Raw genomic sequence first — 72,089 nt, 5'->3', positions numbered from 1 at the left:
TGGGATCTCTGTGTGTGTGTGTGTATCCACACACACATACACTTACACACATTTGCTTCAGATTCAGAGAGAGGGGAGCAGATACATATATGTGCTCCAGAAACTCAGGCTGATTCCGCAAGGATACTGAGAAATGAACCAGGCACTGTCTCAGGCTTGCTGGGGGGGGTGGGGGGGCAGGCATCGGGAGGCTCAGGGTGTGAGTTTCATTCACTAGTTACCCTCTGGTACTTACATAGTGTTCTGGCTGTTGCTTTATCCTGGGTACATATTACTCTTTCAGTTCTTTTGACACCAATATGAATAATTCATTTTGTTTTCAAAAGCATCATAATGACAGTGGAAATTTATCTTTTACCCTGTGCCAGGCAATAAGGGCTTTTACATGCATATTTTTATTTAATCCTCACAATAACCCTGAAAGGTACATACTATTATTATCTCCTTTCTATAGATAAAGAAAGTTAGAAACCCAGGAGCTAGGTAATCTGGTCTTCATCACACCTCTGGGATGCAACAGAGCCATGATTTAAACCCAGGCAGACTGGCCCCCAAGCCTGCATTCTTAAACCCAAAACTCACAGGCTACAAGCACAGAACAAAAATAAAAGGCATCAAAGCATTTATAGAGTCAAAACAGAGTTAAATAAATTATTTTCAGGGACAGAAATTTCCAGGCAGGTACAAGGATACTGGTGCATATTTTTTTCCATTTCTTCCAGAAAGTTCAAAACCAGAAGTGACACTGGAGTGGTGAGTGATAGCCGCCTTCACCCTGAAAAGATGCTGAATGTTTATATAGTATCTAATGTATATATAGAGTATTTCCCAGGTGGCTTAGTGGTAAAGAATCCACCTGCCAATGTGGGAGACACAAGAGACCCAGGTTCGATCCCTGGGTCAGGAAGATCCCCTGGAGAAGGAAACGGCAACCCACTCCAGTATTCTTGCCTGGAGAATCCCATGGATGGAGGAGCCTGGCAGGTTACAGTCCACCGGATCGCAATGAGTCGGACATGACTGAGAGGCTGAGGGTGGACAGAAATGTATATGTGAAGTACTTTCTCTGTTGTGGTCACTTGAATAACGAGGAAAACACTCATTTGTAAAATCCCTCAGCAGCGTCACCCCTATGTGCCTTCCCAGTCCTTCTCCCACGTCTCTTCCCAGGTGCCATGCTGGTCACAGAAGCAGTCATGTGGCTCTACACGGGGTCCTGAGGACAAGCCCTGCAAGGCCCACTCCTGAGCTCCGCCGTGCTGGAACCACTCTTTCAACGGTATCTTCCTGCCAGTCACAGTCCTAGACGTCCTTCAAGGTCACGACCACATGCCACCTCCCACAGGAAACGTTCCTGACCGTCTACATTAAAGCTCCCCCTTCCCTCCTCCGGAGCTCTCTCTTAACACTCGGTTCACTAGACATGCAAACACAGCCAGTGGTTCGGAGGAAACATAGATGACGAAAATGCCCATCCAATGGCCCCCTCTGCCTTGCACCGTGGGTCTCGGAAGAGCAAGAATAAAACATTTCGCTTAATTGCACTACCCCCCTCACCCTGTCTGGCGCAATATTTGAATAGCAATTCACGAAGGTTTGCAAGGAATGGCACACAGGGAACGGCATGAGTCATTAAGAAAACCTGAAGTCGATGGAAATCTGGGACATGTGAGCAGTGACCCATGGGCTCTGGGATGTTGGTCATCTTTGCTCCACTCTGAGGAGATGGAGGGGTCCCTCACGTAAGAAGCAGGGACTTGCTGTCCGAGGAAGTGCACATTTTGAAACAGAGGTGACATCCTGCTTTGTGTATGTTCAGTTGTGTCTGACTCTTCATGGTCCTGTGGACTCTAGCCTGCCAGGCTCCTCTGTCCATAGAATTCTCCAAGCAAGAGTACTGGAGTGGGTTGCCATGCCCTCCTCCAGGGGATCTTCCCCACTCAGAGATCGAACTCGCATCTCTTTATGTCTCGAATTGGCAGGCAGATTCTTTACCACTAGTGCCACCTGGGAAGCCCTTGCATCCTGCTTTAGGGCGACTGATATAACCCTGGCTTCCCTGGTATCTCAGACGGTAAATGTCTGCCTGCAATGTAGGAGACCCGGGTTCGATCCCTGGGTCGGGAAGAAACTCTGGAGAAGAAAATGGAAACCCACTCCAGTATTCTTGCCTGGAAGATCCCATGGACAGAGGAGCCTGGTGGGCGACAGTCCATGAGGTCACAAAGGGTCAGACATGACTGGGCAACTTCACTTTCCTTTCCTTTTCCAAAATTAAATAGACCTGAGAATTCCTCAATTCTAAATAGACCTGGAGAATTGCTAATGGCACAAAACGAGCTTCTGTTCACCCTTACTCTCTCAGCCTCACTGCTGGTTTTGTGTGGTGTGTGTTCAGGATGGGAAGGGCTTGGCAGAATACATATCCACTTGATATTAGCAAGGAGTGTTGGCAGTTGCTGTTGTTTTAGCTATGGGGGTCCTTGGCTCTGAAGTACGTTAAGGATCCAGAGTTAATAGAGTCAGTCCACATCTAAACAAGAAGAGATGCTCTCCTCGCTGCAGGATGAAGCAGAACCCTGAAGGAGAGATGCAGAAAGAGCAAGGGGCAAAAAGCCAAGAGGGGAACTTTCCTGGTGGCCCAGTGGATGGACACAGATTGTGTTCCTGGTCTGTGAGGATCCCACAGGCCACGGAGCAACTGTGCACCTGAGCCACAACTACTGAGCTGTGTGCGGCAGCCTGTGTGCCCTAGAGTCCGTGCCCACAGCAAGAGAGGCCCACACACTGCAATGAAGAGTAGCTCGCTGCTGATGGAGAAAGCCCGCACAAAGGAATGAAGACCCAGCACAGCCAAACAAACAAAAGAAGTCAAGAGGAAAGGGGGCTTCTTGAAGCCTGTACAAGGTCAGTTTCCCTCGTCCAAAGAAAACTCGAGAAGATATCTCCAAAAGAAACCCATGTGCCACGCTTTGCCCCTGGCAGTGCTCCTAACAGCCCATGAGGGAGAATGGATGCTGTGATGACCAATCAAGCCCACCCGTGAGCCTTGGCAACCACTGCAGGACAGGATCCAAGAGCCAGGTCTCAGTATTTAATGCTTAGTAGTATTCTAGCTGCTCTCTGTCAGTTTGGGAAGAAGAAATGGGTGAGGGGTTAGCATGGAATCCCACTGAGATCCCCTCAGAGGAAGAGAATGAAGGAGGTGACTGCAAGGTCAATGCTGGGTGGCTGGAAGCCCAGAGGAGCACCCTTGGGGGGCAGACAGGAAAGTACCTCCTCAGTGGGGGGTAGATCTGGAGAGGAACTGGCCAGACGTGCAGAGCAGCTGAGGCCAGAAGAGACGGAAGCCCCAGGAGAAATAAAGAGGCAGACCCTGTGCAGAAACCCTGGACCAGCATCCTAGGAAAAAGATGCTTTGTTCAATCCAGGAAGATAAGCAAGGACCTTTCTTCCCTATTTGTGAATCCATCCTTTGACACCAGCCCTCTTTTTTAATATAATTTTATTTATCTTGGCTGTGTTGGGTCTTCATTGTAGTGCAGGCTGTTTCTAGTTGCAGTGAGTGGGGGCTACTCTCTAGCTGTGATGTGATGACTTCTCATCGTGTTGACGTCTCTTGTTGTGGAGCACAGGCTCTAGGGCACGTGGGCTTCAGTGGTTGCGGCCCCCAAGTTCTAGAGCACAGGTTCAACAGATGTGGCACACAGGTTTAGCTGCTCCCCAGCATGTAGGATCTTCCTGGATCAGGGATCAAGCCTGTGTCTTCTGCACTAGCAGGCAGATTCTTTACCACTCAGCCACCAGGGAAGTCCCAACACCAGCCCTCTGATAATTTGGTTACTTGGTTTATTTACCTAGATCCTCCAATCAAATTATCCTTATACACTTTTAGGAGTTTGATGAGTTTAAAGGAGAAAAAATAAACTGTTCAGCATCAGTTTTCTCAGCCATAAAGTGGAGGTGATATGTCTAACTCATAAAGTTATTGTGAAAGCCAAACTAGGTAAAAGGGTTTTTGATCCAATTAGACAGATTTCAGTGAACATAAGTTACTTTATTGCCGCTGTTAACATTACTTTTATCATCATTATTACAGACTTGAGTGGAAACTCAGAAGAAGTCTTCCCACTGACAGATCTTTCTAGACATAGCTAATCATGCAAGCTGTTAGAATTGCTATGGTGCAGTTGTTGGATTGGTTGGCACACACTGGCATCAGATAATTTCAGATGTGGGGTTTTTTTTTCCTTCTTTACTTCAGGAATGAAATGACAAATTCCTCCCAGGTGGCAGCAAGAGAATTAAAAGTACAGCCCATCTGCACTCTTGCCTCAAATGGGAAAAAAAAAAAAAATGACAGCAAGCCCATTTCAAATGAATCTCTGCCATAAACTCCAGCCCAGCAACAGATGGAATAAAAGCCCCGTGAGATAAAACACAACACCCCTAATCCCCAATAAAAAAAAATGATCAATAAGGCTAAAGCACTTTTTAAAAAAAAAAGGAGTTCTTCCAGAATGCTACAGGGTGCCAGGAATCAAACCGGGGACAGCTGCTGCTGACAAGGTAGCCTGCAGGAGAAGGTTGCCTGGAGGTTCTTCCACAGCTTTGGCAGAACTGAGAGAGGATATGTGTGCTGGGGGAGGATGGGCGCAGGGAGAGTGACAAGGTGTAGAGAGGAGGAAGAATCATCAAAGTGGATAATGTGGGGCTACACCTAATAATAACGAGTGATTCCTGGCCATGAGACTAGACATTCAGCAGCTTAAACACGCCATGAGGTCTAGGAGTACATAAAATTTGTTGTGCTAACTAGAAACGCTCCCAGATGCATTCTGTAAAGGTAAACAGATGTTCAGAGATGGCGAAGAAGCCAAAGCAAACATGGAAACCAAGGGAGAGCCACGAAGAGCAGGAGCCAGTTGCCTTCCTGCTGGGATGGTTCTGGGTATGGTGGTTGCATTTGCAACGTCACCATAGACGGTTCAACAAGAATCAGAAATGTCTGTGGATTCAGTGTATTGACACAGCATCCACGGCTTCGGGAACAAGTTCTTGGTCTTGGGACTCGCCTGGCCCTTGGAAGGAAGACTCCACCTTCCAGCGCAGAGGCCTGGGCTCCAATCCTGGTTTGGGAGTTAAGATCCTGCACGCCTTGAGGTCTGGCAAAAACAAACAACAAAAAAGAGAGGCTCTCGGTCTAACTCAGTTATAAAGTATAGACGGCCATAGCTAAGGACGGCGGGAGAAGTGCTTACCCCTCTGCACGTCTGCGTGGACACACACACAGCAACACGCACTCAGCACCCTGTGCAAACAGAGACACCTCCTTCCCATTCCTATAGTCCTGGTCTTCTCTGTACAATCCACCAGGACACTGAGCCCAACCCTGCCAGCCCTCAGCTTTGCTGTCCAGGGGTCTTCTCTGACCCTCTCTCAGGGAAGTCACCGGGGAGCCGCTGAGATGGATCCAGCTCCTCACTGCTGGTGACTGAGGCAGCTCAGAGCAACTCCTGTCACCCAGAAGCCCTGCCAGGCCCAGCAAGATGCTTCCCTGATGCTGTCTCGGGGGATCCCTAGTCTCTTGATTGGATTTGAATGCCTTGGCTTCATATGTGACAGAATAAACTCAGAGAGACTTTGAAGATACAAATTATTCTGTAACTTCTTTTTAACCACTTGGTCCCACATTTAAATAAGCAGGCCATTTGGAAATGTCTGGTTTCCATGGTTGGAAATGATAAATCTTGAATTTTAGACTGTGTTGGAGACTATTTTTAATATGGATATTTTTTATGTGGATATTGTTTTTAATGTGGTTTCATATATATATACATACATATGAGCATATATGTGTGTGTGTGTATATATATATACACACAAATAAAATTAAATACATTTTAAAATGTGGATTCTTGGAGCAGCCTTTGGTGGCTGAAAGTCTCAGAAGTGCACCCACTAAACCACAGTAATGGGACTATATCGAAAGGATACAGGAGCCAACTTAACAAATCCCCAATATGCAAAGCAGGAGGAATTTGATTAACAAACTACTATTGGATTATAGCCCAATATCTATGAGTCCATACTGATATAATAAAATGATTGAACAGATCAATGGGGGAGAATAGACAAATTCCCTAAGCAGAAGAACCTCTGTGCTAATCCCCGGGCAAGGAGGTGGACTATATATAACTCCCCACTCTCTCAGTGTGGGCTACCCACAATGACTTCCTTTCAAAAAAATACAGTATGAAAAGGTGGGGGAAAAGAAAACTTTATAGTGGAGAAACTCGTCAAAACCGGCTCAGCCGGATGATCAAGGTGAACATCAAGTATGAGTCATGTTGATGCTACGAACCCCTGATGGGATGTGATGGGAAGGGCACTTTACCTCTGTGGTCTTCCTTTCCCAAACCCATAACCCCAGTCTCGCCATGAGCAAAACATCAAACAGATCCCAATCGAGAGACAGTCTACAAAACTGTCTCCAAGACTCGTCAAAAGGTCATCAGAAATAAGGAGTCTGAGAAACCATCACAGCCAGGAGAAGCCAAAGGAGACATTTATCTGACAATCAAATGTAATGTGGTATCTCAGACAGGATCCTGTCATGGAAAAAAGGGCATAATGTGAACAAAATGTGGATGTTAGTTAATAATCACACATCGGTATTGATTCATGAACATTATAACATATGTACCATATTAGTGTAAGAGTTTAATAAAGAACTGGGTATAGTATAAATGGGAACTTTCAGTGCTATCTTTGCAACTTCTCTGTTAACCTAAAACTCTTCTAAAATTAAAAGTTTTGAGAAATTAGGATTCCTGGGCACCCCATTCCCAGAGGTTGTGGTTCAGGAGGTCTGGTGCAAGGCTCGCCCACAGACAGGTGGAGGGAGGGAACCAGGCAATGCCACGGCAGGTACCCGTGCCACCTTTTAAAAGGCTACCATCCAGATACATTTGCTTGAAAGTGTGTTAGTGGTAGTTCCTCGGTCATATCTGACTCTGTGCAACCCCGTGGACTGTAGCCAGCCAGGCTCCTCTGCCCACGGGATCCTCTGAGCAAGATTACTGGAGTGGGTGGCCATACCCTGCTCCAGGGGCTCTTCCCGACTCAGGGACTGAACCCAGGTCTCCAGCATTGCAGGCAGATGCTTGACCATCTGAGCCACCAGGGAAGCCCCCATATTTTGGGGGGAGACAAACAAACGGCCAACAAAATGTCTACCTCCCTCCACACTTGAGTACCAGAGGCTCCAAGGTTAAAAATGATGGATTCATGCCTGCCTGGCCCATGAATAGCAGTCCAAGTGCCCGGCCACCCTGAAAATGTTGTCCTATTACCCCAGGGCCGTTCACCAAAGGACACATTTCCTCAGGTTTTGACAACCCCCAATATGATCACATTCACCGTGTTACGCTTTAAACCACAATGGTGATAACACGCTGTCCCTGGCTTCCAGCCCTGCGAGCTAGCAAGACAAAGAAAATAAAAGAGGAAACAAAAGACATTGCTTCCAGCAGCCCTCAAACTGAACACAACATCACATGGCCAAAGTTATGCATTCACGAGGTGGGGAGCAGGGGCGGAGTTGGTCTGTGTATACCCTCAAAGCTTGATCCACCAGGGCTTAGTTGTACATGGTCTCATGGTACACTTCAAAGCCCTACATGTGGTCCATTCAGAGAAATACAATTTTAACTAAGGAGTGGTCTTCAATTTTAAATAGAAGCCTTGAGACTATTGCATTTGTTTAGTCAGCGAAGGACAGGAAGGACAGGCATGCTGCAGTCCATAGGGGCACAAAGAGTCGGACACAACTTAGTGACTGAACAAATTAGACAGGATAAACATGCATGGCTGTTAGAAATCTTACTGTAACGTTAGAAGAGATTGTTAGTGTCTGCTATGGAATGGTCGGAGTATCTGTTTTCCCTCTGTTGATAGGGAATGCCTTGACCTCTTTCTTCATATAGTTTGTTTTCTTACTGGGCAAATTATTCAGTTCCTGCAAATATGACATTTCCATATTGACAGGATGGTTAGTTACTCCCAGCCCATATCATTTGCCTTAACTTACAGACTTTGCTGAAGCATCAGGAAAGACATAACTCTGTGTGTGTGTATATGTGTGTGTGTTTAACCAAAACAGCCATATCGCTTGCTGAAGACAGCCCTGTGAGCAGGGCAATGAATGTGAACATACGCCATCTTCAATTACCTGGTCATCAGCACTTTCTTACTGGTCACCAGCATGCCCCAGCATGGTGATCAGACTAATGAGCTCGTCCTGTGTACCAGCAACAGTCTCCCAGACAACGTTTTCATGACTAGTTTGCTTCCTCCCTCCTGGGGATGAATTGTAACACTCTCACTTTTTGACTAAAAGGCAATAAATTCTGAGCCTAACCAACCTCAGAGGAGGGCTAACTGTAATACCTGACAGGCCAGCCGTCTTTCAGAGGGCCCATGATTATGTTTGCTTTTGGAAAACAGCCTAGAATTGGAGATTTGGGGTCTGAAATAGAGAACCACGGAAAAAACATCATTGAAGAACTTCAGTCCACATCCACCAACACCATTTGAGTTGCCAACCTCAAATGATGAGTTTCCATATAGAAAACAAAAATAAAGACAAGGACAAGATAAAGTTTATGACATGAATCATCAGAACCAAGTAACCAGGATATTTCCACCCACAAGACCTCAAAACAGACTCAAATGGCACTGAAATCAATTGCATTTCCCCATTTTTAATGGCACAAAGTTCATTTGACTTAAGCAAATGATATCATACGGTGGGGTGGGGAACAGTGACATTTAGCTGCATGTAACCATGGTGGGCAATTTCCAATATGACATTTTGGACCTCTAATAACTTCTGAACCTCCAAAATCCCACGGACAGAGGAGCCTGGTGGGCTACAGTCCATGGGATGGCAAAGAGTTGGACATGACTGAGCAACTAAACAATGACGAATGGTTTTGGGGGTGCTTTCTGTTCTTCCAGGATCCCAAAGAAAGCTCACTGTCTTATACATGGACAGCATATATTTGTATATACAGGTATTTCTGACTTTCATAGCTTCAGTTTTGAATCCCAAAATACTCTGCAAATGCCAAACTCAGGGTTGCAGCTAAGCAACCAATCAGATCCCCAATCCTGTTCCCAGGACACAAGTTATTCCTGATATTTAAAGAACACTTCTAATCACAGTCACTAATTAATCCTCATGGCGCTCGGTACTGATCAATGTAAACATTGGCCTCTTTATGCAGGCAGGATGAAGGGAACTACAGGGAAGTAAATTCAGCATGGGGCACATCCATGGTGAGAGAACCAAAATTTCAAATGAAGAGTTTGTCTCTTGGTTCTCAGCTCAAGCCACTTTTCTCGGCGTTAATGAGAATTTGCCGCAGAGACAAGAAACGGGCCAAGCAGAAATCACTCTATGGAATGGTTCTTGGTACTTAGGCTTGCAGACGTCTGAGGCTGCCTCTTGGTTTCTCTTTTTGACATCTTTCTTTGCTAGAAATGCTAACAGACCTTCTCCAGGATGGGAAAGATAGGGGAACAAATACTGGCTAAAAGGGAAAAAGACTCAGTCATTGCATCCTGTTTTCTGTTAGACCACAGTGCCTAGGTCTTTTGGAAAAATTGCTCGAGACAAATTTATCACCTTGTTGTGCCTTGTCAAAGCACCTTCTAGGGTCAGTGGCGTCTGTGTGTGCTTTGCAAACAGTCTCCGCATAAGCTGGCTACTGTATTAGGTGCTGAGGATATAAAGACCCACGAGACACCTTCTCTTCCAGGAAGCCCAGTACAGGAAGATACAGGGAAGCCTGACCCATCCTCTTGAAAACCTATATCTGAGTGTCCCAGCTCAGCGCTTAGCTGGAGAACTGTCAGCCCTTGAAATGGCCACCTCTTATCCTTCAGATGACAGCAGAAGGGTTGACTCAGAAGCACCATGCAAGTCATAAATGCAAGCCATGTATGTGGTTTAAGTTTTCTAATAGTCACAGTTTTTTAAAGTTATTTTTAAAAAAGTGAAATGCTTTTGAATTATTTTTTAATTTAAATCAATATATCCAAAAGCAGCATCATTTCAACAGCTAGTCAATAAAAATAAATGGTTCGTAATTTTTTTTTCATACTGACTCTTTGAAATCTCTGTATATTCCTCACATAGTACTGAATTTAGACCAGCGGCCTCTCAAGGGGCTACCATGCTGTTTAGCCCAGCTCTAGCACTCTGCCTGGCCTCTCTCTCTCACTATGGGGAGCTCAAAGCATTTGTTCAAACAAGAAGGTAATGCATGTAGAGACATGGATGGACCTAGAGTCTGCCATACAGAGTGAAGTCAGTCAGAAAGAGAAAAACAAATGTCGTGTATTCACACAAATATGTGGAATCTAGAAAAATGGTATATGTGTGTGCGTGTTAGTTGTTCACTCGTGACCAGCCCTTGGCAATCCCATTGGCTAGCCCGCCAGCCTCCTCTGTCCATGGCATTCTCCAGGCAAGAATACTGGAGTGGGTAGCCTTTCCCTTCTCCAGGAGATCTTCCCAACTCAGGGATCAAACCTGGGTCTCCTGAACTGCAGGCTTATTCTTTACCATCTGAGCCACCGGGGAAGCCAGAAAAATGGTATAGATGATCTTATTTACAAAGCAGAAACAGAGACACAGACATAGAGAGCAAATATATGGATACCAAGGGGGACAGGGAGGGTGGGAGAAACTGGGAGATTAGGACTGACATATATATATATATATATATACTATATATATATATACCTTTGCTTTGGTATAGTATATAGTATATATATATATATATATATATATATACTATTGATACTCTGTATAAAACAGACAAATAACGAGATCATATTGTGTAGCTCAGGACCTCCACTTACTGCTCCGTGGTGACTGGAATGGGATGCAACTCCAAAAGGGAGAGGATAAGTGCATACATATGTCTGATTCATTTTGCTATACAGTAGCAACTAACGACTTTGTAAAGCAACTAAACGCTATACACCAATAAAAATTAAGTTAAAAAGAACAGGTAATGCATTAGTCTCCTGTCGCCGCTGTAACAAATTGCCATAAATTTAGTGGCTTAGCACAAATTTCGCCCTGTCACAGGTCTGTAGATCAGAAGTCTGACTTCGGTTTCACGAGGCTGAAATCAAAGCGTCATCAGGGCTGCGTTTCTTCTAGAAGCTCTGAGGGGGAGCCCACTTCTCTGCCTTTTCCAGCTTCTGGAGATAGCCTGCACCCGTTGGCCCTTGACATCTTCCTTCACCTTCAAAAGCCAGCCATGCCCTGCCTCTCAGTCCTCCTCTCTAACCACATCTTCCCCCAACAGCAGCCAAGAAAGAGTCTTCTAATTCAAGAAGGTTAAATTGGCCTACTCGGATATTCCAAGATACTGTCTCCATCTCAACTTCACTACATCTGCAAAGTCCCTTTGGCCATATGAGGTACCATAGTCACAGTTTCTGGGGAGAAGGACTTGAACTTGAGGGGCCACTACTCTATTTACCAGTTTTGTTACCCCTTATTACAGAGAAGAGTAAACATTTAAAATTGAGGACTGGGACTTCCCTGGTAGTCCTGTCATTAAGACTTTGCTGTCCAAAGCAAAGGTTGTGAGCTCTATCCCTGGTGGGGAACATAAGATCCCACATGTGGCAAAAAAAAAAAACCCAAACATAAAACAGGAGCAATATTTTAACAAATTCAATAAAGTCTTTTAAAAATGGCCCACATTAAAAAATCTTAAATATAGTTTCTTTAAAAAAAAAGACAGCCTTGATTAAAAATTAATTAACTGATTAAATAGAACTGAGGACTTAGGAGAGAGTCCTTCCTTTTGTTCCCAAGCTCATTTAGATTTCTGCTCTTGGAAAAGAAAGAGAACTACTTTCATGAAGTTCCACCTATATCTCAGGATGAGTCTTTTCTCTCACAGGCCACTGGCTATTCACTCAAAAAACATCTGAAGGTTTTCTAGATACCAGACACAAGCCAATCCTACAAAATAATCACAACCAAAGGAAAATCATGACACTGGGTGATCATTCTTCTTCAACGTTAAGAATTTTTATATTATTCATAGTATTTTATTTTAAAATCTGCTTACAATATTGGAAGTGCACTAGAAACATGATTCTTCTTGAAAATAATGTTACTAATTTTCCAAAACCTGTAGGTGTGTCTCCTATAGAATATTTTCAACTCTTTAAATAATCATAAATCACTAATGAAAAGAAATAACCAAGGAAAATTCCAAACGAAGAACAATAACTTTTTAAAAAATCCCTTTATCAGAATAATCAGAATCATTAATACATAGAGTCAGAGGTCAAGGTGTAAATATAAGCAAAGACCAATGCATCCAATATTTTCATAGGAAAATGGTTTTTTTAAAGACAATATTGTGAAGCAATTGTGTTTATCCACATATATAAATGTATCTTTTGACTCTAAGTTATTACTTGCAACAGCTTTCTGCCAAGGAAGCATGTTGTCTGTTACCTAGCTAATGACCTCAGCACCTTTGGGAATAATTATAAAACCAAAACTGGTCAGGGCAGGAACAAACACCAGATCACAAAGTCCAACCCCCTCACTTTACAAAATAGGAAACAGGCCACACTGGGAGATCTAGTTACTTGCTCAAAGTCCACTAGTGGCTCAATTGAAGCCAAAACCTCAGGCTCCAAACTCCCAGGACACTGCTTTTCCTTCTGGCCTATTTGGGAGAGGCAGATCTCTCTATCCATCCCTCCATCCATCCATCCAACCATTCATCCATCCATCCATCTATTCATTCATCCTTCCATTCATCCATCCATCTATCCATCCATCCATCCATTCAACCATCCATCCATCCATCCATCCATCCATCCATCCATCCATCTATTCATTCATCCCTCCATCTATTCATTCATCCTTCCATTCATCGATCCATCTATCAATCCATCTATCCATCCATCCATCCACCCTTTCATTCAAGAAACATTTGCTGAGTGCCCACCACGTGCCAGACACTGTTCTAGCATTGAGGCCACAACAGAGATGAAAACCATCCAAGCTGCAGTGCTTAGGGAGCTTCCACTCTAGGTAATGAAGAGAATACAAATACATACTTATCTCAGGTGGAAAAGAGGCTAAGAAGGAAAATAAAGCAACGTCAGGGGATAAAGAGAGGCCCCCGTGGTGGCTCTGTGGTAAAGAACCTGCCTGCCAATGCAGGAGACCCAGGTTTGATCCCTGGGTCAGGAAGATCCCCTGGAGCAGGAAATGGCAACCCACTCCAGTCTTCTTGCCTGGGAAATCCCACGAACAGAGGAGCCCAGTGGGCTAGAGTCCACGGGGTCACAAAAGAGCCGGACATGACTTGGCAACTAAACAACAAGGGGATAAAGAGTGATGGAAGGTGGCTGCTGTTTCCCAGGCAAGCTCAGGGACAACCATACTCAAGGTGACACTCAGCGGAGAATAAATTTGAATTACAATTTACAGTACACTCAGAATAAAAGCTGATCATAAACGGCAGGGACATAATGAAGCGCTAATGGGAAATTCCAGACAAATTTTAGCAAAGCTCCTGAGGAGTGACTGAGGATGCATGTGGAGGGGAGGCAGGCGGAACACATAAGATTAAGAAGGAAGGAGGTGGCTTGGACCCCCGAGGAATGCTGGTGGTGACGGGCTGCTCCCCGGGGCTTGCCCGTGATTGCACAAGGAATGGCACGTCCCTGTCCCGTGTGCCCGGCACTGTCTGGGGCGGGGGCCTGGCCATGATGGCAGGTGCCATGGTCACAGGGCAGCAGTTCGGCCCCCTGAAACTGACGCGTGAGCCTGAACAGGAGCCTGAAACGCTGGGGAGAGGGATGGAAGAGGGAAAGTCAGCAAGAAAAGGCCCTAAGGTTCAGGCTGGAGCAGGAGCCAGGTTCTTTGAAATAAAGAGTGCCCGCAAGTGACCGAGATATGGTTCAAGCCGGGGGGAGCTGTGCCTCAGGATGCATCTCAGGGGTCGCAAAGAGTCGGACACGACTTAGTGACTGAACAACAAGGCATCGTGCAAAGCTGTGTTAATTCTTGGGCTTTTTGTCAAGCCGTAGGCTGGGCTGCTGTACCACCTAGCGGCTCCAAGTGAGACTGCAGCCTTAGGACAGCGGCCTCCCCGATGTTTCAGCTGGGTTCTGCGGCCCCTTCCCAAAGACGGCCTCTTGTCGTAACAAAGTGCCCTATGCCCCGGGCTGGCTATGGGGTTTCCCTGCTGTGAACCCCGTGGGAGAGGCTGCAAGGATACCTGCAGGAGGGCAGGGCCTCCAGCCCGCCTGTTCTGTGACGGGTCCAGCCTGGCAGGGGCGTGCAGAGTACCACTGTGGAGAGCAAGCTGCCAAAATGACCACCTCGGCCCGGAGCTCGGGCTTCTCCGGTTCCTGGATCACGAGGCAGCTTCCCGGGAGATCAGCATTTCCCCACTCCTGGCTGAGGACACACCCGGCCAGAGCGCTGAGCCCTTCTTCAACATCCCCTGGCTAGATGGTGTCCTTTCACCCGGCACTGCTGCCTGTTGACGGGGCTAGGTCTGGCTTAAAGCCTTCCTGCGTCCTTCCCTCCGGACCCCACCGCCCTCCGTCCCCTCCCGTAGACCCAGTCCCTTTGCAGGGCCGCAGGCACTTCTTGCTACAACCTCAGAGTAAGAGTGGGCAGGGCTTCCTGGGAGGCGCGGTGCAGGAGACACAGGTTCCATCCCTGGGTCAGGAAGATCCCCTGCAGGAGGCAATACCCACTCCAGGATTCTTGCCTGGAGAATCCCATGCACAGAGGAGCCTGGGTGGGCTACAGTCCACACTCAGTCCCTCAGACGTCCGACTATTTGTGACCCCATGGACTGTAGCCCGAGAATACTGGACTGGGTTGCCATTGCCGCCTCCAGGCGATCTTCCCGACCCACGGATGGAACCCCCGTCTTCTGCCTCTCCTGCACTGCAGGCGGCCAGGAGGTGGTAAAAGAGTCGGACACAACTTAGTGGCTAAACAAGAGTGGGTAAACCCAGCTTGTGTCAGCAGCTGGAGTGGAGTCCAGATGTGGGAATACAGACCAGGAAATGCAAGACAGATGTAGAGATAAGACAGCCATGGCTTCTCTTCCCTCCTCTCCATAGACAGCAGTCTCCTCCCTCACTGCCACCTACCCCAACTCTAAAAGGCTGACAAGCAGAAGTCCTTGGTAATCTGTACCTTTTCAGGGCACAATTTGGGAAACAGAGATGTTTTCAGCTTTTTTCCCTTAATCTTCAGTTGTGCTTCAAAACTGAATCTCTCTTCAAAGTTGTTTTTAGAAACAATTGAGAAAACACCTAATTAATATGCCCTGCAACCTCTTTGAACAAATTCTGTTGAGTAATCTGTTTTGAATGAATATTTTGGGTGTGAAATTTTACAGCGTGATATAAAGCATGTGTATAATTTGAAGAAAAATAATAAAGTGAACATCCAGGGATCTACCTCTCATAAACAGAACATCACTGGTACCTTAGAACACTATTACATTCTCTCCCTATCCATGTCCCATCTCCACAGTAATTCACTATCCTAAGTTTGTTATTAATTACTCCCTTACAGGTTTACACACATGTACACATATTTGACTATTAAGTGGCTGTATGGGACTTCCCTGATAGCCCAGCGGTTAAGAATCTGCCTGCCAATGCAGCGAACACGTGTTCAGTCCCTGGTCTGGAATATTCCACATGTCGCGGAGCAACTAAGCCCTTGCACAAATACTGAGTCCAAGAGCCATAGAGCCGCGCTCCAGAGAGGCCGCCGCAGTGAGAAACCCATGCACCTCGACAAGAGGGTAGCCTCCACTCACCACAAACAGAGAAAGCCCACATGCAGCGACGAAGACCCAGCACTGCCGCAAGTACAGTAAAATTTTTTTAATGAATGCATGGTATATATACATATCTGTGTGCACGCATGCTCAGTTGCCATGTCGGACGCTTTGTGACAGGCTCCTCTGTCCATGGGATTTCCCACGCAAAAATACTGGAGTGGGTTGCCATTTCCTCCTCCAGGGGATCTTCCCGATCCAGGGATCAAACCCGCATGTCCTACGCCTCCTGCATTGGCAGGCAGGTTCTTTACCACTGAGCCACCTGGGAAGCCCACACATGCATGTGTAGATGTATATATTACAACATAATTCAGTCATCATAGAGGATTGATTCCACAACTCCCTTGTATGCCAAAATCTACAGATGCTGACATCCCTTATATAAAGTAGTGTAGCCTAATATTTTGGCAACCCACTCTAGTGTTCTTGCCTGGAGAATCCCAGGGACAGGGGAGTCTGGTGGGCTGCCGTCTATGGGGTCGCACAGAGTCAGACACGACTGAAGTGACTTAGCAGCAGCAGCAGCCTAATATTTGCACTTAACCTACGCACATCCTCCTGTATACTTTAAATCAACTCTAGATAACTTATAATACCTAATACAATGTAAATACAAAGAAAATTGTTGTAAACATAATGTAAATACTATGTAAATAGTTGGAGACATGCAGCAAATTTAAGGTTTGCTTTTTTGGAACTTTTTGGGTTTTTAAAAAGTTATTTTCAATCTGCAGTTGGTTGGAATCCAGGGGCACGCAACCCACAGATACAGAGGGTCAACTGAACATAGTTTTGCCTGTTTTTGAACTTTATGTAGATGGACTCACTCTTATATTCTTCTGTGACTTACTTCTTTGGCTGTTTTTGCAGCGGTCTATTGAAGCATGTATCTGTCATCTTTCTTTACCACTGTGGACTATTCCATTGGATGAACATATCATAACTTATACTATTGATAAACACTGTACACATCTCCTGGTCTTCATACGCAAGATTTTCTCAAGAACTTCCATCTAAGGGTAGATGTGTCACAGGGCACACACAAGTCCACCTTAACTAAGTAATCATCCTTTTCCAAAGCAGTTGTCCTCATTTCACAGATCAGGTTGCCCTGCAAACAGACCAGGATGTTCCTGGAAGGAAGCTTACTGGGAGGGTGCTCTCAGAAACAACTGTGAGGGATGAGGGAAGCAAGATTTAGATCTACCATCTTATTTTGTGCTTTTCACTTTTTGCCCCAGTTGTTTTTCTATTTTTTTCTTGGCTTCTTTTTTTCTCCACTAGTTTTAAATATATATAAAATTTATATTCTTTTACTGGTAATCCTAGAAATTTATTTTAGCTTGCTGCTTGAATAATCTGGAAAAGTAGACAAGTATGTGTAAGCTCTTCCTGGGAAATCTAGTATGTATATTGTTTTTACTGAAGAATTGTTAGATTTTTTTTAAACTGTGAGTGGTTCATCCATCATTTCTAGAAAATTCCCAACATCTTTTCAGCTATTGATCCTGTTCATGCCCTTTTACTAGTTCTCCTTTCCCTCAAGGTCACTTAACTTTAATATATCACATCTTTGTCTTTCTACATTGCATTCTGGACAATTTTTTTCAATTCAATATTCTACACCATGACTAATCTGCTATTAAACTCTTAACACTGAGTTTTTCGGCTCCATTATTTTTTTAATTTTAGAAGTTTTTACTTGTTTTTTAAAGCTGTTTCCTTGCTTTCTGCTGTTTTTAATTCAATTTCCTGATATATAATAATTTTTATCACAAAAAATTCATCCTTTCAAATATAAAATTCAGTTATCTTTATTCAGAGTTGTACAACCACTTGTTATGATTTTTCAGTTGCTAAGACATGTCGGACTTTCAGTCGCTAAGTCGCAAAAGTCCATCTCTTTGCAACCCCGTGGACTGCAGCACACCAGGCTTCCCTGTCCTTCACTATCTCCTGAGTTTTCGCGAACTCATGTCCATCGAGTTGGTGATGCTATCCAACCATTTCATCCTCTGTCGTCCCCTTCTCCTCCTGCCTTCAATCTTTCCCAGCATCACTGTCTTTTCAAATGAGTTGGCTCTTCACATCAGGGGTCCAAAGCATTGGCGCTTCAGCTTCAGCATCAGTCCTTCCAGTGAACATTGATGGTTGATGTCTTCAACCACTACCTCTCTATAATTCCAGAACATTTTCATCACCCAAAAGAAACCCTGCACCCATTAACAGTTATTCTCCGTTCCCTTCTTTCTCCAGACCCTGGAAACAATTAACTGTCACTATGATTTGCTTATTCTGGACATTAGATATAAATTGCATCACACAACATGTGACCACTTGTGTCTGCCTTCTCACACTTAGCATAGCATTTTCAAGGTTCATCCATGTTGTAATGTGTATTGCTACTTCATTCCTTTTAATGACTGAATAATATTTTATGGATAAACATTTTATCTATTCATCAACTGATTGACAGTTAAGGTGTTTCTACTTTGGGACTGTTATGAATAGTTCTATAAATATTCATGCACAAGTTTTTGTAGAAATCTGTATTTTCATTTCCCTTGAGAATCTCCTTAGGAATAGAATTGTTGAATTATATAACTTTGACTTTTTGAGGAACTGCTCACATGAGAGTTAGCCTATCAAGTCTCATGAAAGATTTTTAACTTGAGTCACTGCCAAAGTTCTAAAGAAGTTTTCTTCCAATCCTCAGGGTGGGAGAGTTGTTCTCCCAACCCCAACTTCACTTTTATACTATGGGTGTAGTCATCTGGTCTTCACTTTGGTCATGCCCAAAAGTTTGGTGTGATGGTTAAGGAAAAACGCTTCAGTTTGGCTACGCCACAGGGCCAGATACTTGGTCAAACACATCTAGAAGGCAGGTATATTTACCTGAAAAGGAATTCTTTTTAATGAGATAAAGATTCAAATCAGTAAATTTTGAGTAAAGCAGATGACACTGCATTGTGTGGGTGGGCCTCAGCCAGCCAGCTGAAGATCTTATGAGAAAACAAACTGAAGTCCCCTCCCTCTAAAAGAGGGAATTCTTCCAGCAGACTGCCTCTGGACGAGCTACATAAACTCTTCCCTCAGTTTCCAGCCTGCTGCCCGCTCAGCAGATTTTGGACTTGCCAGACTTCACAATCATGTGAATTAATGCTTTAAAATAAATCCTTCTCCTGTGGTACATATACACAATGTAATATTACTCAGCCATTAAAAAGAATACATTTGATTCAGTTCTAATGAGGTGGGTGAAACTGGAACCTATTATACAGAGTGAAATAAGCCAGAAAGAAAAACACCAATACAGTATACTAACGCATATATATGGAATTTAGAAAGATGGTAACGATAACCTTGTATGCGAGACAGCAAAAGAGACACAGATGTATTGAACAGTCTTTTGGACTCTGTGGGAGAGGGTGAGGGCGGGATGATATGGGAGAATGGCATTGAAACACGTAAATTATCATATGTGAAGTGAAGTGAAGTCACTCAGTCGTGTCCGACTCTTTGTGACCCCATGGACTGCAGCCCACCAGGCTCCTCCGTCCATGGGATTCTCCAGGCAAGGATACTGGAGTGGGTTGCCATTTCCTTCTCCAGGGGTCTTCCCGACCCAGGGATGGAACCCGAGTCTCCCGCATTGCTGGCAGACGCTTTACGGTCTGAGCCCCAAGGGAAGCCCATCGTATGTGAAATGAACTGCCAGTCCAGGTTGGATGCATGAGACAGGTGCTCGGGGCTGGCGCACTGGGATGACCCAGAGCGATGGGATGGGGAGGGAGGTGGGAGGGGGGATCGGGATGGGGAGCACATGTACACCCATGGAGGATTCAAGTCAGTGTATGGCAAAACCAATACAATGTCATAAAGTAAAATGATAAATAAATTTTAAAAAATTAAATAATTCTCAACAGAAGATAAATAGGTATCGATAGATACAGACAGATATAAATAGACAAGTATCAATAGATATCAATAGATAATATAGATACATGTAAACGCACTCCATGGACAGAGGAGCCTGACGAGCTACAGTCTACGGGGTAGCAGAGGAGTCAAGAGACAATTTTGCAACAACATGTATTTTTACAGGTGGTTTCATCATGTTTTTGCATTTCGGTTTTTAATTATGGTGAAACAATGTAGTGTAATGAGTAGAACTTAGGCTTTGGAGCCTGGCAGATCAGGGCATCACCACTATGCCTGAGCCTGAATTTTCTCATAGGAAAAATAGGAATCATAACAAGATTGATGTCTGGATTCGATGACATGGAATGTTTGCCATAAAGGTAAATAGGATTATTATGTGAACAAGTGTTGCATTTGGGTGGCTCCTTTCATTTTCTAACTATTTTTTAAAATGTTGCTAACCCTGTTTCTTTAGAGTTCAATTTCCTTCTTAGGAAAATAGTATCCACTTCAGTAGTTTTTCTTCTCAGCAGAGGTAAACATAAACTCTTTCAGTCTATTGGAAGTTACTTTAATTTTTATGATCACTCTTGAAAAATAGCTTAGAAAAATATGAATTTCTAGATCTGACGGTTAACCAGCACTTTGAAGTTATTCTCTTTCAGCACACAACTGTTGAGCAGACTAATTGAACTGTTGTGCCATCTCAAAAAGTCAGGAAGCCACAATTTGTCATTCCTTTCTCCATATAAAACACCTCATTAAAATAGATACTGTATCTCTGGTATTCCATCATGCCCGCCAGATAGTTCTGTTGAAAAAGGAAATGTAAACCTGAATCTGCTCCTGGTAAACCCAGGCTGGCTTTCCCTTCTTTCATCTCTACATGCTCTTAATAATTAGGATCTGTTCTCTGTTCAAGAGCAATAAAGTCAACAAGTCTGTCATTTCCAGACTCTCCTTCCCATATCCGCACAATCCTAGAGAGGTGAAGAGCTGCTAGAGAATCATTCAGATTTTCTAAACACATCAAGTAAATCATCTGCTTTAAGTCAGTTTGCATCTCTAACACCTATAGGGCCCCAGCAGGCAACACAAGTGAGCAGAGTGAAGCATGTCCGGCCACAGGCCAAGAGAAACACAAGGCTGGACCACAGGGGCAACCACTATGCAGCTCCTGTCAAACTGCTGCCTCACGGGAGTCCAATCAGAGCATGTGTGTGTGCAAAGTCGCTTCAGTCGACTGTTCTAACTCTCTACGAGCCAGTGGACTGTAGCCCACCAGATTCCTCTGTCCATGCAATTCTCCAGGCAGGAATATGGAGTGGGTTGCCAAGCCCTCCTCCAGGGGACCTTCCTGACCCAGGGATCAAACCAGTGTTTCTCGTGTCTTGTGCACTGGCAGGCGGGTTTCTTCACCACTAGCAGCACCTGGAAGCCCCCCGTCAGTACTCCAGGGCATCCAACGCTTCAAGAGACACTAAAATACAGAACCTATTTAAATGTGAAATCTCCTTATTTTTAAGCGTTGGCAATTGTTTTAAAAATCAGATCTCACATTGGACCAAAGCAGAAGCTTAACAGTGGGCTGAATCCAGAACACAGGAGTCCAGTTTTAATCCCTTGCTCTAAACTAAAAAATCAAAGTGTCTGTTTAAAAGATGACATGGGGTGGATGACGGAGAGAGGCAGGAAGACCTAAAACGTCAAATTTGAAGCTTCAATCCTCTTGAAATGTCTCATCTCTTTCCAATCTAAAATATTACCCTTCTTGCTCCAGAGCACAAAAGTAAAATGAGTCAGGTGATTACAAAACTACAAAGGACAGAGAAAAAAAATACAACCACCACTCCACTCCCAAAGAGGCAGCCTTCCTGAACTCGTTTCTGCTGTAAATGATGCTGCTAAAGGCTCTTAGGTTTTTACTCCAACCCTCTTTGCATAATAGCACCAACAGTATATTCACCCTGGGATATGTGGCTCTCCCATCTTTCATATTTTAAATGTGAGGTAGTTTGTAGGTAGTTTGTGAGGTAGACCATTTGTCTCTCATCCTCCCTCCTTATCCCAGCTAAAAAACAGATCACAAATGGTAAGAGAAAAAAATGCAACCACCACTGCACTCCCAAAATGCAACTTCCTAAACTCTTTACTGTTTCTGCTGTAAATGATGCTGCAAAGTTATTCAAATGTCATTTGTCACAAGGTCCCATTCCTTTTGAAATCTTTTTCCTCTCTGGAATTACAGTCAAAAGAATACCATTTCAGAGCATTTTGTTTTCTTGGTTCCTGAGATGTACTCATACCCAAGCCATTATATGTGATCATTATTTCCTAACATTTTGAAACATTCATGAAAAGCTAGAAAATCACTAATTCCAAGGCTGAAGACACTTAACATCAAATTCCATTAGTAATAAATAATCAAGCACCTAGCTTTGAAGTGCCTGATGCTATATAGCATAACAAAGGTCTGATCTCTATATCCTGCAGAAGAAGTGCTCAGTCCAGGCTGGAGAATTCCCTAACACACTTACATTCAAGGCAATCACAATACTCACTTTGCACTAAAATCCAAAAGGCAAATAGCCTGTCAAGTCATCCTGTCAGCATTCAGAGGAACTCGAGAAAGAACTTAGGATTCAGTGTCCAATTAAAAATACTCTAGCTTCCATTCTTCTTTAAAATCATGTTAGAAACACAGAGGTTGTTTGATGTGCCTTCTATGCTTTTGTTTTACTTCAGTATTGAGTGTGTTAACAAGATACTACAGATTGAAAACCAAAGTCAGGCATCTCTTAAGTTTATTGGGAAATTCTTAATTGGGAGAGAAAGATCACAGACTTAAACAACTGGAAAAAGTAAAAGAACAATTGATTGCAAATGATCACAAAGGTAATTTCTGAAATGTTTATTTTTGAGCCACTGCAAAAACAAAATTTTAGTGCATCCTGAAGTTCATATTTTGATAAATGAACAAATTACTGAAAAAGCAAAAGAAAAAAGTTACTGTTATACAAGATCTTAACGGAATAATTCAGCACAGTCAAACAGCTATAATTATTCAAAGCTGCTTTTGCTTCATAGCTGGTATATTAAACAAGAATGTGAATTATTACTATTAACACTGCACAAGTAACAAAAGGTAGCAAATCCAGCAATATTAAAATCTGATATTAAATAGTGTTCAAACATTACAACAAAAAAACAAAACAATGAACTTCTAGAACTATGATTCTACCCATGTGAAAGGAATGTACACGTATGATAAGAAAAAAATAAATTAAATAAAGTGACAAGTGTGACCAACACTGCATCTGCATCTCCAGAGCAGGAATACGGTGAGTCAATGTATGCAGGGCCTCAAACAAGAGTGAGAAAAAACACATTTCACTTGAACACAGCTTTGTAATTCCCAGGGGAGCTCTACTTCTCTTGTGCTGGTGACGGGTGGACAGAGTTTGAAATGGAAAGGATTTTCCATACACCCTGAATATGGATGCATTATTATTTTTCTTAATTCTGTAGAAAGTTTCCCTTAGAAAAAAAAAAATTTAAAGCAACAGACTGATGGGAAATTGATCATTTTAATTGTGATAGAGTAATATTTACTAATCTGAATCTACACCCTGGTAATGAGTCAAGGTTAAACACTGCATCTGGGGAATGTGCATGATGTTAAAACCACGTGGGTAAACCATCTTTTACTTTATACCTGGTGCATTTAATAACTAACTAACTTGTCCTACCAGCAAAATAAAACCTTTATTTAAGCAAAATGAAAGTATTATGAGTTGAATTAATTCATATCAAATATCTAAAAGGGTAAATGGAATGGTTGTCAAACTATGAAGATGTTATCACATATATTCACTAAGTAAATGTTCTCAAAGATTTTAAAACTCCATTAAACCATTAAACTGTGTTAAACCATCCCATAGATACTGTAATTTTCTTCTGTGATTTATAAATGAATCATTCCTTCTGTGAAAATCAGGAAATAAATCAAAATCAAAATGAGTTAATACCCCAAATATAAATGGAATTTTAAACTTGGCTTGGAAAAAAAAGTTCCGTCTGAAACAATATTCTAAAAACCCCGTCCAAGTCCTCCTTCACTTTTTTTTCACAGTTCTTCAATGGTTCTGAAACTGATAAAACAGAAAATTCAACCCAAAGCACATCACAACTTTAACAGTTCTGAATAAGACATGATATTTCATAAGGGCCAAAGGATGCAGAATGGCACTATTACAGTATCATAATAAAATTACATCAAATAGATTTTTAACAAAATAAGACAGAGTCATCCTCAACAAACAGATCTGTTCTGAAGGCTAAGCAACCAAATAGATCTACATCTTTGGAAAAATCACAAAGTGCCTTTAAACAAAGTAAGTTTAGACTGTTCTTGATTAAAGATACTAAACTCCAAAGTTCTCTCTCTATATAAGGAAGCTTAACTCCCGCTTCTTTTCACATTTACCAATGTTTAACATTTTTCTCTACATCCCTGCACTGAACCAATACTTGTGGAGCTCCACTGTGATCAGTACTATACACGCTAGTGTCCAAGGACTGGTCTGCTGGGCCACAGTGGTTGAACAGGGAACTCGGAATCCAGCACAGCTCCAGAAAACGAACAAAAACAAAGACAGGAGGAAAACCTTACCATACAGGAAATCAACATTTTCAAGTAGAGTTTTACAGAACATATTGTCATTTTAGCTTAAAAGAAATTCAGAACTGCTGTTAATAACACCCGTACACACACTAAAGATACCAAACACAATTTGATAGCTATATACTTGTAAAAATTCAACCTAAGCTTAATAATCAATTAATTTATGTTATATAACCTGCTTCCTAACAATTAAGAACCTAGTCCAGTGCTGCTGCAGATCAAATTCTAAGAAGCTAAAGACAGACTCAATTCTGCTTACATACATTTCCTACATTTCTCCAACCTTAAAAAATACCCGAAGAAACTTTAGAAAAATTTATTTTTAAGGCCTGTTCTATTTCTTCATCTTAAATTGAGAAAAATAGAAGCTTCTATAAGTGTAACCTCAAAACATTTAAATAGATTTTGGCATTTTTCTTAAGAAGCAATTATTTCTCTGCCATAACTATAATTCAAATCAATCCAAGTGCCCTGTTCCTTGTCCCCTGGCAGGTGCTACTGTCCTCAATACTTTGTGCAGCTTCCAGAAGAGTCAGTTCTCAGGAAAAAAAGAAAAAGTGAGAGCAAAACCAAAGCCTCCAACAAAAAAATGATTTCCTCTCAATTAAAAATCTGCTAATGGAAGAACCAAAAATTCACACGCACATACCCTCATATAAAACACAATCCTGGTCCTCTATTCAAGTCAACTCACAGTTACTAAAGACAAGTGGTACAAAATGCAGAGCCCAAGAAAGACCGTATCAGAGGACTTTACAAAATAGTAGATACATTTTACTGGGGAAGGGGTTGGTGGGAAAGTCCCATTTTTTTCTAGAAAAAGCTTATCCCTGGCTAAAGTGGAGTTTTAATTTTAAAATCCTTGCTAAAGGATTTTTTCAAAATCCCAACAGAGAAAACAATTATTGGGCTTCTCTAAATGCATTTCCAAATGAACATTAAGTTTTAAAATTTCAACATGTTTTGCACCTTTATTTTCACTTAAAGAATAAGTTGGGGACTCAAAATAGTCAAAAAAGAAAAATTTTTACTGCACAATCTTTGTAGACATTTTATTTTAAAGCACCTTTTTAATGTTAACAGTGGGTTTGTAACCAGAAAAGAGTGAAATAAAAGAGGGCACCCACCACTAGCAAGGTTAAAGTTCTCCTTTACACACACACACACACACACACACACACACACACACACTCACTCACTTTCATGCCAGAGCAATTGGCAACATTAGCAAATAAGATCATTTAATGAAAGGCTTGGGAAACTATCATTTATAGTATTTATAGAAACCTAAACTACTGTTTATAAGAAATTAAACAACTAGGGGGATTCAAAAAAATAACAATAGCTGAACCATGAAAATAAAATTGACCTTTAAAAATAGAAAAAGATGTCAGAAAAATAAATTAGCCTCAATGCTGTTTTTTCGATGTCAGATTTGTTATTAACAGGAAACCATTTGCTTGAAAAGGAGCAAAATTGTAACTCTTTATCCCTGGAACCCACCTTCCGCCACCGCAGTGCAATTTCTAGCAGCACTATTTGGACGCAAAAAGAATGCCGTCAGTCAATGTTCCTGAAAGTCTCACAGTCAGCTCGTCCTTCAAATTCATGTTCTTAGGGTCTTAACACACTGCACATGTGTACAGAAGAATAAATGAAGATAATATTTGACAGATTACGAAAGCATGAACTATATATACCATATGATGACACAACACACTTAATAAGCGCTATTTACTTTCCTCCCAATTCACGTTGAATGTTAATATTCACTACTCAAATTTTACCCTATGCATCTTTATCTGTTTCTTCCTCTCCCAAAACAAATAATAAAATATACTGGTTTGGAGTTTGTTCTATGCATTTTCCAAGAGCCAATCAAACAGGGACTTGCATCTCTCCTCACTGGACATCTTCTCCATCACCTCATAGTATTTAAGCACGGCCTGCAGGAGGTCTCCCACCTTCCAGCCTTTTTCCTGTAGCCGTTTTGAAAGCTAGTAAAAAAGGAAGATAAGCCAAACATTAACCGAAAGCAATTTTTTAACAATAAAGTTTTCATTTTTATTTATAACACTGGATGAAACTGCTGTTTGCAGCAAAATACTCTTTCCCAGTTATAACAAGGTATTCTCCCCTAAACCGCCAGTCTTTACACAAATTAAACATTTTTCCTTCCTGGCTTTTATAAATACTCTCCTCCACAGAGTGACACTTTGGGATTGCGGGAGCCAGAACCCCACAAACCTCACTCAGCACAGTGTCTGTGTGGGCGTGGAGAGGCTCCATCTCTACGGGAAACTCTGAACTGAACTAAATACATCTGCCACACCCTCAACTGGTAACATAAAATAATAAAAACGATGTCAAGATTAATAAAAGGATGTGGATTTTCCTTCCACAACCTACAGTGTGGCTTTCTCCCCTGGAATACGCACTCCAGCCTCAACAGAAACACATAAGAAATGTTCATGTTTCAGAAAAAAAGTAAATAAATATTATGGCAATCATTTTGTAATATGTACAAATATCATTATGTTGTTCACCTGAAACTAATAAGGTGTTATATATCAATTATACCTCATTTTTTTAAGTATAAAAATACAGGTTTAAATAAACTATCACTAATCTGAACATGTCTTCAACTCAGATTTTTTCCTATTTAGTTCTACAAAAACTAATTGTTTGTAATACAAATATGCTTAACCTTTTCAAAAATAGCTTTAGTGTGATATAATTCACATACCACACAATGCACCCATTTAAAACAGACCAGCTAATGATTTTGAGTGAATTCACAGAGTTGAATCACCACAAACATTAGGATACCTTTATTACCCAAAAAAAGTCATACCTGTTAATAATCACTGCCCATTCCTCCCAACCCCGTAAACTCAAGATAATCACTAATCTACTTCCAGTTTATAGGTTCGCCTTTTTTGGCCATTTTAATGGAATCACAAAATATATGGCCATCTGTGACCTGGCTCCTTTCACTTAGCATGACTTCAAGGGTCCTCCACCTCCAGGGTGTAGCATGTCTCTACTTCAGTCCTTTTTACTGACAGACAACACTGCACTGCATGGACAGACCACGTTTTATTCATCAGTTAATGGATATTTAGGATGTTTCCACTTTTGGCCTATTGCGAATAACACTGCCTTGGACATGTTTTCATTCCTCTTGGGTACAGACCTAGGTGGAGAATTGCTGGGTTATATAATGATGCTGTGTTTGACTTTCTGAGGAACTGTAAGAATGTTTTCTTAGGTCATGTGGGGATGCGGCTCCCTTACCTCAGCACCATTACACTCAGCTCCGCCTAAGGCCTTCCTCAGCCCTCAATTTATCCAAGACTAAACGACTTGAAAATGCTTGCCTCCCTCCATATAGTCAGTTCTAACACTTTTCCGACCCATTCTTTCCCCTTGACAATTCATTTCCTGAACATCCCCTTTCTGTCTTATTTTCTCCCTCTGCCTCTAAACAGAAACTATGCTGGAAAAATTCAAGAAGTCTAAATAAAAACAAAATACAAAAATCATTCTTTTATATATCTTTTTCACATACTTCTTTCAATAATATTTTTGTAAATTCTGAACTGGAAATCAAGAGTAACTTGACAATTCCTTTTTTGTTATTATTAATCATTTTATATTGGTTATTCTTTGAACTGCTCTACATTATATAGTAAGATTAAATGAAAGTTCTGATAAAGAAAAGTCCTGGACAAAAACCTTAAGGCTGCAAACTAAAAATTTTGGCTAATAATGTAACTGGTACACAGTAAATTATCAATAAAAATATTCTATTAATGCACCTAATCTGAATGTTTTATTATTAGAACCCTATTAAATGCTCAAAGTGAACTACTGTCCCTTATTAAATGTTTATAATCCTTTACTGGCTTTTGCTTATGCTAGCTTCTCATACTAATGACACTGGATTAACAGAAGAAGAGACATAATTATGCATCAATTAAGTACAAATAATAACTCTATCTTTTCATATGAGCACATAAAATGCTTTATTCAAGACACCCAGCTTTGAGGACTTAGGATGTGCCAGGCATTGGATTAAGCACCTTTTAACAGTGTTATATCTAATCCTCACAAACCTCTGCCAGGTAAATTCTATGCTCATTTCCACAGCCCAGAGAAAAAGACTGCAACTGGTGAGCCTGCCCAAGGCCAGACTGCGAGAGTGCAGCAGAGCCAACATCTGAGCGCACGCCCTGGACTCTAATGCCCACGCACCTGCCCACTGCCATCAGCGGGCGCCTATCAGACCAACTGTGTGACACAGGGCGGCATACGCTGCGCCCTCCCCCCCACCCACAAGGCAGGCACTTACTTGCATAAACTCCTTCTTCGCAGAGTCATGAAAATAAAGTTCTGCAACTTCTGCCTCAGAAGCAACAAGCCACTGAAGAATAATCCTTAGCTGGGGGTCTACTGTGCATGGCTCCATGTCAATATTCGTAATTAGCAGAGTCTTTCCATCTTGCTCCAAACCTAAAATTTAAATTTTTAAGCAACATGCAGTGAAATCAATTCAACTCTCAGTACACTGGTTTCTAAGGATAGGTAAGGCATTTTCCATTTCTTAAAATTCCAAGGAATTTTCCAAAAAAATCATCCTTTTTGCACCATAACACCAACTAAAGCATTCCTTTGAAAGGGCAAAATAATGCTAAAATAAAGAAATAGTTTGATCATGTGTGACAGCACAGTGCAAAACTCTATTCTGAGGCACTGAATTCAACTGGCAATTCACAAATGCCATAATTTATGTCAAAACATAATCCACAGGTATGGCAAATAAAACTAAAATGCTACAATTACAATCAAAAAACAAATAAATATATTAAATGGACTTTCAGAAAGCTTTCTGAGACACAGCAGCAGGAGTGAATACTTGGATCACACATATTATAGCCTAAGAGCTCTTCTAAGCTCTTTAGACACAACAACTCCCTCACCCCTCACAAGCACCCTAGGAGGAAGGAACCGCTTTCATCCCATTTTATAGGTGAGGGATCAGGGGGAGAGACAGACCAAGAATCTCACAGCTGGGACACAGCTGAGTCAGGATATTAACATTGGCAATCTGGCTCCATGCTCTTAATCACTTCACTTTTCAGGCAAAATATGGGCAGGGGTGGGGGAGTCATATGCAACCACTTACATCCACAAAAACAAACCAGGGACTTCTCTGATACACTCTTATAAGACACTATTCTCAATTTATTTATTTTTTTTAATAAAAACTATGTTTTCAACATAAAAAAAGAGGAATCTCTGTTACAAAACTAAACCAATATCCCGTGTTGAATACCACTGCTTAGTGGTGGCTGAGAAACCAGCAGTGCTGAGGCCCGGGCCTCCCCAACAAGAGGCAGGCAGGGGGCATGTGGGCAGACACCGCACCAATTTGCACCATTAACGGACATTTGCTGGTGAATGTCCCTGAGTTTTTTTTTTACAGTTGGCAGGGCATTTTAGACCACTACTAATTTTTAGGGTTCCTACTGACCTGTAAGATTTTTCATTTTAAAAAATTGGTTCATGCTATTCTCTTAAAATAAATGTATTATCATTTCCTTCCTTTCCACACTCTGATTCTCAATCAAAAATGGGTCTGGCAAACAACAGTCTTTGGGCCATTCTATAAATTCTGCAGAGGTCATGGAGTTGAAAGTTTCTCTGTACCACTAGATTTTTCAGTTCAGGGTGTCTGGCTACCTAAGAGTGATCTCTAAGAGAGGTCATTCAACTCTAGTGAAAAGAGAAAGAATTGACATCTTCCAACTACAAACAAAAATAAATAAATAAATAAAGCTTGTTGCCTTAGGATTTCCATAATTCTGAATTGTTTTTAGTCGGCAAAAAATAAAGCAAATATTCTCCCCTGGCTGGCTCACATGGTAAAGAATCTGCCTACAATGTGGGAAACCTGGGCTCGATGCCTGGGTTGAGAAGATCCCCCAGAGAAGGGCATGGAACCCACTCCAGTACTGTTGCCTGGAGAATCCCATGGACAGAGGAGCCTAGGGGGGCAACAGTTCATGGGGTCGCAAAGAGTTGGACACGACTGAGCAACTAAGTATAAACAAACAAACAGTCTATCAAAAACTCTAAAACTACTGCCCGATCTCCCTGGAGAAGAAAGGCTACTACTTCAGTATTCAGGCCTGGAGAATTCCATGGACTGTATAATCCACGGGGTCTCAAACAGTCTGACAGGACTGAGTGACTTTCACTTTTACTTTCCCTTTTTACCCCTACTTTGTATCTGATGAGAGAAAAACTTACTTCCAGAAACCCTATATGAAAAATGGCTACTTAGGAGTGGTTTTAAAACTAAAATAATAATCTTAGGTCTGAGGATTTGGACTCAAAACTGATACATGACCTTTCTAAACAAAAAAATACAATTGGTAATAAAACAAACTAGAAACCCAGGTAGAAAGTACATTTTAAGAAATGTGTTCCTACAATTTTCTGTTGCCTATTTCTAAAGAGATGATTAAAGAATCACTTGTTCAAAAACTAATGTCTAAACATGAACATTCTTACATGCCACTCTATAGAAGACATTATCGGTATTTTCAGAATTAAGGGAAAATAAGATTTTTGGGAAAAAACTCAACACCCATCTAAATATAATGAAGTTAATGAGAAGTTTTTGAGATTCGCTTAAGACATTCTAATATATTTAATTAAGAATTACAAATCACATTCCAGAACTCTAGTATTCACATATTTGGAACCATGATCATTAAAGGAAGAAATGAGTAAGTATATTCTTCAAATATATGTGTGAGTATAAGACTGGAACTAATGGAAGGGAGAACTGGTTTAAAAATATCTTTTATTTATGATTTTTATAAGACTGACATCAAACACTAATTCTAGAAATAACTAGTTTGAAAGGAAAACAAATTGACATGTGATAATTATAACATTTATATCTCATAAGAATTTTATATTTTAAACAAAATAATTATATGAAGAGACTATTATATGTTTCTCCCTCAAATAACTGAATACTTCTTTTAATGTAGTTCGGTCTTTACACTGATGAGTACCCCTCCTTTTACTTTAACAATCAAATAACACAAGCTGCTCAGCAAAAGATCTGACACTGGATAGATTAGTTCAAGAATGCCCTGATTTGGAATATTTCTTCATCTTTCAATTCCTGTATTATCTGTGTAATAAGAAATGTAGACAAGAACTTCTCCTGGGTCTACTTCAATTGCAAACTTCTGTAATTTTAATGGAAAACAATTTAAATATAAATCAACATTTGTTCTAATAAATAATTTCAAGTTACATTGAATAGTTTAAATGAGTAATATTGTGTTGAAGGGATCTCAAAAGACATTAATAACCAAAAGGGAAGGGGGAAGAAAAACCATTATGGAATTATAAAATGATTTTTTTTCTGTTATTATTAACAGTCTTCAGTTAGTACTTCCCATCTGATAGGGCTCCATCTAGGTTCTTATAAATGTCTTTTTTTTTGGTATGTTTATATTGTTTGAATGTTCCGAGTCTAGTAAAATAGCAAATGAATTAATGAATTTAAACAAAACAAAAAATAATTTGTTTTGTAATGTTAAAAACCCTGATAACTCAGCAATAATGCAGTGCCTATTTGATGAAAATGCACAAATATTAAAGACTTTCCTAAAGAACCTTATACAAAAAACAGGCAAACACTTTAAAAAACAAACAGCCAGTTACCTTCCACATCAGTCTGATGCTCCTCTTCTTCATCATCCGGCCCATCACTTACCAAATGAAGCAAAAGAAGCAGTTAAAAAGAAAAAACTTTAATTAATAATGGTATTAAAGCCAATTCTTAAAATGTGACCAAAAAATGAATGTTACAATATGACATATGACATTTAAAGGGGGGAGAAATGACAATAAAAAAGGAAGCTTTGCTTCTCACACCATTTCATGTTAAAATCTCAAGTGCCAATGATGCCTAAAGGGAAGTTATCAGTAACAGAATTTCTACCTGACCATGATATACAGAGTGTCAAGTAATTACATAATAAAATTTAAAATAATTTAAAGCCGAAGTATGCTAATTTGGCTTTAGATAACACAGCATTTGAATATCACAGAATGCCATGAATAATTATTTATCAGTGCTTCAGTTGATGCCACTTGTATATTTTTAGCAGTTAAAAACACATTTTTTCCTATACTTTTCTTGTAAATGAAATAAAACTATATACAGAAACAAACAAAAAAAAAAAAAAAAAAACAACAGAAATCCTGTAGGAAGCAAGCTCTTTTTAATGAAACAGTAATTGGTAGAATGAAAAATAGCAAGCAGTGCAACGCATGCATAAAAGTAACACATTTTATAATTAGGTGTCAGTCGTATCTTAGCAGAGTTGAATTTTTTCATTAGATGTAAATTTGTCAAGCAGAATCATGTCAAAGATAGGAGAAAAGCAGGTTGACACATGTTGGCACTCTAACCCACATTCTTTTAAGAATATGATATCATGCATTAGTGGTGAAAGACTCATCAGTGTTTAGATTTCTGGACTGGACCAACCTGTCTGATGTTGGAAAGGATAAATTGTCCTCATACAAATCTCCTTCTAAACCAAGACTGCTCCAGCTACTGCTGTTACCATTACTGCCAGAGGAAGAAAAGAACAGAGCTGAACTAGAAAATGAATGGTAAAAACAACCCTGGTTTTCCTTGGAATGGTGTCCATCACTGATAACTGAGGATGTTCTGAAGCTGCCTCAGTGGGCACAGCATCCGTGGAGTTATGTGAAGACCATCGTAGCTACTACACAAGGTGTTCAACAGCTTCAGAGATTAGGGAGTTTTCTTACTTGTCCTCAGCAGTTCATGAAAATTATTCTAAATTTATATTTATTTTACAGATTCAGACAATGACTTTTAGGAGAGTAAATGAAAGGAAGAACAAAAAAGTTTCACAATGAAATTAACATCTATGGCAAAACTTAGGACATAATTTGTAAAAAGCCAATGCTCTTCAGTTTGGATAAAGTTTACACAGGTTAACTTTCTCTCGAGTCTTTTTTTTCCCCTGAGTCTTTACAGAGTGCACACAGTGATGGCCAGGGTGGGGAATGAGGATGGGGAAAGGATGAGAAGGAAGACACTGAAACATATTCCCAAGAAGACCTCGTCTAACAGGGAGAAAAGATGTATTCTGATTTTAAGATATTCATTATTATGTCAATTACCTTCATTTCATACATTATGTATAATTCAGCAGGTGGCAAATAACACACATTTTCTTCAGAACACTGCATAGCCAAGGTCTAATCAAGCGTTACACTTGAAAGATCGGCCAGTCACTAACTCCCCACGGATACCTTCTTACACTGCCTAATCAGAAGAACACAACTACATTCTACAAGTGCGGCAAAGCGACACACACAAAAAGCAACTGTGTTCAGAAACAAAATCAAATTCAGTTTTTCAGATTAAAATCTAAACATGCAATTTTTAAAAAGTCTTATAATTAGTAAGTAAATAGTGCTTACTTAGCTTAATTAGTAAATAATTAGTAAGCACATTAGTTGCAGTGATAAGCAGCTGTATTTTCCCATAGTAGGCTAGACAATTATAAAAATATTTACGCAATACAAAATCTGAGTTCTAAAAATGAATTAACATAAAATCATATTTGATGCATCAATAAATGTTGATAAGGTTACCAAAAAGGGGCTGATTAATTTAAAAGTCCTAAATAGTTTCCAGGCTATCTCAATAATTAACATGTACATATTAGCACTATCCAACTGTCACAAACCATAATGCATTACAGAATAAAAATTAAAACTGATCAGTGTCTTTTCAGCATTACATTCAAACAAATATAGCTCTAGTGTTAAACCATGAAACCAATTTTGCCACATAGTCTGGTGACAGACAAACCAAAAACGAGAAAATATGGAAATGCAGAATGGTTAAACAGCTGTGAGCCAAAGAGAGAAAAAATTAATTATCTCAAACACCATATTTACTTATATTAATAGAATGATTATCTAAGCACAGAAAAAAATTACAAAATTAAAATTTCTACCCATTTTTATACTAAAGTCATGTATCTTAAGTGTGGTCTCCTTTAAAATCATCTGAGGCACTTGTCAAGTATGCAAAATCTTGGGATTGCCAATGACCCAGTGAATCTTAATCTTTAGGAGGCAAGCACACCAACCCTAAATGAGCCCCACTAAGTTTTTCTTTGTGCCAGAACCTTAAATTCACACAGTATCATTAGTTCTTATTAATTCTATGGTCAATTAAACCACAGGTTTTTTTTTTTTTTTTCCTGGACAAAATGCTATCAGGTCAGGTTTTTCCCATTCAAGTAATTAATTTTCTGAACCTAAAGATATTTACTCACATTAAACACAACTGGTTTAGCCTCAGCCTGATTTGGTCTTTCTGAACCCTGGTTCTGTTAACAGGATAACCTTTTCATCTCTGTTTTGAGTCACTCACCAATAATGAGTGTTCTACACCACCAATAAAATAACACAAGAGGAAGAACCAAGGGCTGACCCTGGTAGGCACTTCCCTTCTTTTCATCATATTGGACAGCATTCCATATTCAGTCGTTCAACCAGCTACAGTCCTTTTATGGCCACTAGCCTCTAAGTTCTCCCACTTTAACACCAGGATTTCATAAGCAACAGTGTCAACCCCACTGAAATTCTAGAAGCCTGTTTCTCAAAGTGAGAGAATTTAGTGTAAACATTCTAAAGCTATGGAGAGGGCCAAGTGATAATCTGTGACATTACCCCACTTCCTACTACCAGTTTTAAAGACTGCCTTTTTTTGGATTTAAATTTTGTAAAATACTGGCAGCTTGTGTCACATTTTAAAAACTGTGACAATAAAAATATAAAAATATTAACACTCACTGGTTAATCCAAGCATCAAACCAAGTACCCTGAGATGATGTGTTCCAACAGCTGAAAAGCCATTTCCTTTCCTTCTGCTTCCTCATCCCTTCTTCCCTCCCCCTCCTGGTAAGTCCATTCCAAGGGTCTGTTCTGCAGAGCTTCACAGGGTCCCTTCTATATTGCCCGAAACCCCCTCCTCTCCCGAGGCTCAGCTATAGTCAGTGTTTACTATTTCCAAATATCACTTAATGTGAATAAAGATTTTGTAACATTTTATAGGTTAATCAGGAAGGTCTGTACGGCATTACGAATAAAAGAAATAATTGTATTATAATTAATAAAATATTCTAAAACTGGTTTTAGGAACAAGGTTAACTGAGAGAATGATATATGAAGCGCCTTCCGTTATATCATACTGTATTTTTGTAATGAGTCTACGAATTTCCAGTCATTCAAGTATAACTGCTCAAGTTAGTCCTCCTGAATGGACAAGTAAGGAATCCTTCCCCTAGAAAAAATTACTACTCTAATATCAAGAAAATACAGGACCATTTTGATGTCTTTTATAGATAACTATTCTTTTTCCGGTCCTTTAAAGTGAGAAAGAAAATTTTTTTCTCAAAAGTTCATGAGAAGGCCAAGTATAGCATGACGCATATAAAATCAAATGTATGACATACTTTTCAATTACTGGCACAAAGAAATTTAGTCCAGCTAATTACTATATTTAATAAATGTCAAACCGCTAGAAGTAACGTTGTAACAAAATCCACTATGATAATAATGGTTAGGTTTACAAATTCAGAATTTTAAAATCAAATTCAACATAAATTTAACTTATTTCTGAGGAGTCTGAGTACCTAAACTACACAATTACATGCAAAATCATAGTTACCTTTCACTTAGATGGTGAAAACTACTGCTTTCGTCCTGGTGTTCATCTTCGAAACTTAAGTTAGACCAGCTCCCAGTACTGTCCTCACCAATACTGAGATGCATCTGCTGGCTACCAAGAGACTCAGCTGACTGAAAGTCTTCTGTTTCCTTTGGACTAGAAAAAAGAAAGAAAGAAAATAAGTCCAAAAGCATCAGGTTCTGAATTGTATTATAAATAGGAATATCCACTTGATAATAATGATGACAAAAACAAGAAATGGGACCTTCAGAGTTAGACCAGTGGTCGATCTAACCCTTTGTTTGGGTCTGCTAATAAAGAGACTTGGCAGGAGAGCTTATTAATTTCAAAATTAATTGAGATACCCACTGATATTCCTAACCTACTCTGTTCATCTATTATGGGTCCATCCCAAGCACATCATTTATTTAAATTCTCTTTAAAGCAGTTCATATTTTCAACTGGGACATTATGAAGGAGCACAAGTGCCTAAGTCTGCCACATCTGCTTTGTAAAACAGTATTTTTATTTGTACCAAAAACTACCCCTTTTATGGCTTTAAGAACAAAAAAAGTAGTTCAAGGAATTCTAGACTGTCACTCGAGGCTACAGTCAGACTAGCCAAATCTCTTCAAGACTCTGAACATGGATCATAATCCCTCTCATTTTTTCCTCAACAAAAAAAATTACATCATAGTTTTATTCTATCTTCACAAGAAATTCCATTTGCTGTTCAATTACTATGTATGCCCCTTCTACATTTTATTCTTGACTAACAGTTTAAAGTGATGTTTTAACTTTTTGTTGAAGCACAGTTGATTTACATTATTTTATTAGTTTCAGGAGTACAACACAGAGATTTAGTATGTTTGAGGATTATATTCCATTTAAAGTTACTACAAAATAATGGCTTATATTTATTTCCCAATGCTATACAATTTATCCTTGTTGCTTATTTTACACATAGTAGTTTGTGTCTCTTAACCCCATACCCCAATCTTGCCCCATATTTTCAAACATGAAGAGGGGAAGTGTTAGTCTTCTGATCAAAACCTTCCAGCGGCTTCTTATTAATCAAAATAAGAGTCCAAACCCTTTTAACATGCATCTGGTATGATAACCTCTCATGCCCTCCACTGGGCTCCCGCTCTCCCTGGCTCACCCGCCTTAGCCACACAAGCCTCTCTGCTGTTTCCCCAACATGCAGTCCCACTAACCTTGGCTGGGAACCCCATTTCCCTGATTCCCACTTAGCTTATTGTCTCTTCACCTTTGTCTCACTGCTCAAATGTCACTTTGTTAGAGCTGCTTCCTGCTACCTCTTCAAAACTGCACGCCCACCCCCGCCTACTGCTACCCACTGCCACCCCTAGCACTAGTTCCCTGCATCTCCCTATCTTAAGATGGCCAAGAAAAGAGGCAGTGCTTGTCACAGCATTGACAACAGCTACTAAAATATCCTGGGTTACCATGTGGCTCAATGAAATTCCTTCTCAAGAAATTTTCTCTTTCCATGAGACTAACAAAAATAATCCTACAAACTAATGACACCAGTCAGTCCTGATGCTTTCCCAGGGAGAGAGAAGGCTAAAAGCGAAAATCTGAACTAAGCTGTTAGGATCACTGAGCACAGGCACAGTCTCTGAAACACACAACACTGTAGGACTGTCACAGAGAACTGTCCCCTAGACAGCGCTTATCAAGAGGAGTGGCGGCAGGAGTGAACTATTTAGCCCCATGCTTTCTTCATGGGGCTTCCCTGGTGGCTCAACTGGCCAAGAATCCAGCTGCAACACAGAACCCTGGGTGGGTAAGACCCTCTGGAGAAGGAAATGGCAACCCACTTCAGTATTCTTGCCTGGGAAATCCCATGGACAGAGAAGCCTGGCACGTTCAATTATGCTCTTTGTAAGAAAATTACTTTGTGAACAGAAATAAAAACATCTCAGAGTGGTACATTAATATGGTGATACTCAGTATTGGCTGTATGAACTTCTCCAGCTGATTCCTTGAGTCAACCTTACCTACTCTACAGCTGTGTCAACTTCGGCAAGGTGACCATCTCCTCTAAGCCTCACCTTCCAATTAGGAAATGCCTCATACCTCCCTTCCCCCAAAGGGCTGCTGGGGGATAACGAGACAGTGTCTATGAAAAGTAACAGGGAGGATATAAACGATATGCAAATACAATAGGGAGTATTTCTTTTTGTTCATTTAGGATTAAAAAGAATCACATCTTTCTGAACATCTTTCTAAGACATAAATAATCCAGGTAACTCTTTACTGCAAAACCCAAAAGAAATCTGAAGCTTACCTGCTGATGGCCTGTCCAGCACTGACCACTGCTGACGTCAGTATCTCTGTGCTGAGGCTTTCAGCAAAGCTGACGCCTTCCTGTCCAATCCCACTGTCAGCTGCCTGGCTGGTACTGCTCAACTCTCTCTCTGCCTTTTCAATCGCTTCAGCAACTATCTTCTCAGCAAGCACTGTCTTCTTATCGAGAGCAACGTGAATCTGAGGGACATCGAGATGAAAAATCCTACATTTCTGATAGAAGTTGCTAAGTTGTGAATTAGAAACTGCCTTACTACCAGCAAGCAGATCCAGCCTGGGAAAGCGAGGAGACAAATTTCCAGTGCAGTCATGGAGCTCTTTACGGCCACAGTATCGGCAAGCCTGACCCACCAGAGGTGGCAGCTTTTCTGTGTTCCTATCGACCGCTTTTGCGGCTTCAGACATGTGGAAGATGGCAGATCCTAAACCCAGCTCTAAAGTGTCACCCACGACTTTGTTAGCATACTGCTCTATAGCTTGAACAACAGTCTCTCCATAGCCACACCCACTCAAGCTGCCTGTACTCTGAGAAAATCTGTGATTCTGTGAAGAAGGCTGAAGAGACTTGGGAAACTCTGGCCCAATGTGAATCTCGGTATCTTCATCACATGCGTTTTTTCCATAAAGGCAAGAATCTGTTAAGGATTTTGGCAAGCCACCTGTCGATGCCATCAGCTCTTTTGTAACATCTCTTGTGATGCTGTGAGCAAGAGAGTTTGAAAAACTATGTAGTTCCGAGCAATCATTTCTGCACATATCCCATGTCCGTTCACAAGTCTGGTTTTTATGAAGGTAACTTCCACTACTTCTACTTTGTCTTTTTTTATCTGCTTCTTGCTGGTGTTCTTTATTTAAAAACAGTAACAGTTCATCATTGGTTTTCAACTGTGAGCTTTGCACAGGGAGTATTTTGGAGCCACACTTCACTTTGGCTGCTTTAGCTGCTTCTTGTAATCCTGACTTAACAGACCGATAGGCAAGTCTGTTGGCGTACTGGTCCATTATTAACTCACCACTGCCACCTTCCTGTTTGAGGACTTGGATAATGTGACCTGCATACTCATCTGTCACACTTTCACAGCTGGGATACTTGTATGTTAGACCTGACAGACAAGAACTTGGTGATAAAGGAAGAATAAACGGATCTATTCTTCCTGGGTGTGCTACAGCCTCTACATCCAGCTTCTCTTCTGATCTATAATCTTGGTCACCATCAACACAACTGTTCCTCTTCCTCCTGAAAAACACAGAGCTCCTAACTTTTGCTATTTTTTCAGCTTCCGTAATGACTTCTGCTGCCATATCACCTGCAAAACTGCATAATGCTTGTAAGCTTTCATCTGAGCAATTTAAAAAAGCAGGAGATAGGCTTCTTTGACTCTCCACATTTAAGCAAGGGCTTTTCACCCTGGTTTCTTGAATCACCTTATTATCCAAATGGGAAGCTGCCATTTCAGTTGCAAGAGAAACAATGTGTGTCGCTAACGCGTCTGCAAACTGAACTTTCTTCCCCGCTGGCTCCGACTTCACGTCCACCTCTGGCAGCTCTTCGCCTTCACTACTTTCAACTTCTTCTGAGAGAGACCGCATGAGCTTCAACATGAACTCTTCTTTTTCTATTGCATTTTGTTCATTTTCAGACAAGCTGCTTACAGACGAGTTGTGAGGTGTGGATGGTGGTGTGGCCGGTGCGAACTCTTTTGCTAACTCCCCTTTAAGTTTTTTGGTTAACTTCTTGATATCCCACTCAGAAGGAGCCTGGGATGGAACCAGAGGAGTTGATGGAGGGGTATCAGGTATTATGTTCCCATCTCTCATTTTCTGTTTATCTTCCACGTGCAAACCATCTACACAGGTGAGCACTGTGGATGAGAAAGCATGTGAATGGGGAAAAGAGTTTTCCTGCCCCAAAGCCAAGGGCTCAAGGGCTGAATTATGCAGATTCTGCTTTTTCACAGATTTGTCCTTATCAATTTCCTTCAGATTGGGTTTCTGGCCTGCCACCGCTGGACAAGGTGGTAGTGTCTCCAAAGAAAATCCAGGAGCCACAGAACCTTTACCTTCTGGAACACAATCCTTTCCTTCTGAAAGTGAACAGTGAGTTAAATGATCTTGAGCTTCAGGAAACTTGGGGAACTCTTCCAAGGTCAACTGTGACTCGTCTCCAGGAACAGGCAAGTCTTCCTTGCGGAGGACATTTTTATCTACATTTAGGATCACTGACTTGCTTTCATCTATGGAATGTTTGATAATAGATTTAGATAACCGTTCGGCAAACATGTCCTTCTTGCTAGCCTCACACTGTGGCAGTGCTGCTTGATCCCAGTAGAAAGAAGGGGTTTTTCCCTTCCCTGTTTGAGTTAAACAATCTGTGTGTTCTTCTGTTTTTGCAACTTTGGAAGATGTCACTGAATCTATAGTTTCATTTACTATCGTATGCACCATTGCAGCAGAAAAATCGCTAATAATCACAGGATCATTTGTTAACTTTGAAGAGCTTTCTGTTTCAACAACATCACTAGTTGGTTTCACCTCACTCTGGCTACCAGGGTTGTGGTCTGAAGGTAAACAAATATTTCTGAGACAAGCTAGCTCCTCTTCTTTGTTTTTCGTGGCAACACCTGCCGGGGTAGGACCACCATTCAAATGACTATCATCACATGATGGATGAGACTTTGTCTGATACGAATTAGAAGAAACACGGTATGGGAGAAGCGCACTTCCTGCCAAGGGCACTGGTATTGAAGTAACAATTCCTGAAGTACAAAACAAGGCCTGCTGCACCGTGTACTCCTTTTTATACTCCTGCACTGGTTTTGTCACCATACCTGTTTGACTGTTAGAAGGAGGGGAACACACAGAAGTCTGTGTCACTGGCACTACATCTTCTGTGCTCACATCCTTTATGTTTTCTGGGGAAACACTAACTGCTGCCTTTGTGGTGAAGGTAACATCAACTTGAGACAGCTCAATGAACGCTTCCTGTATTACAGATTCAGACAGATCTCTTGCATAGGACTTCACCACTCTGTCTTCATAGTGAAATGACCGACCCTGCAGAGAGGCAGGTGCTGGAGGATACGAGAACTGACACACTTCCATGATGCCTTCAAAAACAAGCTCTTCAGCAAGATCTGCAGCAAATCTAGTGACGGTGTTAGTGAAGATCTGTTTCTTTACATACTGCAGATCTTTTAAAGCATTTGAGAATGCCTCACTCACCAAAAAACTAGCCAGGCCACTAATGGCTCGTTCTTTCAGCGAAAAAGCACGTTGCCTTCTCAGTTCGTTAAACGCCATTTGAAAAATGGATGACGTCAATTTGATGGCTAACTGGCACAAGGCATTGGTACAAGAAGAGACCCCTTTCTGTAAGTCTTTAAATGCACTGCCAAAACTTTTTTCCACGAGATCTGCTGCAAACTTCTGAATGCTATCAATCATTAAGGATTTATTTTTAGATTTACTTTTTTGATCAAGGCTTCCATGCTGAAGAGCTACCATTTTATTTTCTCCCTTTTTAATACTATTAGGATTGGATGTCGCATTAGTATGTTGGCTATGAAGCACTGAGCCCAGAACGTCACAGGAAAGGCTATGTGCATACTCTTCACAGGTGTGATAGAGAGAGTCAGGATCCTCACGAGCCCTGTCTCCACCAGCGTCTGTTTGGCAGAAGCACCCAGCTGGAGCGCAGCCCCCAGGAGGGCTGAAGGCAGAGGAGCGGACCGGGCTAAACAGACCACTGTCTTCCCCTGAGGCCTTCGCGGGGCGGGGAGAGTCTGGGGCATCGCACAGGCTACTGTAAGGGGATTCTGGCTTACGAGGAGTTGGCTTCCTAATGTTAGCTGGGAGAGCTGGCCGATCAAACTTGAATTTTTGAGGATTCATAGTAGCGGTCACAGAGCACAATTTTTCATGTTTGTGCCCTTTCTTTTGTGATGGCTTCCCTACAGCAAGATCTTTCAGAAACGGACAAGCAGTCTCTAAAGTTTGTTCTAGTTCATCAAACTGATCGAAACTATCGAAAAACTCACTCACTTCTGAGTCTGAATCCTCAATATCATCTTTTGTCACAGGAATTTTAGGTAACTCAAGTTTTGCTTTCAGACTTTTTTGATAACCTTCTTCATCCAAGAAAATAACAGGACTTGGACTTGAGCACTCCGATTCAGACGAGGAGGCAGGAGAAGAGGAGAACGATGGTTTCTGGGCATCACTACCTTTCTCTGAAGCAGCAAAGGACCTATAGAAACTCCTCTGGACCCACGGCTCAGAGACTGATGTTGTGACCGAAGTTCTCACTGGAGGCAGTTTTTTATGTCCCAGAATGTTTATTAAAGTTGAAGATTTAGTCAATGACTTCTGCTGCTCAGAGCCAACCAGAACCCTGAAACCATGGGTATCCAAATGGTGACCTGAAATAGTCTGTGAAGCAGCATCACACTGGCTCCTTAGTGCAATTATGTTTAATCCTAGAGGAAAAGAATAAAATGATTATTCTTGAAAGGAACTTTTTAATTGATTGAAATCAACAGGAATAAGTAGACGTGAAGCATGAAGTACTCATTTGTATTATAAGTATCTTCTATACTATTCTGTTTAACACAGGGATCCCCAACCTCCAGGATGTAATGCCTGATGATCTGAGGTGGAGCTGATGTAGTAATACTAGAAATAACGTGTACAATACATGCAAGGCACTTGAATCATCCCAAAACCATCCCCTTCCTGCCCCAGTTCCATGGAAAAATTGTCTTTCATGAAACCAGTCCCTGTTGCCAAAAAAGGTTGGGACCACTCAATTAACAGATTCATCTCAAGCTGTACTTAAGAGCAAGTATTCAGTTCAGTTGCTCAATCGTGTCCAACTCTTTGCGACCCCATGAACCACAGCATGCCAGGCCTCCCTGTCCATCACCAACTCCCGGAGTACACCCAAACCCATGTCCATTGAAGGTGATGCCATCCAACCATCTCATCCTCTGCTGTCCCCTTCTCCTCTTGCCCTCAACCTTTCCCAGCATCAGGGTCTTCTCCAAACAGTCAGCTCTTCGCATCAGGTGGCCAAGTATTGGAGTTCACCCATTACTAAAATATTCTCATTCTACCCCACATCTAGGAATACCTGGTCTATGGAATATCTAGCAAGCTGTTGCATGCTAGAAACACTAATATTTAGGTGACCCTGCCAGCTAACTCAAGTCTAAACTTAGGCATTTTCCAAACAGTTAAACTAATAAGGGAAACAGTGTCTGAGCAGTACAGCCTAATAAAAGAAAGACAAAACTAAAAACCAGGTAACAATGACCTTAAAGGACACAAGAAAGTTAATTCCTCAATCAGAAAAAAAAAGCTATCAATGCTTAAATTTGATCAAATTTCAAAATAAATTTCAACTGAACAATCTGTCTTAAAACTTTTAAAACTGAACTTTAAACCTTAATTATCTATTTAAAGAAAAAAAATCTAGTGAAGAACAAACCATCATTATATGGTTTTGAAGTCTCTTCCTCCTCTAACTGCTCAAAAGCAGTGACAAAGTCATCTTCGATGGAAGACACAGACTGGTTAGTATCATCATCGTCTTCATTGGTGGCCTCAAGTTGGTGCTTGTGATGCAAATATGTGTCCAGGGTGTACCTTATGCCAGTAGCATATTTACTTAGGAGACTAAAGATAAAATCAATTTTAAGTCTTGGTAATGTAGGTGACACTCTCATGACACAAAGCATTCCAGGATGTTGACTCTGGGAAAAGATAAACAGATAACAATTTTAGTTTCAAAATATACTATACTTACAAGACATATTACCTGGAAATGAAGCCCAAAAATAACACGATAACATTTTTACAAAAGGAAAAAAAAAGAAACACATGCCTCCTAAAAGGCTGCCTGATTTTGTAATGTTTAATTATTTTCTTCATTCTTTCTCCCCAACACTTCTCACTTTCTAATCTCTTTTTCTCCCACCTTTCTCTTATCCATGTATTCAAATTCCACGTATTACGTCTCCTTAAATGTCAAAGGAACTTGCCATCCATTTCTGTAGCAATGATGCTTTCCTGTAACACTATACAGCCCTGTGCTTTTTCTTAATCAATCACCTGCTTCACCGACTATATTATTAACTGCTTGAGGACAGGAACCAAGTCTTAGTCTTCCTGTATCCCATTTTCCTGTAGCTTTCAGCATGATAACACATTCTCTTCTATCATAAAAGAACTGTCCCTTCCTTTCTCCTAAACTCCCCTAGCATTTCAATTTCCAAGGTTTATAGCTTTGATTAAAAATAAAAAGTCAACAGAATTTTCCCATACGTATTATTTTTTAAAAGACAAATGTTGACAAATGACTTGTTCAAAAGACTAGAAATGAGATAAAATAGCTGATCACCTCTTCTAGTAAATAAAACAAAGTAAATATAAATGAAGAATCTAATTAAGGAAATGAGAACAGTTCTACTTTTATCTGTAAATCTCATAAAAAACACAGTAGTCTATAATACTTGAAGGAATAAGTAAAGTAAATTTAAACCTACTGATTCAATTTTTAGTAGGGAAAATATGCAATGCATTTTTGTTTGATGCATTATCAATAAATTAACACTTAGTAAAGAACTAAATGTTCAATGTTATGAAACTAATGACCTCACTGAAATGGTGACATTTTTGCTTATAAATAAGGAACACATCTTCAGGTATTGATTTAACATGAAATTTTTTAAACCAGAAAATGAGTTAAAGTATATTCTTTAAAAGATACAGCTCAGTATTTACATAAATTTGGAGCTGGAAAGAAGAGGGAAAATTTTATATGACTTACACACAGGTAAAAATTCAAGAAATCCAGAAATAATTTTCAGAAAAAAATTAATATGTCTTACATACCACTTATGGAGTTTCACACATGGAAAATATAATTTAAAGCTATGATCAAAATTATTTTACCCTTCACTGATTTCAAAGATTCATAAGTTAGATTTCTTATGAATTATATTTCCTTGAGATGGTATTAAACAAAAAGAAGCTTCACCCAAGCATTTTAAAGTTTAATGCTCTAAATTAACTTCTTCATGGATTGCAGCCTTGTTGTAGCAAGGTGGCTTATGTAACTCAATAAAGCTATGACCCATGCAATGCTGGCCCACCCAAGACAGACGGGTCACAGTTGAAAGTTCTGACAAAACGTGGTCCACTGGAGGAGGGAATGGCAACCCACTCCAATAATCTTCCTGGAGAACCCAACAACACTATAAAAAAGGAAAAGGTTATGTCACCAGAAGATGAGCTTGCCCAGGTCAGAAGGTGTCCAGTATGTTACTGGGGTACAAGAGAGGGCAGTTACAAATAGTTCCAGAAAGAATGAAGACCAGGGGCCAAAGTGGAAACATGCTCAGTTTTGGATGTGTCTAGTGGTGAAAGTGAAGTCAGATATATAAAGAACAATACTGCATAAGAACCTGGAATGTAGGTGCATGAATCAAGGTAAATTGGATGTGGTCAAACAGGAGATGGCAAGATTGAACATCAACATCTTAGGCATCAGTGAACTAAAAGAGACAAGAATTAGCTAATTTAATTCAGATGACCATTGTATCTACTACTATGGGAAAGAATTCCTTAGAAGAAATGGAGTAACCCTCATAGTCAACAAAAGAGTTCGAAATGCAGTAACTGGGTGCAACCTCAAAGATGACCGAATGACTTTGGTTCTCTTCCAAGGCAAATCATTCAACATCACAGTAATCCAAGTCTATGCCCCAACCATTACTGCCAAAGAAACTGAAGTTTACTGGTTCTATGAAGACCTACAAGACCTTCTAGAACTATCACCAAAAAAAAGATGTCCTTTTCATCATAGGGGATTGGACTACAAAAGTAGGAAGTCAGAGATACCCAGAGTAGAGTAACAGGCAAGTTTGGCCTTGGGAGTACAAAATGGAGCAGGGCAAAGGCTAACGGAGCTCTGTCAAGAGAACATGCTGGTCACAGCAAGCACCCTTTTCCAACAACCCAAGAGACAACTCTACAGATGGACATCACCAAATGGTCAACACCGAAATCAGATTGCTTATGCTTTCTGCAGCCGAAGACAGAGAAGCTCTATAGTCAGCAAAAGCAAAGCATGGAGCTGACTGTGGCTCAGATCATCAGCTCCTTATTGAAAAATTCAGGCTTAAATTGAAGAAAGTAGGGAAAACCACTAGACCATTCAGGTATGACCTAAATCAAATCCCTTATGATTAAACAGTAGAGGTGATCAATAGATTCAAGGGATTAGATCTGGTAGAGAAAGTGCCTCAAGAACTACCGAAGGAGGTTTTTAACACTGTACAGGAGGCAGTAACAAAAACCACCCCAAAGAAAAAGAAAGGCAAGAAGGCACAGTGGTTGTCTGAGGAGGCTTTACAAATAGTTCAGCAAGGAAGAGAAGCAGAAAGCAAAGAAGAAAGGGAGATACATACCCAAATGAAAGCAGAGTTCCAGAGAATAGCAAGAAGAGATAAGAAGGCCTTAAATTAACAATGCAAAGAAATAGAGGAAAACAACAAAACCAGAAAAGACTAAAGATCTCTTCAAGAAAACTGAAGATACTATGCAAACATTTCAAGGAAGGGCACAAAAAAGGACAGAAATGGTATGGACCTAAAAGCAGCAAAAATATTAAGAAGAGGTGGCAAGAATACACAGAAAAACTGTACAAAAAATATCTTAATGACCCAAATAACCACAATGGTATGATCACTCACCAGGAGTCAGACATCCTGGAGTGTGAAGTCAAGTGGGCCTTAGGTAGCATTTCTATGAATAAAACTGGTAGAGGTGATGGAATTCCAGCTGAACTGTTTCAAATCTGAAATATGATGCTATGGAAGTGCTATACTCAATATGCCAGCAAATTTGGAAAACGCAGCAGTGGCCATAAGACTGGAAAAGGTCAGTTTTCATTCCAATTCCAAAGAAAGGCAATGCCAAAGAATGTTCAAACACCAGGTAATTGCACTCATTTCACACGCTAGTAAGGTTATGCTCAAAATCCTTCAAGCTAGGCCTCAGCAACACATGAACTGAGAATTTCCAGATATACAAGCTGGATTTAGAAAAGGCAGAGGAACATGAGATCAAATTGCCAACATTAGTTGGATCATGGAGAAACCCAAGGAAATTCCAGAAAACTATCTACTGCTTCACTGGCTACGTTAAAGCCTTTGACTGTGTGGATCACAACAAACTGTGGAAAATTCTTAAAGAGATAGGAGTACCAGACTACCTTACTTGTCTCCTGAGAAACCTGTATGCAGGTCAAGAAGCAACAGAATCAGACAATGAATAAGTGATTGGTGCAAAACTGTGAAAGGAATATGTCAAGGCTGCATACTGACACCCTGCTTATTTAACTTATACGCATAGCACATTATACCAAATTCCAGGCTGGATGAATCACAAGCTGGGATTAAGATTGTTGGGAGAAATATCAACAACCTCGATATGCAGATGATACCACTCTAATGGCAGAAAGTGAAGAGCAACTAAAGAAAAGAGTCTCTTGCGTGGGTGCTAAGTCTCTCAGTTGTGTCCAACTTCTTTGCAACTATGGACTGTAGCCCACCAGGCTCCTCTGTCCATGGGATTCTCCAGGCAAGAACACTGGAGTGGACAGCCATGCCCTTCTCCACAGGAGCTTCCCATCCGGGATTGAACCAGAGTCTCTTGTCTCCTGCGTTGACAGGTGGGTTCTTTACCACTATCGCCACCTGGCAATCTCAAAAGATGGTCAAAGTAGAGAGTGAAAAAGCTGGCTTAAAACTCAACAATGAAAAAAACTCATGGCATCTGGTCCCATCACTTGATGGCAAATAGAAAGGGAAAAGGTGGAAGGAGTGACAGATTTTATTTTCTTGAGTCCAAAATCACTGCAGACAGTGACTGCAGGCATCAAATTAAAAGACGCTTACTCCCTGGAAGGAAAGCAATGACCAACCTAAACAGCATATTAAAAAGCAGAGATAGTACTTTGCCAACAAAGGCCTATATAGTCAAGGCTGTGGTTTTTCCAGTAGTCATATACAGGTGTGAGAGTTGGACCACAAAGAAAGCTGAGCATGGAAGAACTGATGCTTTCTAATTTGGTGCTGGAGAAGACTCTTGAGAGTCTCTCAGGCAGCAAGGAGATCAAACCAGTCGGTCCTAAAGGAAATCAATCCTGAATATTCACTGGAAGGACTGATGCTTAAGCTGAAGCTCTAATACTCTGGCCACGTGATGTGAAAAGCTGACTCACTGGAAAAGACCCTGATGCTGGGAAAGACCTAAGGCAAAAGGAGAAGCGGGGGGCAGAGGACTAGATGGTTAGACGGCATCACCAACTCAATGGACATGAATATGAGCAAACTCCAGGAGATCATGGAGGACAGAGGAGTCTGACATGCTGCAGTCCATGGGGTTGCAAAGATTCGGACAGGACTGAGCGAGTGACCTACAACAGTGCTAAATTAAAAGTCATTTATAAAATGTGCCAACAAAAACTAATTAGAAATAATATATAAAAGTTACCTGGTTTAGAGGATCATGGTTTATGTCTGATGATTTATTTATATCCTTCATACAAATAATTTCATTTTCATTTAGACTGCAGAAGTGCAGTGAATTCAGAAGATCTGGGAGTTCCAAAGAAACTGCAGCCAAATCCTAATGTAAAGCAACAACACAATGAATAACACTGTAGCGTAACACTTTAAGTCCCCTATATTGTGGCCCTGAACTAAAATCCTACAGTCTACTTGTTATTGTTGTTCAGTTGTTCAATCATGTTGGACCCTGTGCAGCCCCGTGGACTGCAGCACGCTAAGGTCTACTAGTTAGTAAACTTTCCAGTTCATAAGAGCTAGCACTTGCAGTTTATTGACCACCATCGATTGTTTAGAAACTCAAAAATAAAATGTACTAAAATATTTTAAAATTGACAATTTTTGTAGCATTTTAAACATTAATGATATCAAGCTGTAACAAGATTTTACATGGTATCTCACACATCAACAACAACAAAGCATTTAATAGTTATCAGCAGCAAATGTCAAACCTGGAGTCCTCAAGTTTAACCATGAAATTTCTCAAATGGGATTCTTGCTTTTACACTTCTTTGGCGGTTAAGTTACATATTTGTATAATCCACGTCTATTTTTCTGCCTTTCCTCTCTTTGGTGAAAATTTTATGAAGATGTAAAGAAAAAGAAAATGCCTGTTTTTCTTTCCATTTGCCCCTTTCATGTAACTGTTTTGCCCATTTCAAGAATTATTACCATCTCTGACCATTCATACACTACTTTCCTTCGTAAACATGGTTTTATCAGTCATTCTTAAAGAGGAAGTGGAGTATGAAAGAAATAACTTTGGATAAGTCTTTTCAGCCTTACATTCTCGCAACCGTATCTTCTCTTGTGCCATCTGTCTAAACTATTTCCTTCAGGCAAGGGCACAATCAAGACACACAGCAAAGTTTTCTTATCACCAGACACGCATTATCTTTACAAACAATGCACTGCTAGTGCTGCTGCTTCTACTAAAAGATGCTTTACTGACACAAAAGGAAACACGACAAGCACAAATTTTAAGAAGCAGTACACTATCACATCTACCCAGGCTTCAACTCCTCTTCACCTAAGTGTGCAGCTTTCCTCTGCTGATCCTAATCTCAACTGTCAGTCCCGCTATAAACACCTGCCTAAATCAAACAGGCTAAAATTTTTACACTGATTCTTCATTATTTTTTACAAATTTACTCTTACTTTAACAAATTTAACTCTTTTCTCAATTAAAAACATAAGAATGTGACTGCTGAAATTAGATTATAAAAACCATCAAAATAAAAATTAAATCTTTCATTCTACATTATGACAGATGCAGAAAAAGTTAGCCTGTGGTTTGCAACCTTCTCAGATAAATGACTTTTGCAGTCCCCTAACCTAAAACTGCTTTCCGTAACAGAAACACTCAGTGAAAACACTAAGCAAAAATGTCGAGGACACGCTCAAAGTTGACCTCAAAATGTCATCTTTTACCTTTAAATAGGAATGGTAACAGAAGAGTTTAATGTAACTTTGGGCTAATAAGGCAAATTTTCCATGCTCTCAAAATCTATTTCAAATAATCTCTCATGTCCCTTTCCAGTTCAATAAACTGACCATACCTGTATATGAGCAGCATCTGTTTCTTCATTAAAACCTAGAAATGTGACCTGGATAAAAAAAGGAATAAAGGTCCATTAAGGTTTTAAGTCTCGTCTCGATCAGATTGTTGACAGAGCTGAGAAACAGAAAGCAAAGCACACAAAGCATTAAAATGCTGCTGCAAGATGATTAATTCTTTCAAAGATGATCACAAAGGTTTTTCACCAAAGACCTGGCTCCATAATTGGGATTCCCGAACCTCTCCAACACCCACTCATCAGCAAGTTCCATCCTCGCCCTCAAGCATGAAGCACATGACTCTCCTCTCCACGCCTCTGCCACCACTTCCCCCCCACACAGCCCCGTCCTCTCCCACCTGCCTTGGGGATCATCCTGTCATTTCCCAGCCAAAACCTTTCCAAGCTTCTCAGTGCAGAGTCCTAATGCAGGTCCCAAGGCTTCGGCTTAGCTAGTGGCTTCAACTTTCCCTCACCTTCATTCAAACACACGGGCCCCCTCTCTGGGTCCAGGACTCACCTGATTGTTCCTGCCTAAGGGTTTCAGAGTGGTGCCTTCAACCTGGACCCCTATTCCTTGGATGTTTACCTGTCTAGCTTCTTCTCGTTCTTCTGCTGCTAAGTCACTTCAGTCGTGTCCGACTCTGTGTGACCCCATAGACGTCAGCCCACCAGGCTCCCCCATCCCTGAGATTCTCCAGGCAAGAACATTGGAGTAGGTTGCCATTTCCTTCTCCAATGCATGGACGTGAAATGTGAAAGTGAAGTCACTCAGTCGTGTCCGACTCTTTGCTACCCCATGGACTATATAGCCCACCAGGCTCCTCCGTCCATGGGATTTTTCAGGCAAGAGTACCGGAGTGGGGTGTCATTGCCTTCTCCTCTCGTTCTTCTAGTTCCAACCTAAACGTCACCTCCTCAGAGAGGGTTCCCCTGGGAACCTCCCAAGCTACCTCCTGACTGACTCTCTGTGATATCACATTTATTTAATTCAATGCCTTTACATGGAGATTTCTCTACAAAAGTTTATAGATATCAAATTTTTAAAGACAATCTAATGGTCTGAGGAAACATCATATTATTAAGCAAAAAGGACAAGTTATAGAAAAATGATATGGACTATACTCACAATTTCAATCTTATTTTTAAAAATATACACCAGGAAAATAATTCTGGAAGTTAATATACCAAATTATAAGGAGGGATTAACTTTCAAAGATGGAATTATAAGTGATCTTATTTTTCTCTACTTTTTTCCCCCTATGGTTTTTTCTTTCTTCACTTACAGGATTAATGACATTTTTTTATATACTTTCAGTATTTCTTATTTTTCTGTATGGAATATGTACAGTTTTATAACCTGAATAGCATTACTTTAAAATTTTATATTTCCTTGTCTTTAACATCATAAGAAGAAATTTTGGCTGCTCGAAGCTAGACTAGTAAACTGTCTACCAAGTAAGTTCTGTGACTAAAAATATGAAATAAGTGGCAACAATACAGATAATCAATTCTCAAGAATTAATGGAAAACAGCATAGTTAAAATACAAAGCAACACTCAATATACTTTTGACATCTTTCTGATGACTCAAAAGCAAGTCAGAATCTTAAGATTGTTGCAGAATCTTTATTCTCATTAATTATGAGTACTGCCTTCACAGAAACGTTACAGTTAACTTCCAGGTGTCCAGGTAAGTCATTAACCTGCAGGAACCTGTATCCTTACATATAAATCTTAAGGCAACACAACTCCTCTCCCACAGTTGTGAGGGTTAATAAGAGAACGTGGAGGAAAGTGCCCAGCATATCACAGGCACTCAATAACAAAGAGACACTCAAATAACAAGATTCCTTTCCTCAACAAAGCCTTGGGAAATATATACGCCCTCGCATGAGACAGAAATTCCTTCTATTCTTTCAAGCTTCCTTTTACTGAATACAAGAGAGAAAAGAGGCTGGCACGGGGTTTGAAGGTGCTGGCAGAGCGCTGCATCTTGCAGTGCTTGAGGAGCGTGGGCCCACAGGGGCACTGCACAAAGAGCTGGAGTGAGGCAGCTGGGAAACCGGCTGAGCGCAGAGGACACAGACTTGTCACACTTGGCAACAGCTGAGGAGATTAGGAGTGGCTTGGCTTGACTAAAATAAAGTAAAAAGGAATAACAAACAGGAGAACAGCCAAGAGCCAGAGAACTGAGCTCACACAGAAAGAAGAGGGTCGGGTCAGAAACCACTACAGGCCTGAAAGCTGTGCTCACCATCCTATGCAACTACTTCAGACACAGTTTCTCAAGGAATATGAAAGAAAATCATACCCAAAATAATAATCAATATTTTATTAGAACCCTGATTTCAAAAAAAAAATTTCAATCAACATATTTATCAGTTTTGAGCTTCAATGACCCCAATACCCTGTCTCTCTTCTTTGGTAAATAAATGTATAGATGGACTATGCTTATATATTGTAGAAAAAACCTTTACCCCTTTTTATAGTAATAAATTCAAACAAAGATTGGAAACATTGACACAACAGAGAAAAAGGTGAGCAAGTAGTATATCATATCCTTAAGTGGCAAATATCTTACTTCAAAATAAATATATCACTACTATTTCATTTTGAATCAAAGCACTGAATTTAAACAACCAATAAATGAGTATTAGAAATAAGTATATATTTTGCTTCAGAGTAGAAAATTTCAGAATGTAAGTCCCAATTACTGAACATAGTAGAAATCATCTAATACAGAGCTGTGTGACTGATGAGTGGTCAGTAATGTCTGTGCACTAAATTAAATGTGTGCATTATAATACACTAAGATGACTATGCTGTGTGTGTGTGCTAAATTGCTTCAGGTGTGTGGGATTCTTTGCGATCCCATGGACTGTAGCCCACCAGGCTCCTCTGTCTGTGGGATTTTCCAGGCAAGAATACTGGAGTGGGTTGCCAAGCCCTCCTCCAGAGATCTTCCTGACCCAGGGATTAAACTCGCATCACTTATGTCTCTTGAATTGGCAGGCAGGTTCTTTACCACTAGTGCCACCATATTAGCAGGTACTTAAAACAGGTACTTCTCACACATGAATTAATGTGCAGAGATTTTAGACATTTAAAAACAAGACCACGCAGTTCTAAGATACATGAAAATACAGTGTGCTGTATTAGGAAAGGGTATAGACAGTAATCCATCAAACCTCAGTCAAATTGGCATGTTCATCCTGCTTCAAACAGTCCTCAGCTGATACACTGCATAGTTCCTTATCACTCTGCAATAAAGACTTCACAGACTGGAACACATCTTCATTGAAGCTCTGAAAACAAAAGATATTCTTAATTTACTTAATTCTAAGACAATGTAAAAGATCCTGGTGATCGATTAAATGTAGTCACTAAATTTCCAATGAATATTCACTGGGCACCTTTTGATGTAACAGAACTCAACTCAACTGAGAGAAAGAACAAAAGGCTGAAGCAGAACTCCACACGCTCAACACACAACAGCACAGGCTCTCAACCTACTGGAGACCATGAGGCCCTCAACCAGGTCCTCTTCCTTTCACCCTGCACTGACACCGAGCAGATGAGCAGATCGTATACCTGATTTCCAAGTCACTGGCTGAACAGAAGCAACAATTTATAAGATGATGATGGGGACGGGGCTTACAGTAAGGTATGCTAACAATGTGATTAATTTCATAGCAAAGTTGGAGATGGAAAAATGAAAGAGGTAATAACCCAAAATAAGGCTTTTAAGGGTTCTTAAAGCAGCAATATGATGAAAGAGGCAAAGCATTCCAGATTTGAAAGAAAAGGATGTCACAACTACAAAGAAACAGAGGAGAAATGAGAAAGGAGAAATTTCTTCATCAAGAAATGAGTATTATAGTTGGATATAAAGAGAACATTAATTTCTCTCTACCTTATTCCGCTTCTGATTTGTTGATCTGCAATTCTAGCAAAAATGTCCTTGTTCCCTAATGTTCCCCTGTAGAAATCCTACATATTCCAAGACTTGTGAAGATTTCCCATCCCTCAGTCATAATAAAGCTCTCCCAAACTTCCTACTGTATTCTTTGCACATTAAGATCATTTAATCTATATCACAATGTATTATAATTACTGCTTTTGTATGTATGTCTTTCCTACCTGTTAAACCAAATTACTGAAGTAATTGTCATTTACTCAATCTATTTCTCCAGATTTCAGTACCTCACACACAATATGAACTCAACAAAGAGAAGAGATGCAAATATGAAATCAAAGCAATTAACAAAAAAAATGTAATGTTAAATCTGAACTTTCAATATGAACTCAGGACTCTTTAAACATATGTACTACATTTTTTCCACTGACAGATCATAGAATCAATGACGCTTAAGAGCAATGAGCATACCCAGCACACAAATTTTGGTTTCTAAATACCATTCACCAATTAAAAGAACTAGAAGTTCCCTGAGTGAAGGAATTCCAGGTCTGAGGCGGAAATGTATGAAGTGCAACTCAACATCTTACTGTGACACATGGAATGAAGTGTCTCAAAAGAACACAGAAGCTTGAAGAACACTTGAAGGAATTCCAATTGGCCAAATATGGGATAATCTAAGCATCATAAGAATACAGATGGTAATGGAGTACAACAGCTGAGTTTAAAAGAAACTACAAGTCCATTAAAAGAGACAGATAAAAGGGTAGGGGTTGGAGGACTGTGCTACTTACCTTAGAACGCTGGCTAACAAATATGAACAGAATGACAAAATTTAAAAATTTCATTTGTAACTCCCAATATAACTACTGACTCAGGAAAGGACTATCAATGTAGTAGGACTATCAATGTAGGACTATCTTAATCCACCAGATTAAAAGCTACTAGGGAACAAGATACAGTGTTGTGCCACATTACCCTACAGATTACTTATTAACAGCATGAATTACAAGGGGATTATGTGTCTTTATGCTGGAGATAACTGGTGGTTTATCAGAGTTAAGGTAGTTAAGGGTAACTAACTACCTGGTCAAGCCTGGCCTTAACAAGATGCACCTTCTGATCTGACACACTAGAATGACCATGACTTCATCCGTGAGGAGCTCCTACTGAACCTAACCACAGGGAAAAACAAGTGAACTCAGAATATGGAGATGCTCTACAAGATAAGTGGTACAAACTCTTCCAAAGATTTGCCTTCATGAGAAAAGAACCTAGGCCAGAGATGGAGCCGACGGGGGTGGGGAGATCAAAAAGATACAGTACCCAAGTAGAGAATGTCAACCTTGCTTGACTCCTAGTTGAGAAGCGAGGGGAAAATCACAAGGATACTGAGACAACTGGGGAAATTTGTGCATGGATTACACATTAAGACCGTGCTACTGAATTAATGATTTTCTGAAGGACGGTAATAATGCTGATGTTCTTAAGAGACGCATGCTAACATATTAAGACAAGAAGTAAAATAAAGTCTGTAGCCTACTCTCATTTGGTTTCAAAAGGGAAGTGTGTATGTACATATATACACACACAGATAGAATGGGCTTGGTAAAATATTTACAGGGTGAATCTAAGTGAAGAGTGTATGTGGTGTTCATTGTACTGCTTTCCCCCCCAATATTTGAATATTCAAATTTTTAAATGATTCTCCTTTCACTAATGAGTGGAAATTTTCAGGCTAAATTATGAACATGAACTCAAAAAAGGAAAAAATGTGAAATGTGAAATTTGAACATAAGCAATTAACATAAACTCATGAAAGTAAAAGAACAACAGTCACAGTTAGTACCCAGATCTTGATTTCTAAATCAAGAGGTTCTGTGGAGAAAGAGCCCATTCCAGGTCTGAGGAAGGTAAAGCAGAAACAGGTCAGTCTTGTACTAGAAAGCAAGACAACAATTAAAGAATTAAAAGCCTGAGACAATAGGACTTTGGCATTGCCTGAAGGGGCTTATAGGGACCAAGTCTGGGGCAATCTGAGCAACTTAAATAAACGAGTGAATAAATAAATAAATAAATGATTGCAAATACATAAAAGATGAGAAAACATAGTTATTTTAAAATCAATGCTTCCAGAGCAACACAAATAAAACTATTTTCTTCCATTTAAGGTGACTATTCCACCAAATCATTCATCTGAAAATTGGTAATCACAATTTTGCAACTTTCAGGAAATAGCTGCAGGATAGGACCATCAAGGGATGCAAAAAGTATTAGATGAAAGTCGAAAAAACAAGATGTTTGCACACTGCCAAGTATCATCCCATAGATATCTGCTAACTAAAAAACAGAATATACAGTTTTAAAATGGACAACAGTTACCACTCTAATCAACTGATCAATTCTAGCATCACTAATCATTAGGAAAACCTGCAATTTTGTCTTCTCACTACCCTTTAGTACCCTGGCTAAAAATTTTTAACTTGAATCTAAGTTAAGCCTTTACACCTAACTTCTAGTTTATATGAAATATATAGAGAGGGGAGAAGAATAAGTTAAATAGCACTGTGAGAAAACAACCAGATAAATGCAGAATGTGGAACACTGTACAAGACACTGGCCTGGCCCATTCAACAAGTCAGTCTTGAATTTAAAAACAAAAAGAGAAGAAACTCTTTCAGAACCACTCCTCAAAAATATGAGTCATAACCATCAAATGCAATAGGCGCCTACACTGAACCCAAATGGGAGTGGGGCGGATGAGGGCCTAAAAAGACATTTTCAGAGTAATAAAGGAAATTTGAGTATGGCTGGGTATTAGATATAAGGGGATTATATTTAATTTTCTTGAATGTGATCATGTTTGGAGTGAAGAGACATCAAGAATGTTAACTTTTACAAGGATTTACTGTATAGCACAGGGAACTATATTTGACATCTTATGATAACCTATAATGGAAAAGAATCTGAAGCTCTACACCTCAAATTAACACCATATTGTAAATCAATTATAGTTTAAAAAAAAATAAAGACCATTAATTTTCAAATGGTTCTGCCAAAAACACACAGAAATAAAACAAAAATATTAACTGCTGAATAGGGTGGTTGGTATGTAGGTTTACATGTGGGTGTACTATATTTTCTCTATATGCTTGAAATTTTCATAATAAAATGTTAGAAAAACTTAATGGAATAGAAAGTGCAGTTCTTTCTGGTTCTCACAGTCCCTGATTCCCAATAAATATTCAAAGTATCTCTTTATCTTTAATGCAAAGTAAAGTGAAATCTAGAAAATCTGAGTATACCTTTCAATTTCCACATTAGCAAACAGGGAAGTTTTTGTCAGCTATATATGTATATACATACACATATACCTTTTGAAATAAAGATGTCAAAAGTTGTACTGTGCATGCAAAACACACATACATACAAAGAGTACATAATATTCTCTTGAATATTGAATGAATGAACAGATTCATATACTACTAATCTAAAAGGGTTTCCAAATATTCAAGAGAATTCAAACCAGAACTTTATCATGTGTCTAATATAAACAATGGGCTAATAACAATATTAAATTAACAGTATGAAGTTTCGGCTGTGGCTGAATGCACTGGTGAATTCAAATTAAATAGGTAGGTAGTACAATGCCTGGAGTACATGGTTTCTAGCTCACTATTTTATTTTCTGTATATGTGCATTTCTTAGTTCTAATATTAATTTAAAGCAATCAGTACAATTACTAATTTAAAGTTATGAATCCAATGGCTAATTTGAAAAAACTGTAATATACCTATAGTTTACAAAAAGTAAAAACACAGAGAAAATAGTTTTTACTGTGAAGTGAAGTGAAGTGAAGTGAAGTTGCTCAGTCGTGTCCAACTCTTTGCAACCCCAGGGACTGTAGCTCATCAGGCTCCTCCATCCGTGGAATTTTCCAGGCAAGAGTACTGGAGTGGGTTGCTATTTCCTTCTCCAGGGGATCTTCCTGACCCAAGGATCGAACCCAGGCCTCTTTTTTCAAATTAAAAAGGGGACCTACTAGGTTTAAAGGTCCCTGAAAACACAAGGGACATATTACTTAAAAATATAATTACTACAGAAACTAGCACAATATTATAAAGCAATTATCTTCCAATAAAAAAATATAAAATAAATAAGTTTACTTTCTGCTTTCCAACTCTGCAGGCACCTTTTTCGACAACCACTCTATTCCAGTTAGCAGTCAATCCAAACATTTCTTAGACCTCTGAAGAGATGAATAGCTAAATGAAAAAGCAGGCCCCGCAGCTTTTAGGAACACTGACAATGAGAAGCTGGAAAGAAGACCTGCAGAGGAGACAAGCGCCACCCTGAGAGAGGAGAGAGAAAAGGCTGCAATGCAAGACGTCAAGGACCATTGATCAAGCAAGGACTTGTCAACAGTGTCATATCATGCAGGAGATGAAGCTAAAAAAAGGGCTGACAAAGAATGCTAACCATCCTCCAGTGCTCATTCTCCCTTTCGTCAAGTGACACCCCCACAGTGTTAGTCAAGAAAAATGTCAAGAATGAAAGGGTAACAAAATCATCACAAGAGAGGAAAAGAGAGAGGGTTCTTCCTCAGACTAGCAACCCAAAAGCATCAGGAATCACATTTCATTTGCCCGCTCTTTATTTTCCACCTGCTACCTAGCCTATGGACAGGCATACTAGCAGCCCTCAAGTTTATATCTGCTGAGTGAATCAGTGAACAGTAATATTTTGAGGTAAAGCTAAAGCTATGTAAGAGAAGTCACACCTGATGCTTATATTGTGAAGAAGAAGAAAGAAAACTACTGAGAAGAAATAGGGAAAGATTTTGATCTTTGGGAAATAAAGTTTATTGTCTCCATGATTTCATATCACTATTTTCATACATCCCAATCTCTGCATTTTATCATTATTGATTTCAATAATTAAGATTCATTTAAAAACAGTAATATCAATTCCTTCTTGGCCCTTTGGCTAAGATCAAGTGTAAAAACAGTAATATCATAACACAGCTGCTTAAAAAGACTTTGGCTTCAGATAAAGGATCAACATTTTTATTAAAACTATCACTAAAAGGAATCTAATATAGTGAACTTACTTTTCTGACAGATGCTCTAGTTTTCATGTGATTGTTCCTGAAAGACTGGAAGGTCGCCATAACTATACTGCTGCTGTATGTAGTCAATGAAGAGTTAATCCACTAAAGACCTAAAGAAAAAATAGTGAAAGAAACTAATTTATTGATCTGAGTAATTCAGGCAAGCATTTTGTCCTAAAATAACTTCTTCAAATTCAGTCACTTAGAAAAATGAAAACATAAACAAAAATTCTCAGACATAAAAATGTATTCAACAGTCTAACATGAGTATTTGAATATTCATGAAAACTATGAATACTGGCACCTTAATGAGATAAAATTATTACAAAATGTTATTTTTAGGTTCAAAATCATTATATATTCAAAATTACCCATATCTAGTCAGTCTTAGTCCTTTTTAATTACAAATAGTATCTTAAAGCTTTAATAGGAAATATTTCAAAAACTTTCAAAAAACCTAAAACATAAAATTTCACAGAAAAAGCCTCAACCTTCTTGTCTCCTAAAAGTGACTCTATTCCTACAGCAACTGTAAATGCTTTAGACATTCTTATTTCTTGGGGAAAAAGGTTTAATAATATACAAATGAAAATATGAAATCTGTACATATCAAATAAAATCAGATAAAAACAAATCCCTTCTACAGGAATCTTAAGAAGAATTCAAAAACATCAAATTCAAATGATTAATACCATAGTATTTAAAACACACACACACATACCCTCCTTGGTAGAAAATGCTAGAGCTACATCACTTTTTATCAATGCTTTAATGAAACACCTTTGAGAGCTTAAATCAACTTGGGTATTAACCATTGAATACCCACATTTGACCACCGTAACCTGTCCCTTCATTCAAAATCTATGAGCACCAGACGCTATGGATACAGGTATAGAACAAGGCATATACAGCACTTCTGGGTCAGAGCCTTACAAGGAAAATGCTTTATTACTATAAAAGGCAGGAGTGAGAACTGAATTCTAAATCCTTAATACTAAAAAAAATCTGAACAGAGATTGAAGACATGCCTAATCAGTTTCAATCAAATTGGTCTTATCAAGAATTACCCAGTTGAGGTTTTCAAGACATTTGGTTGACATTAATTTATACTATGAAGAGATTTATACACAAAACCAAATTTCAAATTAGTCCCCCACAGAACTGCAAAAAAAAAAAAAGAAAATCTAAATTATAGTGGAGTTCTAATTTTATATTCTTTCGCAACAAAGATAAAACTGAAGTTTCAGTGCCTGCACACACATGCACCTCACTTTAGGGATTCCTAGATTCTAATTTTTCACAAAGAATTATATTTTTTATTTATTTTTTATTTCTTGGGGGGGGGGCCACACTTTTGGGGAGGATATCAACTCCCCAAATAGGGATCAAACCTATGCCCTCTGCAGTAGTAGCGCAGTCTTAACCACCAGACTGCCAGGGAAGTCCCAGAATTTAAATTTTTTAGACAAAGAATTTCTATTCTGAACTAAAATAAACTTCTATTCTACTCTGGTCTCTTTAACAATAAAACGTGATTAATGACTGGAATTGAAGCAGAGTTGTCAGAAAGACAAGGAATGTCCAGATAGCACAAGATAAAGAGTGATACACTGGATGCAGAAAAATAGCATTTGTACCCCCCTTGTGACTCTCATTAGCTCTGTTCCCTCTAGGCAAACTGCATTATCTCTGGATCTGTTTCCTCTATGTATATATCTGGGTGTATATGATGTATATTAACCTCAATGTATACTATCCTACTTCCTGGGCAAGTTTATTGTAAGAATCAAATAGAAATTTATAAGAGGCACTTTAAAAACTATAAAACATAGGTAAAAGAAGAACTAAAATTTTTACCTACAGACCAAAATGATTAAGAGGACCAAAATTCTCAAAATAAGGTATAAATATAAAGGTTTATGTAACCAAAGCAAAGAAATAATCCTTTTCTTCATCCCAGTCCAAGACACTCTCCCTTCCCCCACGTCCCCCGCCCCAAGTTCTCTACAGCTACCAAAAACCCTCAGAGACAAGTGGACTTGCCTCAAACTTCACATAAAACATAAAGTATTAGAGGCCAACTCAAGGATGCCACAACAGTGAAACTCTAACTCAGCTCCTGAGTAAACTGGCACCACCCTTCTGGAGGGCAATTTTGTAATGCATGTCAAAACCCTGAAAACCCCCCTACACTCTGACACAGCCACTCCACTTCTGGGAATTAATCAAAGGAAAGAATGTCTCTGGAGCAGCCAGGGTTCTAAGGAGAGCTTAAAACAAAACCAACAGCTGTTCTAAAAGACTTCCTTGCACATATCATTCAATCTTTAGGACCAGCAGAATCCAGCTCTACAGTGAGAAAAACAGAGGCGAAGAAAGTTAACCACTCACCAGGCCCACAAAGTGAGCAGTAGAGGGCCGAGACGCAAATCCAAATCTTCAAACTCTAGCACCCAGGCGCTTACCCTCCTCTCGACAGTGCACAGAGGCCTGAAAAGCTGTTCGTCGCACTTTGTGATAGCAATAAGAACCACCCCAGATGTCAGAAACAGAAAGACTGAATGCCTGAGAGTGCCTTCCCACCGTGGCATGTCGGCCATGGTATGTCGGCCATGGTACACAATGCGCAAGGACCGACAACCAGCGCGCAAAGCACCTTCCCCAAGAGATGGAGCTGCGAAAGAGATGGGAGACAGCAATTACCTTTGCAGCGGCTGAATAAAGGCAACACAAGCAAAGACTAAACCTGAACTCAATGGCGGCGTCACCAAACATGAAACTGAACCATTACCTCACCAGAAGGTGCACGCGGCAACAGGACAAGCCCCCGAGGCAAGAAGCAGTCACAAGCCTTCGGGGAAGGCCAGGGGCCTCTGGTACAACATCCATATCTGACACCGTGTGCTACCCCAGCTCACTACCTGAAATAGTCCTGAATGGCAGACCTAAATAGGACACCCTTCTCAGAGCTGAGAACTAAACAATCCAGTCTGAACCTACAAAGAATCATTAACACACACACACACACACACGAGACATTGAAGGAAGAAAAAAAAAAACTCCAAACACACTCAAGCCACCCAAAACTCGCATTATCTATTTTTAGAATTCAAGAAACTAGTTTTAATCCCACATTTACACTCTGCTTCACTCACTGAAGAAAAATACTTGCTGAATCTTACTCTATTACTTCTGTGTTTCACTTAAAACATAAGCAAAACATTAACCTTGCAGAGAAAAGAAATCTATCAGAGAATATCTATGAAACAGTCCATATAAGTGAATCCAGCATGAGATGGTATGACTCATACCTCTGATAAAGCAAAGAAACAAAAATCTCTTTAGAAAAGATACAAAGGCAGACAGACAGAGAAAGAGAGTAGGGTTCCTCACTATCTTTCATAATTACAGAAGATGTACTTTTAAACAGATTTCACAAAAGGTGCAAAAATACAGTATTTTCCCCTTGAACATCTTTATGTTAGGATAATAAACTTTTCCCTTAATGCTTTTTTGTTTCTGTGTTCCATTTGGGTGAATAAACAAGTCCTAAACAGGAAATCACTAAGGGTTTTTCTCTAGAGTCAAATAAACTAACGTGAACGTGGACAATGTTTTACTAAGCAGCTCAAAGAAAAGAAAGCATAGATGGACAAGCCACATGACTGAAAAGTAAGCCGTGAGAGCTCAGGAAAGCCACAGGGTATAAAACACCACCATGAAATAAACGAAATCTTGTGAGAAGCAGAAAAAAGCTGAATAGATACTGCTGAAACGGAAACAACCAAGAAAGTTTTAAGAAATATCACAAAGGAAAAATAAATACCACAGAATGTAAAAGATAACAAATGAAGACTAGAAAAACGATTATAAAGAGCACAGAAAACAGGTATCGGACACTTTGAATAAACTGCACCTATCCTGATCCTGCGATTTCACTTCTTAAAATTTATCCTATATACAAACTCGCACAAAATTCATGAGGATATATGTGAAAGAATATCCACTAAGACAAAAAAGGATGAAAACTAAAAATAACCTAGAAGCCCAACAAGTCAAATAAATTATAATAAATTCATATGACTCTGCTGGAAAGAAAGCAATATATACTGACAACAGTCCAGCATGTTCACAATATATTAAGGGAAAAAATAAGCTACAGAACAACGTAAACAGTGTGCTCTCAGTGATTTTTTTTTAAAAATCATATACATATAATTTTTTTAAAAATTATACACATACAAAACTGACACTGCATGCTTCCCTCTTTTTGAGTTTTGAAGACAAAAGTGTTTTACTGTATTTGTATTCAAGCACAGTAAGCATTCAAACATCTACTAAAAAAATAAAAAATTATTTTTAAAGTACAAAGTAGATCTTTAAATGTTGAAATGGATACCTCTACATTTACTGAATTATTTCTGAAACTATGTCTCCAATAATTTCGAATTTTGTAATATTTGGGAACATATTTATAATAAATACTCCAAATACATATTTTGGCCAAATCCCAAACATCCAGTGTGAAAAATAAATATTCTGTTGAATATAAATACAACTAAATAGGACAAAATATGTGAAGCATTAGTTTCAGACACTATCAGACAAGAGACAACACAAGACTCGATCTATGCAAGACTATGATCCAAGAGGTCATAACACAAGGAGACGCATGCCAAGCAGTATGGCAGTCTCAGCGAATTGAAGAAACAGGGGCCAGAGTTTGGAAAGGCCAAGGTGCTTAGAATTTGCAGGGCAGAGTACTGGAGGAAGAGCTCAGAAAGGGTCAGAACTTTACAGATCTGCAAGGTGGGCTTCCTATGGTCCTTGGTCTACTGCTGATTTGTGCTGAGTAGCTGAGGATGGGGAAATAATTTCCAGAGAGCAGTAGGCCAAACAGTACCTGGAGCCACACAGGACTTGGAATAAGTCCCACCAGCCAGCGTGGGAAAACTCTATAACATATCAGGCAATGGATGGACTCCTCAGAAGGAAATTTGCCTCAGCTGAGGAACTAAGTCAGCACTAAAATCTGTTCTGGACTTACCCTAACAAAGATAAAAGTCAAGCCTCAAAACAACCCAAGAGATTCCAAATAATCTAGCTGTATACTCCAACTAACTCCACCACTTAAGGAATACAACGAAACTGAGCAAGTAACAGCATAAAATTCAATGGCTGGCACACAGTCAAAAATTATCAGATATACAGAGAAAAATAATAAGACCCATAAGCAAGAGGATAAAAGTCACTAACTGCAGATCCAGAAATAACCGAGACAATGGAATGCACAGAAAAGATGTTAAAACTATATTACAAATGTGTTCCATACAGTCAAGAAGGGAGAGAAAACATGATTACGGTATGGAGAGAAACAGAAGATGCAAGAGATTCAAACTGAACTTCTAGAAATGAAAATAAAGTACATCCCAGATGCAATTAATAGCAGATTAGACACTGCAAGAGAGAAGCTCAGTTAATTTAAAGACATAGCAATAGAAACTACCCAAAATGCTGCACAGAGAAACTTAAAAACAAACAAATGACTCACCGTAAAAGATGAATAACTGGAATCCCAAAAAGTGTGGGAACAAGGAGCAACATATGAAGACAAAATGGCTCAGAATGTCCCAAAGTTGATGAAAACCATAAACTGACAGATATAAGGAAGATTAACAAACCCTAAGGAAAACAAACATGAGGAGGACTTCACTAATACATACTATAACCAAATTTCTGAAAACGTGTGATAGAGAGAAAACTCTTGAAAGCAACCAGAGAGAAAACTACACATTACATATGTACATACATACAGAGGAACAAAGGCAACAAATTTCTTATTAGAAACTACGCCAAACCATAAAACAATAGGGAAACATCTAAAGAGTGTCAACCCACATACCTATTCCCAAATATCTTACAAAAATTAAGAGAAAATAAATTTATTTGAACTAAAAAAAGCTATGAGAATTCATCACCAACCATCACTATAATCAGTGTTAAAATTTTTTTTTCTTTACAGGCAAAAGAAAAAGAATACCACATGCAAATCTGGATCCAAACTAAGCACAATATCTCAAAGGGTTAATATAAGGGTAATATAAAAAATATTTTAATTCCTTAAAAAATAACTTTAAACTGAAAATAACAATGAATTATGGGGTTTACAACATACATATAAGTAAGATGTGTGACAAAATTACACATAGCATATCGTGTGTTAAGAGCTGAAAAAAATACTGTTATACACTATACAAAAAGTGCTATTGATAGGTTATCTTGTTAACCCCAGAGCAACCATCGAATACAAAGCAAAGTGGTGTGAAGGTGTGCTACCCTCTTTCTGCAGATAAGGAACCCAAGGCTTCCTCTTCACAGAACGGTTATAAGGATACAATTAATACATTTAAAAACAGTACCTGATGCAGAAAGAACTGAAAAATGTTAGCTTTTTCCTTGTGTACAGTCCTGCTCTTTGATTTATAAAATCTAAAAATATCTTAGCTATCAGTTACTACTTTGTTTTGTCTTTCAAAACAATCATCATTCATGTAAAAAGAAGTGTGAATGTCATCTGATTATCTACTAAGATATCTGCTTCTCTGTAATTTCCTGTATATGAACAACAAACACAACTTAAAAAAATACCCTAAAATACTGAGGCTGTGCATTCAATGTGAATACGCTTCCTAGAAGGTAGGGTAATAATATTCTTAACCTTCTGCATAATCCCCACCTACAAGATTATTCTTAACAAAAAAGTATGTTCAAAATTTTAACTCAGGAACACATTCCTCCATGTCAGTGGCATCTGTGATTTCACAGCTCTAAGAATATACTGCTGAAAAGGCACTTAAGCAGCTCATGCAAATAATAATAAAGTTCGACCCCAAACTGCCAGCAGCAGGAATGAGTGAACACATCTTCTTTGCAAATGGGCCCAGTGCTCGGCACATATGAAGCATTCTAAAATTCTGTGCAGAACCTATTAACCAACAGAATACACGAGGCATAAAAAAGTGTGAAAGGTAATTTTAAGGTTTCAAGCTTGGGGAGCTGTAAGTGAAGCCAACTAGACGGTAAGTGGAAGACAGCGTTATTTTATGTCAAGATAATATCCAAAGAGCACCTAAAAAACACATTTAGCTGTGGTAGTCAGAGCTAAAGATGCTACTCTAGGAATTATCTGTATATAGAGAGCTTGAAACCTGGCCCTAGAGACTCTGACAAGACAGAAGACAATCATGACAAACAGTCCTCAGGCAGGTAAACGAAGAGCCACAATCAGTGGCGGTCAAAGCAAGTGAGGTAGTGACTTAGGAGAATTTAGGTGTCACTGAAGTCAAGAAACAGTTTTAAGTATAAAGTGGTCAGCACTAGACTTAGCCAGGAATGACAGTTTCTTCCTCAAATGCTGCAGAAGCCACACCACAGTACCCACACACAGCGTGCCCTCAGTCAGTCACACCACATCCCTTACACTCTGCCAGGCAGGCACTGTTTAATTGCTGATAAACTGAATTTATATTTTTCACAATAGAAGTTGCTGTTTTATACTCATCTTTACATAAGAAAACTGAAGCACACAACATTTACTTCAGCGGTCCTCCAACCTTCCTGGCACCAGGGTCCAGTCTTGTGGAAGACAATTTTTCCTCGGACTGGCAGGGCTGGGGAGGGGGGATGTTTTCGGGATGATTCGAGCACATTATATTTATTTATTATATTTATTGTGCAGTTTATTTCTATTATTATTACATCAGCTCCACCTCAGATCATCAGGCGTTAGATCCTGGAGGTTGCAGGCACCTGATTCACATACACATTTGGCCCTCATACACCTAGAACCTGTCCTGAAGGAGACCATTGCTGAGAGCAAGTTCAGAGTGCTAAGGGGAAAATTCTAACTGTAGGAGGTCAGAGTACACCGGAAGTACCCACCTTTTCCTGCCTGTTCACACCCCCTTTACTAGAGAACTTGTAGTACCCAGCCTGAAAAAATAGAAACTGTGGGACTTTTTTGGGACTTTTGTGTAGGGCACACCTACATCTTCTCCCCCATCTTTCCCCACCCTCGGCCAACAGGACTACAAGTAGGTACCTGCCCTACCGGACTACCTATCTCTCCAGAAATTCAGAATTAAGATGTGGAGATATCTCGAAAGAACCATACTGCAAAATCAAAACATCTTGTGTTGGCACTAAAGCAAACCAAAGTCTAATGCAAACCGAAGGTATGGGGAAGCAGAAACCAAGAACTTGAAAGAGTCAGTCTGAAAGAAGTCGAAACAGACATTACAGAGTAACAGAGACACAACACCCATGTCATGGCTTCCCAGAGAAAAACTGGCTGGGTAACTGCCTGAAGATGTTCTGGTTTCCAGAACGCTGAGCTGGACTTCAGACACTTCTGTCTGACAAATGCCCTTTTTAAATAAGTTAATTCAACTGGTTTCTGTTTCTTGCAGCCCAATAATCCTCAAGACATTAAAAGAGGTCAAAGAAAAAACACTGGGTAAGCAGTTACTATGTGCTTCACAGTAACTAAGGTTTTAAAAACTCTCCTGTCAGGGATGAAGAAAAAGAGGCTTTGTAATATCAACGAACAGATCTACTGGACTCCCAAACACAAACTCTTTATTTTACACTGTACCTCTTTTTCACTCAAGTAATATCTAATCTGTTCCGATCCTCTATGCCATTTATCTATTTTTTCCCATGAAACATGGTCTGATTACTATAAAAATGCTAACTTTTCTTTTCTCCTGTCCAGTCTCTAACCTATACATTTCAAATGACTTTTGCTAGTATTTTATAATAAACATCAATATAAGATGAGTGACAGAATAAAGTCACTTGGATCTGTCTGATTTGTTTGTAAATTGATGAAGTAATTTTCTTTCCTTACTTTACCAGTTTAACACTAACCCTGAACTCAAGCCCAGGCCAGCTTAGATCCTTTCCTGACCTGTCCCATTCCTCATTTCCTCCAAATCACTGATTTTACTACTAAAATGCAGGCAAGAAAAAGAACAGTTTAGCTTACCTAAATAATCATCCTACCCAAAGTGACTTCAGTTACAAGTATCTACATCCTAAACCTGAAAATCTTGCCAAAGTGATAAAAACCAGTAAAAAAAAAAAAAACAAAAACTGTTTTTCTATCCCTGAAAATCAGCTTCCCAAGATGAAATGGCAGAGAACTTCTTAAATCTATACAAGTCTCTTTCACCCATTCTCAAAAAGACGTTGAAGTTTTTCATGTTTTCTCCAAGTACAGACAACAGCACAGCCTACTTCATTACTGGAAATTTCCATAAGAATAACCTAAACTGTATCATCTGATTTGGTTTGATTTACTTTTCCAGACAGTTAAGTTCCTGGAATTTCTCATTAAAAAAAAAAAAAAAGAAAAACAAATGTACTATCCTTCTTCCAGCCTTGAAAGGCAAAGGAAGGCTTCTTCAGCTTCTAGACTTCTCCAAAGAGTTGGAAAGCTAGAGAATTTCTCACTGTGGTTCAGGGTCTTCGGCAGGTCCCATATCCTCAAAAACTGGGAAATATCATTAGCCTGGAGGTAGACCACTAGGCCCTTATTAACAGAGCAGCTATGTGGGTACAGATATTCATCACTAGGTACCAGTTAATTTGGGGAATTTGTTCTCACTGCCCTTTACAGTCTCAGATTTCTCATAAACTTCTGTTACAGCCAAGAATGAAATTCAGTCAACCTTTGGGTCAGTTCTGCCACAGAGGCCATAAAGAAGTAAGCATAAACAGGGTACTACTTGAAAAATATAACTATGTATTTAAAAAGCTTCATTAAAATGGCACTATCTAAACTGACAGTGATTGTGCTGGGCACTGGGATGCCATTTCCTCTAAAACCATAAATAAGACAATAATATGACATTAAAATAACTGCTGAGAACCCTAAATTTTCTGAGGACATTTCCTATTTCCAGACATACCAAGATCAATATCAATCAATATATCATCCCTAACAAGGTGGAAAGAAGCTAAAGAAAGCTTATGAGTTTTCCAAGGGACTGAGGAATTACAAAGCTGAAAAGCGAACCAGAATGTTTAACGCCAGGCTGCAAAAAGGCCATTAGATATGTGTCTCAGCAGTATTTTTCACCCTGAAATTTCCTTAGCATCTTAAGCTTAACCACCCCCAGTTTAACAGGGGTTTCAGTGGAAGGAAACCAGAAAGACTGTCACCACGTCATAGACTGTGGTTCAGATTCTACTGCCATTGTTATTCTGCCAACGTTTTTAACACTTTGGTCACACCCACGTATTTTTTTAATAAGGCTGTTTAAGTGCCTGGAATAAAAGAGTAAGTCTACCCAGTCAATTCAGATGAGGGGTGGTGGTCTGCATTTGAGCCGTTTAAACAGCGCAGAAAGAAATCTGAGACCAGATAAATCCAAGGAGCACGCCGAAGAGATGCTTGACGCTTCCCGTTTCTGTCCCAAGATACGGGGTGTACCCGGTTCCAGGGCTCAAAAGGGTCTGACAGAGGATGGCTGTTGGTTCAGGGGACAAAGTGCATCCTCCTTCTCCTCGCGCAAAGGTTTCTGTGCGTGCAGCACGCTGACCAACGAGGCGCACGCAGCAGCACGCACGGAGGAGCCCCGGCTCTGAAGACCACCTTGGGGGACAGAAACTAAGCCTGTCACCCAAAGGGCTGCCGCCCCGCCGCCGCCCTCAGACACCGAGAAGACCGTTCCGGAGCCCGAGGACGCCCGTCCCCGTCCCCTCAGGCCCAGGGCCTCGGGCTTCCTCTCCTCTCCCCGCCCCGCTCCTCCCTCCGCCGTGCGAAGGCTCAGCTCCGGGCAGCCCCAAAGTCTGAGCCGGGGCTGTGGGCCGCTCCCGGCCGCTCCATCCAGCGAGGCCCCACGCCCCGTCGCCGCCCCAGCCAACGGGTGCCGCTCACCTCAGCGGGCGGACCCGCGCCAAGGCTCACCTGGGGGGCCGCAGCCTCCGCAGCTCACAGGCATGACACCCGCCCGCAACGACCAGCGGCGCGAGCGGCCGAGGAGGCGGGCGCCCCCCTCCCGCAGCGGCCCCCAGCCCTCCCCCCTCCCCGCCCCGCGGCCGGCCCGCCTCCCGCCTGCCCGCCCGCCCCCGGCTTCCGCCACCGCAGCTCCAGCCCGCAACACCTCCGAGAGTCCTCACGCCTCCCACTCGCTCTCGCGAGAGATCGCCCCGCCTCTCGCGAGAAGAACTCCGCGACCAAGCCCGCGCAAAAAGTGGGTGGGCTTTTTAAACAGGAGAGAAGGAACAGGAAAAAGCCTTCCCACGTGCTCCGGGGCCGCCAGCCGGATGGCCGCGCGCGTCACGTGACCACGCCCAGCGGCTTTCCCATTGGTCAGAGTCCGTTCGGCCCACGGGAGCTTTAAACTCGAGGCTGACCTACGAACCTCCCGCAGACGTCTTGCGCGCTTCCTGGTCCGTTACCTGGGAAACCGTTTAACCCTTTCCTCGGGCAAAATATCCAAATCTTGGCTTGCTCTGCGGTCCTTGTGTAAGGCCCTGCCTCCTTTCCTTCGTCCCCTAGGTTTTACCGCCGGAGGTCAGCTGGGCTCCTTCTTCGCCCCAGATTACCTTGTGCTTGCTTCTGATTCCGGGGGCCCCTTCCTGTAGCGGCAGCCCCTCGAGATCCGACGGCTCAGAAGGGCTCATCCTCTGACACAGCTCCACCCCTTCCCCCCAGCATTTCCAGGAAGAACCACTCAGAGCGCGCCAGGCCCACTGGCCCCATCTAGACCTCGACAATTGGCATCGAGGCATCTCCAGGCCCTAATGCTCACCCTTCCGTCGTGAGGCGATGTCAGAATCGGGAAGTAAAGCCTTGATCACGGAGAAACCAAGACCGAGATGAAAAGCTAGCATGTTTAGAATCAAGGTAGAATCGGAAGGGCTAGTCCAGTGAAGTTGCAGTCTCCTCGAAGACATCTATTCCTCAAGAGTGGAGATACCTGACAGATGAGAAGGACATTTTTAAGTGTATCTTCATTATGAGTTTTGCCCTGGTTGGGAGAGAGGAGGGCAAGGAAGAAAGGGAATATTAATATGTTCGTTTCTTCACTTAACAAATTTTTGTTGAGCTTCTATGTTAGGGACTATTCCAGACTCTCGATTGAGCACCCTCAAAAACACGTAAATCTAGG

At 40.3% G+C, this 72,089-nt stretch overlaps 1 protein-coding gene across 6 annotated transcripts; it reads right to left on the bottom strand.

The window, feature by feature from the left end:
- Positions 1-25,581: 25,581 nt before the first annotated feature.
- Positions 25,582-71,599, bottom strand: AKAP11 (A-kinase anchoring protein 11). 6 transcript variants are annotated; one of them, XM_020905948.2, is made up of 12 exons: positions 71,524-71,599; positions 59,911-60,020; positions 54,073-54,189; positions 50,886-50,933; positions 49,253-49,387; positions 44,181-44,445; positions 38,676-43,170; positions 36,362-36,517; positions 33,128-33,211; positions 32,296-32,342; positions 28,898-29,058; positions 25,582-26,540 (listed from the first exon to the last, which is right to left on the bottom strand). In XM_020905948.2, exons 2-12 carry the CDS (start codon positions 59,968-59,970, stop codon positions 26,400-26,402), a joined length of 5,709 nt encoding a protein of 1,902 aa, XP_020761607.2. In that variant the 5' UTR covers positions 59,971-60,020; positions 71,524-71,599; the 3' UTR covers positions 25,582-26,399. The 6 variants fall into 6 exon arrangements, with proteins under 6 accessions (XP_020761607.2, XP_070327287.1, XP_020761603.2 ...); XM_070471186.1 differs by lacking the exon at positions 71,524-71,599 and adding an exon at positions 71,377-71,400; XM_020905944.2 differs by lacking the exon at positions 71,524-71,599 and adding an exon at positions 70,883-70,989.
- Between the last annotated feature and the right edge of the window lie 490 nt (positions 71,600-72,089).

The sequence above is a fragment of the Odocoileus virginianus genome, chromosome 8, assembly GCF_023699985.2.
Source record: "Odocoileus virginianus isolate 20LAN1187 ecotype Illinois chromosome 8, Ovbor_1.2, whole genome shotgun sequence".
Taxonomy (NCBI): Eukaryota; Metazoa; Chordata; class Mammalia; order Artiodactyla; family Cervidae; genus Odocoileus; species Odocoileus virginianus.
This window is presented reverse-complemented; position numbering and strand designations above follow the sequence as displayed.

Bases quoted from the DNA above. Each gene is read 5' to 3' on its own strand.
- AKAP11 (XM_020905948.2), bottom strand. From the start codon at position 59,970: ATGGCGACCTTCCAGTCTTTCAGGAACAATCACATGAAAACTAGAGCA. The intron at 49,388-50,885 runs GTATGGTCAGTT...GCTTTACATTAG, and splicing joins CAGATGCTGCTCATATACAG to GATTTGGCTGCAGTTTCTTT. The intron at 33,212-36,361 runs GTAACTATGATT...TTCCTCTGGCAG, and splicing joins TTTCACCATCTAAGTGAAAG to TAATGGTAACAGCAGTAGCT.